Source organism: Dreissena polymorpha, chromosome 3 (genome assembly GCF_020536995.1).
Source record: "Dreissena polymorpha isolate Duluth1 chromosome 3, UMN_Dpol_1.0, whole genome shotgun sequence".
NCBI classification, from domain to species: Eukaryota; Metazoa; Mollusca; class Bivalvia; order Myida; family Dreissenidae; genus Dreissena; species Dreissena polymorpha.
The window spans coordinates 5774213-5846301 of NC_068357.1; the positions used below are offsets into that span (position 1 = coordinate 5774213).

General features: G+C 34.8%; 2 protein-coding genes and 1 long non-coding RNA gene across 3 annotated transcripts; 2 read left to right on the forward strand and 1 right to left on the reverse strand.

Moving 5' to 3' along the window:
- The first annotated feature begins 13328 nt into the window (after positions 1 to 13328).
- LOC127875351 (galectin-1-like) lies at positions 13329 to 15476 on the forward strand. The gene is made up of 4 exons (XM_052420351.1): positions 13329 to 13373; positions 13946 to 14136; positions 14445 to 14664; positions 15100 to 15476. The coding sequence occupies exons 1-4, from the start codon at positions 13329 to 13331 to the stop codon at positions 15211 to 15213; spliced, it is 570 nt and encodes a 189-aa protein (XP_052276311.1). The 3' UTR covers positions 15214 to 15476.
- An 11625-nt stretch (positions 15477 to 27101) lies between these two features.
- LOC127872834 (galectin-7-like) lies at positions 27102 to 33691 on the reverse strand. The gene is made up of 4 exons (XM_052416256.1): positions 33530 to 33691; positions 28727 to 28809; positions 27902 to 28121; positions 27102 to 27458 (listed from the first exon to the last, which is right to left on the reverse strand). Exons 1-4 carry the CDS (start codon positions 33617 to 33619, stop codon positions 27345 to 27347), a joined length of 507 nt encoding a protein of 168 aa, XP_052272216.1. The 5' UTR covers positions 33620 to 33691; the 3' UTR covers positions 27102 to 27344.
- A 10871-nt stretch (positions 33692 to 44562) lies between these two features.
- Positions 44563 to 47348, forward strand: LOC127872838 (uncharacterized). The gene is made up of 2 exons (XR_008045801.1): positions 44563 to 45700; positions 46600 to 47348. It is a non-coding gene; the product is annotated as an uncharacterized LOC127872838 (long non-coding RNA).
- Positions 47349 to 72089: the final 24741 nt, after the last annotated feature.

Sequence of the window (72089 nt, forward strand, 5' to 3'; positions counted from 1 at the left end):
CCACTGTATTTAAAAGTTTGTTTTTGTTTGAACATAAATGTGAAAAACATGGCCAGTTTTACCAATGCATCGAATCTATGTGTGAATACATGCATACTGTATTTACAAAAGAGTTTGTTGCCAATGTCAATTGATAGAGAAAACCATTATTTAGTTATAAGATCGTATAAAGGGTGCAGGTGTTCAAAACACAATATCTAAAAACTATTATAGATATAAACCTAAAACTTTGGATTTGACTTATGCTTGCATTCATCTTTTAAAAAATGACAAAAAAAGAAAATGTGATTTTTCCTCGTTTGTACTGATTTTCGTAGCCTATGACACACACATATATATATATATATATATATATATATATATATATATATATATAGGACAAAAATTGTTTCTAGTACCTGTGTATCAGCGGGCAGTTGGTCGTTGTGATTTAAATTGAAGTAAAAACAACATTGTACAACAATATAAAATAATATTTATTGTGTTTTTTTTATTATTATTATATATATATATATATATAAGGACCAACAAAATGTTCAAGTACATGTGCGCTGATACTGATATGTTTACTCGTATTGTGTTCAAGGGCCAAACATTTTAATTTTTTTTTGACTTATACACTTTTATTAACAAGGTTTACAATAAACAAGAACATATTTATACACATTACATACACAAACATAATTTTTTTTGCAAGATCAATTTCAGTTGGTTTACATTATGCTTATTAAAATTAGTACATTAACAGAGAAGAGTGATTATGTATTTAAGGTAAAAGATCACGTTGACATAGCAAAGCATATAAATAATCGTATTAAAGTGGCTTCACATTATAACGCATATTGTCTTGGAATAATGCAAAAAAATAATACAAACAAGCAACAGAAAGTATGTGAAAAGTACAAGAAAAAAAACTATGGTAAAGCAATAATGATCATATAGAAGTAAGAATTATGTCAAAATGTAAGGTTACATCAAACCATCAACATCATTGCGTAAGCCCTATGTGGTAGCATAGGGAACAGCGATGTATACAATGTTACAATTTAAAAGATTTAGACAAAAACATCCTATAACCGAAATATACGGCAGCATTCAAAGCAAAAGCGAAAAATAGTGTCTTTCAAGGGACAAACATTGTCTATTTGTCATATGAACAAATCTTGTAAATGAGAAGGAATTTCCCAATCGTGTATATGTTCCTTTTATCTACAATTGTTCGTCTGTACTAATTTAATAAATATAATACAATTACAATTTTTTAGATTTTTTAACTACCCCTTTTGACTTGTAATTCGTGTAAATGATTCGTTAACGTTTCATCAGCTAAATTTGTTTGGTAACACTCGATTAAGCAAGTACACGTTCATGATATGTTAAGGGCAGTTGATTGTAAATGTGCTAATTGTTCAAAAGTTATTGTTTTTGTACCGTTTCGTCGTAATACTTCAAAACATTGTTTAAATTAAATAAGTTTGCCATCCATGCAATTTCAGTGCGCCAAAAATGCCCATTATGATAACATTGTTTTTCTTATTTGAGCCATGTGAGATCTCCAATGCTTTGGTAGTTATATAGACACATATGTTGCACATCCAAGTTCGTGATTAATTTGCCGGTAAGTCATGAGCTTGGGTTGGGGTACGAGATCTTGTTGCCATTGGTCATCATACATACGTGAAAATGTATCTTTAGCATGGCACACAACATTGTTCAGCGACAGGTTGCTCATGAATTGAGACGTACATGTATACAGATCGAGTACATAGTATTGTTCAAAAACACGTTTCACGTCCAAACTTCACCCTTACCTATGTGTGTTACTATTCCATCTGTCCGCATCCGTATCCGCATCCGTATCCGCATCCGTATCCGCAAAAGCATAATACGGACGCTATATTCCATTTATCCGCATATGTCGAACGTATCTTTCATTTTTGGAAAAACTTTGAACTGAAAACATGTATGCAGAAGAAGAGTTTTCCCGTTTTTGTTAATGGTGCTGCTGTTGCTCACGCGAAGAAGTGTAAACGTAAACGAAAGCACAGGTGGTGGACACGTGCAATAATAAGAAATCGCCAAACATTTGGAACTTACAACCATTAAGTAAAAAAACTTGAACTTGCTGATGAGGAGTTTAAAGTTACTTTAGACTAAACAAACACAATTTGGATACGTTCTCTCTCTAGTTGAAGAGTTTATTTCAAAGAAATCGGTTACAAGACAGACCATTGGAGCCAAACTTCGCCTAGTGTTTTGCTCGCAGTAACTATAAATATTTTGATTGAGTCAATAATTTGAACTTTATATACGTTTATTAACTTTAATGTACTTAATAAACAACCATAAGCATAAAACAATATCAAATGATGCATTTAATGAATTCAGAAATAAAATGTTCTCGAAAAGACCTGTGTTTCACTGTACTTGAGACATAAAACGAACAAGGAAAATATGTCACTTTAATTTGTCACGAAATTGTGGATAATCGCTCATTTTACTGTAAGGTTTCCATAGCAGCGCTCAAATGTTAAGTCCTGTTTGTTGTCCCCCGGTCCGATTGTCCTGTGCCTGTGCCACAGGGTAGGCCACATAACTAGCTGTTGACATATGCTGGAAATCATGCTCTTGGTTAACAGATGACAATAACGATTGTTGTAATATATGCTCAGGCACGGGCTGACTGTTATTGTTTAGACCCGTAAGATATGTAGGCGTTGACAAAATAGCGTTCGACTCCGTGTTATACAAGTCCATAGAAATCTGTTACTGGAGCCATGATTGCCTTTCTTTGAAAACTGTGTGGCACGAAGTGCACAATTTTCACTATATGGATAAAACTGAAAATAATAATTGAGATAATTGTTACGAAGGACAATCATGAATTTAAGTAGATATAGGGTACAAATCATCATTCTGTCAGTAAAAGAATACAAATGATAAATACCTGAAACATCTTCTTCTAGCGCAGTTGCTATACTTTTCCAAACATTTGAGGTAAAATCTGAGTCACGATATGAAGAACTGCGTTGATTGTATAGTTCCGGGTATTTTTTCACCAATTCGATAAGTTTTTCGGTTGATTTTTGAGATGACAGCTTTCCCCTCATCGTGCTAAATGCCGTACGTATCTCGTCCGCATCCGCATTATAATGCTAACTTTTGCGGATGCGGATATGCGGATGCGGATACGGATGCGGATGAATGGAATAAGCGCAGTGCATTTCAACTCGTTCTATTTTTTGCGGATGCGGATATGGGGATGCGGATGCGGAAACGGACAGATGGAATAGCAGGCTTAACAAAAATACGTTCTTTGTAATTCTATCTTCTGGCATTCGGACTAGACGGTCCCAGAGGCGGGGCAGAGGCGGGGCATGTTCAGGAGATGCCGCATGGTGGGCGTTTGCCATCCAGAATCATCATTGATAATCAAGTTCGAGAACGCCTAGAAACGACCGGATTGCCATGTTTTGTATCATATCACATTGTACGTACTTTTTATAACCACAGACCACAGAGCTTGTCCATCACCGGGCATTACACTAGCGTCGTAGATTTTTTTAATGTTAAATGTAAGTCAATTTAATGCCTTAGCCTTGTTTAACAAGCCACCAAGTGCGCGACGACCAGCCGATTATGCTTACATATATTTGCTGTCTCCATGATGTCAAGCGTATCGGTTAATACACAACACAATTATTTATAACACGGTGTATTACTAATGATATTCGTTTATGTTGGATCTACTTTCATGCGCCAGTTTTTGCATCAGTCATTTTCACCCAGAATAGTAAAGTCGTCCGCGTAAATAAGGATGCATACATTTTCACCGTAAATCATGATTGTCAAGGTCTTGCACTTCGCTATAACAGCTAAATTGTTGATGAATAGTCCGAATAAGATAGGCGAAATTTTATTTCCCTGTCTCTGCTGCGGAGCATTTTATGTCAAAGTAGTCCGTCAGATGTCCATTAGCATCAACCCTTGCACGAGAAGTGCCACACAGATGTCGCAGCATGTTATAGAACTGTACTTGAACGCCGACGGATAATAGTGCATGGAGGAGCGTGGATGACTTTTCATTCTTAAACACTTCATTCGGGAATAGGCATTCACTACACGCTATTTCTGAGTCTGCAAAATAGTACAACTGCATCTGGTTGCACATCCATTAGTATCTCGAAGAGTCACATGTTTAAGGTATATCAGATAGAGTAAAAACGTACACATATATGTAAGTGTGTAAAGTGTTACACTTATATCTGAGAGCGTTGCATATATTTATCTCAGATTGTTAAGCGTGTGATACGTTACACATACGTATTTTTATTCAACACTAACCCATTACAGTTATTCTAGTTATTTCAAACAAACGAATGTAATCAGCCAAACGACATAGCAGAACGTTCATGTCTCAAAGGACTGCATACAAGAGGTAATCAATTCAAGTACATTCAATTCAAGAAAGTCTGACCCAAAATAGCATTAATTGGGCGTAACAATGGAGTTTAAGTTTGCCTGAAAATAAAAGAACATGCAAGTCATTTGTGTATGCTTTAATATTTGCAAGGCTGGTAATCATTTGCAATTATAAACTTACTTTAACATTTTATAATGCACACGTAAAACATCAAATATTCACATAACAGCACTACTTCTTAGTTCGTATTATAAAAGTAGTGAAACTTAATTATAAATAATGTTTATATCTTTAGGGCCATTTTATTATTAAAAACAAATAATGCATACATTATATGGTCACACGCCAGCAAATAAAACTTGCACTAATAATCATGATTGAAAGAAAATACATGTTTATTGCTTTCTTATACTATTCTGATGTGCTTATGCGAATGATTCATTCGCATTTGTAAGATTTGATCTTCACCCAAACTGTTGTCTGCAAAAAATCGAAATCGTAACGCTCGGTCAATGCTTTCTTCCAATCGTGATACATCGACTATCACCGGACAATCCGTAAGAGCAATCGTGCTACATCGGCTATCTCCGGACTCATAAAGCAATAAACATCTGCTGATCCAGAGTGTCCGCAAGAGAGCATTAAATCGTCTAATCCAGAGTGGCGTTCTTCATGTAAAGTGTTTACGATGCATATAAATCAATACGAGGCAAACGAGAACATGTAGCATTGAATATATAGCATTATTGAATATAAAGCTAACTGTACATGTCAAATGACAATAAAGTACACTGTTTTACTTCGTTACGGCGTAGCGTCGTGTGTATAGGCGGATTTGAGTGTCAAATTTAAATAAACAGGATATTATATTGCTTGCTGCACTCATGATAACATGTACATAATATTTAAATTTATAATTTGATCATGAACACGCATGTTTGATATAATTTACCTTGCCTACATGCGTACATAAATTAACCGCTTATAAACCTGGGAGCGCAAATCTGACGGCTAATGTATTTGCGTTTCATAGAGAAACCGTGTAGGCGTGCATTACATGAGCCAGAGAGAAATCACGAAATACGCCGAAGTATAAATAAAGTCCGATACACAATACTGGTTTAAGTTTATCTGAAAGCGCACAAGGTGTCACTCCATCGAGCTCGAAAAATGGTTCGCACAATCAAACACCTGTGAGTAACACTGTTTTCGATTTCTAGTTTGTTATTCGTTGCTTAAATATAGTTCACATATGTTTAACACGACGTACACGTAATACATAGGCGATGTGCGTTTTGATGCTTGATAAACATCGCTGCGAAAAATTACAGAGCAATGTCAGTGACATTGATATATATATATATATATATATATATATATATATATATATATATATATATATATTATATATATATATATATATATATATTTATATATTTATATATTTATATATATATATATAACAAAGTCTCTATTAGCCTTGTTGTATTTAAACAAAAACGCTGTATTATTTTTTGCCGAAGCTTTCGACCTCACGGTCTTCATTAGCGGCCATTTTTTTATTTTCATAAAACATCTGAAAATAAAAAATGGCCGCTGATGAAGACCGTGAGGTCGAAAGCTTCGGCAAAAAATATTACAGCGTTTTTGTGTATATATATATATATACTGACATATAATGATATATATAATGACATGTATTTTAGATGAAGGTCTGCCAAATAGATCATAATTATAGTTGCATTTTTTTTGGCCAGGATCAAACAAAAAGGTAATTTGACCGTGTATACTGTCAGAAAAGTGTAGGTTTTGTTTTTATATTTAATTTAAAAAAAACACCGCGATTCCGTGCCGACGCCATATACAAACTGTCTTATAAAAAAAAGTGCAAATTCTAAGATATTGTTTCGTGATCTTGTTGCTTACACTATGTAAATAATTACATTTTTCTCATATGATTCCGACATAATCTTTAAAACTTATTTACAAGGTAACATATTTGGGTTATGGCAGCACACCGTGCATTGCAAGTGTTGCAAAACCCTCAAACATAACTTAAATTTCAGTTTTTGGTGTTTAACGGATAGCTAAAAAATCCGTGTCTCATGTTAATGTATAGAGCATGAATTAACCAGGTAACCATTATACATCGACACAAGTTATCTTGCCTATTGAAACATTTTAATAAGTTTTAATTTTCAGGACATTATATTTGTTTACTGTGCGAGTTTCATGTTTCACTAAATCAGCCGATACAGGATAACCGGGTCTTAATGGGACAACATTTGGTAATGGGGCCTTTTTACAGATTTTTGCAACTACATGTATGAAGTTTGTCATTAAATGCTTTATATTGATAAATGTAAAAAACATTGGATCTAAATAGCTCCAGTCAAATAACAAGAATAAACTTAAAGAAAGAAAACAAAATTAACGATCAACGGGGCTCGACCCACTTACTCCTGTGGCCCTGGAGTAAACTTCTACCGCGTAGACCACTGGGCATTCGTGCTTATACAATGATGGATGTATTTTTTTTTGTATAATCAATCCTTGTAGTTTCACAAAATATAACGACGACAACAGAACTCTCCAAATTATTCAATCGTTTTGCGTTTGCAACGTTTTATACGTTTTTAAATCGTCAAAAGATGCATATAATTGATAATTTAGAGCATGGTAATTGTTCAGTATTTTTGTTTCCTCAAAAATATCATTACTAAAACGAAATTTGCGAATCTGAGACACCTTTTTATAATTGTGTCAATTTCCAAAACGTGAAAAGGCCCCTTTACAATATTTAACACAATTTAACTTTAAAAGCGGTAAACTTTTACTTCAAGACTCCAGGGCTCAGTGGTTCGAGCCCTGTTGAAGGTTGCCTTTTTTCTGTTCTTAATTTTATTCTAGTTTTTTTACTGGACACAAACTTCAATACATGCCAAAATCTGCGAAAAGGCCCCTTTCAGTAACAATAGTTGTTTCAAGCCTTCTCTTAATAGGTCACAATGCAGTAAATCATACCCAGTGCACTATTTGGAAATCAAATATACAATATCTCATCGGCATCGACATTAAGTATGCAAACGTTACTTTAATTAAGATCTCATCGTCTAACTATAATTTATGATATAGTTACTTAAATAAATTGGGAAATTTGTATAATACCATTTTTTAAGAACAGGATTTTCGGGATCATCTTATTTAAATTGTGAGAAATTTTATGCATAATACATATAAATAAATCACAGAGAATAATGTATTAGGTTCACAGAAACAAACAATTATTATTAAGCATTGTAACAACATATTACATCGATATCAAGATGGTCAATGGCAAAACACAGAATGAACTTACAAGCATTTCATATCAGACAATAAAATATATGCTACGAGTAGAAACACGAAATAAAACAATAACTGAAGCATATTATATAATATCAATATATTAATTTATCATGTGCACCTTTCAGTAAATAAGTATTAGCTTAAACAAACTGATGACAGTATATAAAGTAAGTATTTCATAATCTGAATACAAATACAAATTATAAAAATAGAGTTCACGATCCAACTTTGTCTTATTATAAAATAATAGGTAAGGAAAAGGAAAAGAAAACTTATATTTTCTATGAAACTCATTTAAATATTTAGTGAAGCAATCATACAATCTATGTTTAGGTCTTGATATGTTTGCCTCGGCTACAGCTTTTCCATCGCTACCTTTTTTTCAATACGGTGAATAGTACGCATTGAATTAGGTATACATGCATATAGAGACTAGATACTTTAACCATAATCTTAACCCATTTATGCCTAGCGTCTGAAAAATGACATTGCAAACAGCGTAGACCAGATGAGACGCCGCATGATGCGGCGTCTCATCTGGGTTCTACGCTGTTTGCTAAAAGGATTTTCAGTAATAATATTCTAAATATAGAAATAAGTATACTAGACACCCCTAATTTTCGAAATAAATTGATCCAATTTAGAAGGATGGGTGATTCCATTGGGCATTAATGGGTTAAGTATCATAGACCTTTCCAATTGCATATTTTCCATTGAGAACAACGTCGGTAAATATAAAGCTAAACTAATTATTTACACATAAAGCAATTCTTGATTAGAATGTTACTTAATTAACGTCAGTGAAAGGTTCCCAGTCAATAAGTACTATTATCTACAAATTAGTATTAGTGTGAAGAAGAAATTATCAAATTTGTTTTCCTTAAATACGAGAAATGTTTTATCAATTTGTTTTTTATATGCACTTATCCATTGTGCTTTCTATAGGCACTAAGGCAAAACATTTTATTCTTATGCATTTCTCACTCAAATTATCAGCTATTGGTGAGTAATAAATAACACATTTAAACATAATTTTCGAGTTCATCATCATAATTGAGCCAAGCGAAACATATTTAACGTTGTTTTTTTGGATTTTAAATAAAGTATCTGATAGTAAGCCTTAAACTATTTAAAAGTGTTGTAAAACTCTTCCTTTTTGATTTTTCGTTTCATGGCCCTACTGACAATGGTACGGTGGCATAAAGGGGACATAGGCAATAGTTTATTTAACAGTCTCTATAACGTGCGCACGTCTTAGCTATGACGTGGGCACGTCATAGCTATGACGTGCGCACGCGATAGATATGACGTGCGCACGTCATAGTTATGACGTGCAAACGTCAAGGCTATGGCGTGCGCACGCGATAGCTTTGACGTGCGCACGTCATAAACTATGACGTTCGCACGTCATAAAAATAGTTAAATAATATAACATAGAAATAGTTAAATAATATAAATAACGTCAATAGATGATACAACGTGCTTCATTTCTTCAGATTCTACACATCCATACAGCCATGGTCCCAACAAGATATTGTTCCCAAACAGTCGATAATTACAGATAATTCTTACTCACTTTAAGATTAAAACCGTCGGTGGATACCGTAGTCCTGACAAGTGAACAAAGATGAGAAGCTATTTATCATATGTGATATGGAGTGTCCTCAGTTAATCTGCACTCATCGGAGCAATAATCATCTACATTTATTCGAGTGCACAGATACCGACGCGTATATCTTGTAATTTAAAAGTGCTCATTTTAAAAACTAGTCCAGGGCGGTTTGAATTTCTTGTAAAACTTTGTTAACAATATATATATATATATATGTTTATTTATCCGTGTTTTCGCTTTTGTATTTTAAATGTTTAAAAATTAATCACCAAACGTCTCTGTCCAAGAAGCAGAATGCATGCTTAAATATACTTAGTACTTATGAAAAAAGCGTCTCAATAAACTATACTATACTTATATCTCTATTAAAGAAATTGTGTCTGTTCAAAAGCGCTTGGTGTGAGTGATATGTATACTTATTTTGTCTTTTGTACTTACTCGATTTACGCTAGAGGCTTCTAGCGTAATCGCTTGTATAGATCTATCTATGCAATTTATTTAGCAAATTGTTCGGTATTCTACCGTTTGCAATGCGTTTATTTTGTGTCAGTAATGTGTTCATCAGAATCAGTTTTTCAAGTGTCTTTGAAATTGGATTTAAGGTAGATCCAAAAGTGTGCTTCTGCTGGTTGAGGCTGATCGGCAAATGGTGTTTTTATTTCACCCGACTTATATTAGAAGAGTCCAAATACTTGAAAATAATTTCTGTGTCAGACACACAAGTATGTGATAAAAAGTGTAAGACAATTTGTCCGCATGTGAGAAGTTTGTTTTAAAAGCTATCCTTAAACAGGGATACCATCTGTGGGATATCTTACCTTTGCACATACAATTACACAAATCAAGTGATTTCTACTGATAGCATGTTCTGATTTCTTCGTACACGTCATAGAAATCGTTAAATAAAATATTTCCTTTGTCCCCTTTATGCCGCCGTACAATGGTGTTGACAGTTTCAATTGTTATTGATCATAAAGCAATTAAAGTTGAGTCAATATGTAATACGTCAATATAGCCAATAACATTGTTTGCTCTAAACATTTACTCACTTAAATCCGTTATTGATCTATCGAAAGGACGAGGACATTCATGACCTGTCCGTAGGAAAGGCTTACCTAAGTTCGTTATTTACTACATACAATAAAATAAAAACATAAAATCATGTCCGCGCACTGAACGGTTTGCTCGTGCAAATATTTGACAATATCTGATGAATACTTTTTGTCTGTGCCATAACTTATTTGCGAGGTCGAGTAGTCGCAAAACATTACCCGGCATTGGCAACGCTGTGTTTGGTTTGGTTGATATGTCAACACACCAAGTATGTGTTCACATTTAATGTATAGCCCCTTTTTTCATCTCGACGTCTCGACGTTTGTTAACGATTGGTGAACATGCATGGCAATAATTTAATGTTAGAAAGGTAAACTGCCAAATCTGTTAAGTGTTTTTGACAACTGCAAACAAATGAAGCATCTGAACAAACGAAAACAATATTTTTAATGATCTCCATCAACCAAATAATATTCTCCACGAAGAAATTAATTTTCTTTAAAATGATGAGTCGGATACGGGGCAAGATTGACCATGCGGCGCTATCAAAAAACAATTTACTATGGAACAACACGAATTTAGATGCGGCAAATCCGACAAACATCTTATGAAGTTGTAATGACTTTATTGAAGAAATAATATTTCCTTATGCTAGAAATAATTGTTCCATATTCAGATTTTTGTTATTTGATAATACGCTAGGCGTTCATTAAAACAACATACATACAATACATTGCCACACAGCTGTATTTTGTTCAATTATTGAAATACTTGAGACAGTGGGTAAACAATTTAAAAAGGCATGTTTGTTTTAGAAAGGCGGAGCACGCTGTTTTATGAGGAATGTTTGACATAGCATGAAGACTGTTTTACTATTGAGGTCAATAACAAAATAAACACAATCAAACATGTTTGAAAACACTTGCAGATAGTTCAGACGTTCGTTTTATGGACGCATGTATGCACTCGATATGGAAGACCGACATATTTTTTTGTATATCTTTAGAAAACATTTTCGTTAATTTTTATTTTTGTTAAAAATGCTTGTTATGCCTACGGTAGGGTGGCATATAGCATTCGCACTGTATGTCTGTCTGTCTGTCCGTCCGTTCGAAAACTTTAACATTGCCCATAACTTTTGCAATATTGAAGCAACTTGATATTAAGCATTCATGTGTATCTCATGGAGTTGCACATTTTGAGTGTTTAAAGGTCAAGGTCATCATTCAAGGTCAAAGGTAAAAAAAGCGGCGCAGTAGGGTGCATTATGTTTCTGACAAACACATCTCTTGTTCGTCATCGTTGTGTCGAGAACTAGAGACGCGTGTATAATTGAAGTTTGCATAAATGTATGTGTGATTTTATGAATAAACACTAATTTATACGGAAAATTAATTTTAAATATAAACAGATACGTATGATTAACTTTCTTACATAGCGGAGACAACTCTTAAAACTTGCGTTGACTGTGTTGCCGGAGTAATTACCACTGTAGAGTTTTGTTTTTGTTTAAACATATTTAATGTTTATATATAACACACCATATACACTGTATGATGCTAACGTCTATCCGTCCGAAAAGATCTCATATGCGAGGGATCTTAAGCAATGATTGTGCAATTTTTAGCATAGGTGCGTTTACGCACCTATGCTTATGGTATATACCACATTTCGAAAATCCACATCTATCGGTTGCCCTTTATGAAGCCTTACCTGATCAAAAATCAGACGAAATATCTATTTGATTTAGTATATGGTCATTCTTACAATTTTTTTTTGGAAACGTTTTTTCTAACGTTTTCTTCCAAGAATATTGCTGACACCGTTTTTAGTGAATTTTTCTAAGACCGTTTTATGTCAAAAAATCTTCTTATAACCTAAAACAAATTTCGTTCGTAAAACAATTCTATATGCACTATAAATCTCAATCTCCTACGCAGTGGCCTCCCTTATACTAGAAGTTACTGACCGGGTGAAGCAAGGGAAGTAACTGCTGTGAGGAGTTTCTATAAAAATCTGCATTCAGAAATCTGTATTCAGAACTCAATCTGTTGTGCACGTCTGCATCTAACGCTTACCACAATTTTTACGACAAATTCTTGACGCAGACGAATAGGGTAGCGTCTATTTTCATTTGTGAAAAGAATAGAGAAAAGAATCGATACAGATCTGTCCGTGCTTAAATTTTGAAAGGCTTGGGTAATTATTTTTCATAAGCGTTTCAAACACTGATGTAAATGGAAAGATTATCTATTAAATAGTCGGTAATTGTTTGAAATTATTGATTTGAGAAATTCGCGGATGGCGATATCGAACTACATTATACTACGTGACGCCATTCTTCCCTGTATCTTGCACCTATGCTTTTAACGCCATCGGCGCTCTCGTTTTTCATCTGGGTTTGCATTTGGCAATCCCATCGTCCGTCTTTTAGCCCTCCGTCTTTCGTCATATCATGCCGTCCGTCAGTCTGCCTCGCTTGTGCGGAGTATATATATGTATGTATATGTATGTGTATGTATATATATATATATTAGGCGCTGTTAAACTGATGTAAATAAAACTTTATGTAATGCTAGTGGACATTGAGTGGAGATGCATAGTTAAAAGACTGTAATTCAAACTTTTTTGTTAAATATTGATATTTTGTTAATTTTCTGGTGCGGTACATAACGCCTTATGCATTGAATGCATTTAAAGAAAATATTTTTTATTGATAGAGGACTTAGCGAGAAAATTTAGAATAAGAGCTAAAACTCTTTTTTTTAATTTTGTTGGAGATATTGCTCTTTGCTTATGTTGTGTAGTCCTTTTGCTGTATGGAGCACAACCATACACCAATACAAGCATTGAGCAGATTCGCATCAAAATCCATTGATCTTCACACTTTAGATGGCTGAAAGCGGAAGTGAAGAGAACACGGATCATATTGACAGAGTATTGCCTCTTGATTATATTCAATATTTATTTTCGTAGACTACCTTAGGATTAAAAGAATGTAATTAAAAGTCCGTACACTATGTACATATACTGGAATTAAGTGTAAAGTGTATGAGTCACACATATTTGTAGTCCGTTTCTTCTGTTGAGCATATCTCCGGTAGTAATTTAGGTTGAATAACTATACTGCATTGTGCTGGATAATACGAGTTATTGCCCAGTAAGTTCATTTTGCATAAACAATGCATTCATAAAAAATAGAGTGACAACACTTAATGTTTTTCGGCGTAATACGTGCTTAATGAAGGAGATTAATTCATTCCTAATCTCTTTTGGTGGACATAAACATGAAAATGTTAAACCCAAACTTACGCAATTACTGCTTCATTGACAATTTATATCATTACATAAGGCAAAATCCTACGTTAAGGATATATTTGGAAAAGCTCTTTGTTGTTAGCAAAGTAAGACCTACAGTCCGTAAAAAAGTTGTTTCTTGCATATTTGCAACAAAAAGAAATAAAAGGCCATTGATTAATCTATACTTTAATTGACTTATCGATGTCTAGTATACTTTCTTTTTTTCACATACACTTCAAAAGCGACAGGACACACAACCAATTCCTGACAAGCCTTGCGGCTTCCTTGCTTACGGTCTAATTTATTTCGATTTACAGTCAGTTCCGTTCGTGCACCACATGGACACTGAGTCAATTCAGGAGATCACAATCAAGGGAAAAGCACCCAACGGCGCATCCAGGTAGGGCATTTTTAAATTCAAATTATAAATGTGAACATGTCCGAAAACGGAACAAAGCCAACGTTCAAACATCATGATCAGAAAAGATTTAAAATTGCTGTAGACATGAAAATACAACATTTGATTTCCAAATGTATGTCTTGTTCACTGTTGTTTAAAGAAGTGATGGATACCTTAGAATATAATACATGAGCGGTTAAACTATTGTGTATGAAGCGAACTCAGTTTTACTATTTAAGAACACCAAATACACCTGTCGATGTTCAGTGGTTAATATTAATCATCGTTTTATACATCAATGGTTGCAGATTCTCCTTGTACCTCCAAAACGGATCGGAAAATGAACCGCACGAGATTGCGTTCGTGTTCGATGCGCGGTTTAACTTCGGCAGTGACCACAACAAAATAGTGACCAACTCTAAGAAGGGAGGCGCCTGGGGGTCGGAGGACCACAGACATCTTGCATTCCCTTTTCATCCAGAACAGGATTTCAGGATCAAAATCACGGTGGATGATGACTCCTTTAAAGTAAGACAACCTCGGTTTATGATTTTAGCTTGAATCGTTAAACTCTATATGTATTAAACAGAAAGGACTGCCCCGAACGAAAGCCATAGGTTCAAAACGTGTTCTCGAATGATAAATACTATGTCATTTAAAGTAAACTGTATGTATATATTGTCGATTTTTGAGAACTGTCCATCTTTTAATCATATAATAAGGCTTTAAGGTTTGATGTTTTCATATACATGGTTTCTGTTTCCTTTTTAAACATAAACACAAATTATTGTGTAAACTAATATTGGATTATTAACGTCAGCGAAATGAGTATCATCTTAAATATCTAAAACACAATCCCGAAACGATTATCTGTTCAAATTCCGTAGGCGTCGCGTTATTTAACAACAAACGTGTTCTTATATTTAATGTAAAAAAGTAACTTTTGAATGCTTTCCGTCACAGATGAAGGTCAACGGTGAAAAGTTTCTGGAATATGAACAGAAGCTGTCCATGAAATCAATCAACTGCATCAGGATACAGAATGACATCGTTATTGAAGAAATCAAGCTTAAATAGACTGTACCTACGTGATTCAATATTGCGGCCTAATTGGTAACATACGAAGGTGTTCGCATGTGTTTTTTTTATACAGTCCTGCAGATGCATGGCATAGATATGCGTGTAGCAACACTGAAGGGTTGTCATAAAGTGAAGCTTATTTCATTAACACGATGAATATACTTAAATGACATTGTTAAAAAAGGGATGAATATCTAATGTACTATGTTAAACGTGTGTAACCAACTAATTACTGTATGAATAATTTAACATAAACTGTGTTGCTTTTGTGTGTTTTAAATGCAATTAAGTTTGAATGCTGGTGGTGTTGTAGAGAGAAAACCCACAGCATAATTGTAGCTGGCCACATTACAAAACGCTATCATATATAATCTTTTGAGCGTATTTACCAAATGAATAAACAGCATAACATACATTTCTGTAAGCATCTTAATTTGTTGATCAAAGACAAGACAAGCCGGCGACTTGGTTATGATCATCACACATGCATGATCCGGATTCTCTACTCTTCAAATAAAAATGTATATTTTTATGTAACTAGCATCGGTTGTGAAAAAAACACTTACACAAATACTGCATTGGTGTTTTATTTGTAAAACTTACTACCATGCAAATCTTACAAAGGACTACACCTTTATACCCAACTATTAACAATGACAAAAAACATGATAAATGTTATTATAATTTTCAATGACACTTCGAATGTATTTATTCCAGCAATCATATTGAAATAATTTAAATCGATACATCGCTGAAAAATAAATCGAACTAGAAAGCAGTAATATTGATACATTCCTGCACGGGTCAACCGCAGGTTAAATCTCAATCTTACGTTTTTTCCGCACAAATAAAAATGTTTGTTTTCATGTTTTTATTGTTAATCGGACAACATTCACATTGATAGAGACTGTTATGTCAATATTTTGTTTCCGTTATCATAAGCAAACATATGAATTTGAATGAATAAGGAACCTATCTATTGGTACCACGAATCAAATGTTGTTTGTACTTAAAAATGAAAAGCATAAGGACCAAGTGTACGCCAATACCGATGTGTTTGCTTGTATTTGTTGCATGACCAAACGTTGTCTATTTGGCGTATAAACACATCTGAACCGATGAGTGGGGATTTCCTTGGAGTGTACATGGTCTTTGTACATGAAATGAAGTTTTCGACTGTACACAAGTTTTAATTTAAAAAATCGTAGATTTCTTAACTACTTTTGAAGACTTTTATTGATAGTTCATTATTCATCAACGTTTTTATTGATAGTTCATTATTCATCAACGTTTTTTTTTCTTTTTTTTTTGTTTGATAAACTCGCTTTAAAGCGTGCAGTTTTTATGCCCCCCGGTAGGGTGGCATATAAGAGTTGAACAGTCAGTCAGTCCGTCTGTCTGTCTCTGCGTCCGTCCGAAAACTTTAACATTGCCCATAACTTTTGCAATATTGAAGATAGCAACTTTATATTTGGCATGCATGTGTATCTCATGGAGCTGCACATTTTGAGTGGTGAAAGGTCAAGATCATCATTCAAGGTCTTGCGTTTGGTTTGTAAATATGTTTATTGTTCAGAGTAAATTAAATATTTTTTACTGTTAAGTCTACAAACTTGAAAAATATGTTTTAGGTTTTATTCGTTTGTTATTTAAGCAATTAGTTTGAAACAAAATCAGGTAAATTAAATTTATAAAATTGAAAAACTTTGCTCATACTTATGTTGAATCAGAATATGATAGTATAAAACATATTTATTACAAATGCGAAATAAACTTATACTTACAAATACATACTTGATGCGATTACAGAATTTGTGGTTTTATACGGGTACGAAAACAATATCCGCACATACCATGATACTATGAGTGTACACGGTCATGACTGGTTAGACAATAGTGAACCGGACTGCTAATGTTGTTAGACACTCATATGTTATCAAATATCATGTACACATTGACCGTTAAATAAGACAATACCAAAGATTAAAATAATATTGCCGACGTGAATAATTTTAAGAAATTGGATGAATTTTATATACGTTTTTTCTCTAATACGCGTGTGAAAACTCAAGCATAGGTTTTAATTCATCGTCGTTTTCCTCCGCAGTCAATCGCATCGACAAACCTTTTATTATATTAATGAATGTTTCCCTCAGAACTGGTTCGAAAATAGAAATTAATTTAAGTCGATTTTTCCACCGTAAACAATTTTAGACATTTTTAAATGTCGAAAGATAATTATAAATAGGTATTTTGTAAATTTCGATGTTATAATCATAAGTAAGTCGAAACTTGAAGAGATCAACAGCTTGTGAGAGAGAAATGCATTCTTACTTGTGTCGTATTAATAATTATGTTTCATTATTTGATTGTAAAATGCATGTCGAAATGATATGTAACACCGATGAAGCAATCAAAGGTTATTATTCGTATAATAAGTAATTTGATGGTTCTAAAATGCGTGACTGTTATGGAATTATGAAAACAAGAAATGAATAAAAGCTTAACACAGTATTCCTACACGTGAATCATTAACGTAAAGCAATACACACTTAATATGGACAACATATATTCGGCAAAAGTAGTTACTATAGACACTATATTGAAAGGGTCAGCATGGTCCAAGATCGCTAACCTTTGTAATTGGCCGTGGTCCTGAAAGGGTCAGCATGGTTCATGATCGATCTACTGTGTAAGGGGCCGTGGTCCTGAAAGGGCCAGCATGGTTCATGATCGCTCACCTGTGTAAGGGGCCGTGGTCCTGAAAGGGTCAGCATGGTCCAAGATCGCTAACCTGTGTAATTGGCCGTGGTCCTGAAAGGGTCAGCATGGTCCAAGATCGCTCACCTGTGTAAGGGGCCGTGGTCCTGAAAGGGTCAGCATGGTTCAAGATCGCTCACCTGTGTAAGGGGCCGTGGTCCTAAAAGGGTCAGCCTGGTTCAAGATCGCTCACCTGTGTAAGGGGCCGTGGTCCTGAAAGTGTCAGCATGGTCCAAGATCGCTCACCTGTGTAATGGGCCTGGGTCAGTTTCGCACCAAGGGACAAGATTTGAACACTTTTAGAAAAAGACCACAATCTGATGCCCCGTACCAATTATCAAAGCTACGTGATGTGTTGTTTCAGAGATGTTATTTTTATTATTTTTAAGTTTTTATGCTACATAATTCACTATGTTTATATCCCATCGCTCACAAGAAAGTCTAATATCGACCCAGGGTATGGCGTGTCAAACGTTGAACATATATCATATTTTTGCAACACAAATATGTTTAGAACACACAACTATTTTAAAACTTATACAACACAAATATTACAATTGTACCACATGTATTTAAGAAATGCCAGCCAGGCAGCCCCATATAGTATATGGACCTAAGCCGAAGGCTGAGGTCCGTATACTATTTGGGGCTGCCTGGCTGGTCACTATTCTGCCATTGGGCCAGAAGTGAGGTTGTCTATTTCTTATATTATACCGAACATTTTTGTGCAGATAAATGTCAATAGCAATAAAAATTAATAACACGAGATAAGTCCATAAATATTTATCAGTTACTATTAAGTGCGCGAGTTGTCTCCCTTCGAAAGTTGGACACGGACAAATTCGCCTCTTCATACAAAATTCATTTTTCTTGTAAAGCATTTTACATATTGAGATACATCTTATATAAAGGTAACTGCTTATATCAAAGAAAACATGTTGCAACACATTGATCCCAAATATGGCATATAATTTTTGTATTTTTTAAGATGATATTAATAATAAAAAACACAGACTCGTGACCTGCCAAACGATTCGTTACAATTAAGAACATGTACGGCATTATTGTTGTGCGCGAGTTGTCTCCCTGCAAAAGTAGTACTCGGAAAAATTCGCTTCTATATACAAAATTCATTTTTATTGTAAAGAATTTCACATATTGAGATACATTTTATATAGAAATATCTGCTTTTATTACAGACAACATGTTTCGAAACATTGATCATAAATATAGCATTTAATTTTTTGTATTTTTCAAGATGTGATTAATAATACAAGAAACACGATTGTGACCTGCCAAACAAATCGTGCGTTTACCCCAACTATATAAAGCAGATTTTTTTTAATTATAAAACTTGCACAAACGTTACAAATAAACATTCTAGCGGTCACTATTGTGCGCACATGCGCGCGCATCTTTACAGGGCACTATTCAAAATAGCGCCCGCTGACTATGCGCGCGCATCTTTACAGGGCACTATTCAAAATAACGGACCTGTTAAATTTATATACGCAAAGAAGAAACAAATGTATGTGAGGTATAATATTATATAAATATTACATGGCTGACAGGGTGACAGTAAATTTGTCAACTTGAGGAAATACTGTCAACCGAGGCGAAGCCAAGGTTGACAGTATTTTTCCGAAAGTTGACAAATTTACTGTCACTCTGTCAGACATGTAATATTTATTTTATTATACCGAATAAACTATTCAAACATGAACAATTTATATGAACCATGAACATTTTTAATATTCAATAGATCTAATTGAATTTAATTTCAGCAATGAACAACCATTAATATGTTGAGTGGTTCAGATTTACGGGCAGAGCAAAATGAACTTCGCTTTATTTGGCACCGACCTAGTAATCAATTTATCCCATCAATTTTCTTAGTCGTCAATTATTTCTTTAAAAATAGATCTATATTACAGAACCAGCTTTCCGTATTTTATTTTCATCACTTGATTACTCAATTTATGACGTACTTGTGTGACGTCATTTCGGTGACGAAACATTTTGGGACAACAATGTGGACGTGGTGGTTTTTTTAACAGTAAAATATTTGTTTAAAGTATCGAACGAATCCAAAACGTATTTCGGATTGTGTGTTTGTCATGTATAACACCTTAAGAACAGACAATGGAAGTGTATATCGTTGTAACTTTATTGTTATTAGCATTGGATTAAAGTTGCCTTTGAGGTAAGCGTGTCGTTTATACTAAATTGATTTTCTTTCTGACTCCTGTCAAAGCTTAAAAAATGGCATTAATCTATTCTACAGCACAGTTTCAGCTGCAATCGATATTTTAATTATCCAAATACGACGGACACGCAAAACTGCGTACTGCGCATGCGCGAATGGGACAGTATAATTTTCGAACATTCCGCAGGTGATTGCTAAGGCAGCGGGATACAGTATTTTTTTGTCAGTAAATTTTTTCCCGCTGGTGGCACGTGATTGCTATGGCAGCGGGATACATTATATTTTGGACAGTAAATTAATTCCCGCTGGATCTGACAGTATTTCTATGTCACGATGACCTATGGGAGTTTAGCATTGTAAATAAAAGTGAGGTATAATAAATGAAAATATTGCACACTAATCGAGCATTCGAACATATGAACAATCAAACATAAATATGAAATTCTACAACACATAGTTTTTTTTGCCATACCTATAGGATTTTACCACATATGTTTTCCTTTATAAAACATACATATAGAGCTAAAACTATAGCTACCACACACAAACCTGGAAATAGGGAACATATATTTGGCATTTTGTCTTTATATTGAAATGAATGCATCAATGATAGTAATGAGGGGAAACAAATGGATTCAAGAAAACATGAGAACTCAAGTGTTGTTATCTCCCCGAAGAAAACAAGAAAAGATACCCATCCCCAGTCTTAAAGGGGCCTTTTCACGTTTTGGTAAATTGACAAAATTGAAAAAAGTTGTTCATATTCGCAAATTTTCGTTTTAGTTATGATATGTGTGAGAAAACCGTAATACTGAACATTTACCATGCTCCTAAAATAGCATTTATATGCTTTTGACGATTTAAAAACCGTAAAATTATATAGCGTTGCAGCGAGAAACGATTGAAAAATTTGGAGAGTTATGTTGTTGTCGTTATATTTTGTGAAAATACGAGGATCGCTTATATTAAGTATGAAATACATTTGTAATTGTATAAGGAAGGATGGCCGAATGGTCTAATGCGCAGACTTTTTACTCCAGGACTCCAGGGGTCAGGGGTTCAAGTCCTCCTGAGGGTTACCTTTTTTTAAATTTTATTCTTGATTTTTACTGGAGCTTTTTAGATCCAATGTTTACATTCATAAATATGACTCATTTAATGATAAAGTTTAAAACATGCCAAAATCTGTTAAAAGGCCCCTTTAAGTCATTTACAAAGTAAACAACATTTACTTTTTTAAACAAAAAACGGCTTTAGAAAAAAAATGAGCATATGCAATTTTAAGAAGTATATTTGAGCGAAAAATATGTAAATATTTTTGTCTCATTGCACACTTTTTTAGTTCCAGCTTTACTTGCAAGGCACACACGTTTGCATAAATTAATGTGTCATAACCATGCTGCAGTTGAAAAGTTTGAATGTTGCAAAATCGTATAAAACCGAGTATTTATATAAACATGTGTTTGGCTGATTGCAAGTATTAATACGACGAAGAACATCCTTTGTGAACAGAAGAAATAGTTCCAAAGTGGTTCGTATTGGTCAGTTCATATTGCTCACATAAGCTTTGATTTTAAGAATTGCATGCTTTTCATATTAAATTTGTCAATTGTGCAAACGTATGTATAAAACTGATGGATAGTGCATACTCAAATCTTTTCTTTACAAACAAGCTCTATAGTACTTGGACTAGACTAAAATATTTATAAGGTCAGAAACGTTGATTGTAAAAGTTTGTCTGCCGCAGGAATCAAACCAATAGGTTTCTCGATGTAAAAGCGTATGCTTTACTACTACACCAAAGAGGCAGTTGATCTTGTAAGTTGCTTTTTAGAACCGCCATGTTGTTTTGATTTCGACAAAATAATCGTACTTTTCAGTATATACTAGGAGACCATTCGCAGCGATTTTCCTCCTTCTTTATAAAGTACCGGTAAACGGTACTTTCCCAATCGAACGAAAATTCCCAAATTCCCAAAACGGTACTTTCCCAATCGAGCGAAAATTCCCAAATTCCCAATCGGCATCTGGAAAAATCCCAATCAGCGTCCGAATTTTTTCTCAAAACGATAGAAAGTTTCGTAAAAAACCAACTTTCGGCGAGCGAACAAAGAAAATCGTATAGTTGTGTGTAACAACGCGCTCGATTAATTTCGGGTTTTATTATTCAGCGCATTCAATCAATAGAGTTGTTACTGTTTCCGGTTCTTTTGCCAGGCAGCCAGCGTACTGTTTTACGTCGGTTTGTAACCTTATCGTAGTTTGAAATGAGTCATAATAGCAAATATTATGCCAAAAAACCAATCGGAACCATCTATCACAGGACACATTGACAGCAATAATGATGCTGTGCAGGGCGGGATGCAAGCAACTGAGTGATGATCAAACATCAAAGATTGTTGAAATTTTCACAAAAATGAAAGAGAGAGACATTGCTTTAAAAGAGATTAAAACAACTAGTAATTGATTTGGTGTGTTCTTTATAATATTTTGTTATTTATATAAACTTTATAACTTAATGGTCATTAAGGCATGCCTGCAAATGATTATTTAAATGGGTATGTTCAATTAAGTATGAACTGTATGATGTATTCAATAAGACCCAAACTTCACGACGCGATTTTCCCAATTTCAGGATTTCACGACTCGATTTTTCCCAATTTTGAGGTTTTCACGACTCAATTTTTCCCAATCGGACCTTTACGGGTACTTTTCCCAATTGGACAAGGAAAATCGCTGATTCGGGATGACGGATATGTTCGAAACAAGCCGAAAATCATGCGGGTTTAAATACTTAATAATCAAAGTGATTTAGTTCGTAACAATGAATAATATTCACTATGATTAAGTGTGTTTCACAATCGCACAGAAGAATCATCAAGATGAATTATTTGTACTTGTAAACATGACATCTCAATGTGATTTGGTTTGTTCTAAGTTATCCTCAAAGCGAAGTGGATATTTCTTAATTTAATGCATTTAAGATTACGAATATCTGTTTTTATTAAACAAGTATATGTTCGAGTTAACTGGCTGTAATACTTTAATTCATTTGAAATATTTACCTGCACCATTTTCTGTGGCTTAAGATGGCCATACACAACCAAGCTTTTTAATCTCCCTGCATTCCACGACAATTCAGAATATGGAACTATATAACACTTTGTATCTCAAGATTTTTGATAAGATGCGGTAAATATTCGTTGTGGGATCATTTCATATTTCCATGAAAAGTCACTGCTCTTATGATCTGGTCTGTATATAACCAGTGAGTAGTTAACAAGTTATAAAATTAAAATAAAATTACAAAACTCATTTGTTTATTCATTTAAGTTTGTGTATCAAAATGTTACCTTTTTCATTTAAACAAATACCAAATAGTATTTGGTGATAGTCTTTAACTTGGTTCTCGTTGTATATACGTTTTCAGACCCATTTTGTGCACGTTTACAGATGGACTTTGACGAAAATCTGCACATGAATCGTTAATGCATTAAGTCGCCCCGGTACTTCGGTGTAAAGAAGGCCGAAATTTGTTGTGAAAAATGTCATACAACGACCTTTCAATGGAACTTGAAGACGTAAAATTAACCATCAAATGTTCTGAAATGTATTCTTTACGTATACCTTTTTACAAGGATTGTAAATAATGATTGAAACAAATAGCATCTTTCACATATCGGACAGATACTAAGCGCAATACATGTTCATAACGACGAAAAGTGTGTAGGAAATTGTGAAAAAGATAATGCATCACGAAGCGTCGACAACTTCTTTCTAGAGAATTACGATGTCCTATAATATCGTTGCCATGAGTTTTAAGAAGGTAGCGCTTTCAGTCTGAATGGCACGCATGGTGAAATCAACGAGCTGTTCCAGACATCGCTGCTTTGAGTATCAGTGCCGAAATGGTATATCTTGCGATGAAGTATAGGAGCCGTGCTCTGTTAAAAGGGGGGCTAAATGGCTGTGCGTAAAGTGTCGTCCGCACTGGCTAATCAGGGACGACATTTTCATGATATTTTTCGTTGCAAGAAAGTCTCTTCTCGTCAAAAGTCTAGTTTAGGCGGAAAGGTGTCGTCCATGATTAGCCTGTGTGGACTGCTACGCCCGCTCGACCACCATGATAAATCATGGATGAGAAAGGAATGTATGTATGAATACCAAAAGTTTTTACATTCCGAACTTTGGGCCGTCAATGTTTTTATTTATGCACATATCAGGAGTTTTTAAATATAGTATAACCGTTTTCGTTGCAGAAAAATTAATAAGTAAACAGCAGATGAAACGTATCTTTGTATCAACGCGCTTAAATTGTAATTTTGTTATACATATTACATCACTCATTACAGCAATTTAAGCTGGTTGTTATACGTGAAAATCTGAGAAGAAGCAGCTTTAAATAGGCTTCTTGAAAATAGACCGGAATAAAACTAACATGTAAATATAAGGTCTTAAAATTATTTTATGATATATCTTCATATTTCAAAACACCGAATGTAAATCTACTCTTAAAGGTTTGTTTGGCATTCGGCCAACAAGATAAACTAAATATTTGGCGTAAGACAGATGAGAAATAAGTGACCAAAGGGCTACAACATTATCAGAAGTGGACAACTGAACTGTTGCCAAATATTTGAATCATACTCGGTTTCAAGACATACGAAATCGTCGCCAAACGTGGGTCCGTTTTCATATCGCTACACTTGTTATTAACAAAACGCTCACAAAGCTGACGAACAGTTGGCCACAAAGAAACGATACGCATGACAATTGTAAATGAGCTGTTAAGCAGGATTTGCTTCAATTTCAATTTTCCACCGTTACACTCAACCATATGTTAATTTACTTTATCCCATCCCCCTAACTTCGTTTACCTATTTAAGCCTAGCGTCTAGAAAAAAGGCCTTGGCAAACAGCGTAAACCCAGATGAGACGCCGCATGATGCGGTGTCTCATCAGGGTCTGCGCTGTTTGCTTAAAGGAATTTCTGTAAGAAATATTCTATATATAGAAATGAATATACTAGATATCCCTAATTTTGGAAATAAATTGATCCAATTTAGAAGGATGGGAGAGTGCACTAGGCATAAATGGGTTATCGCGATAAAACCTCATCTGATAAATGTTGATGTATTCAACACTGTTTATCGTGCAAACATGCGAAATTTAAAGAAGTTAATTTTTCATGACGTTATTTTATGCTTTAGTGTTTTTTTACAAACATAATCTCTTGTTGACGTTAGAAATAAAGACACAAACAAGAGCTGTCTCCATAGGATGACATATGACCCCGAATAACGCTTTTATAAAAGTTATGAGCATTTTCGAAACCTAAATGTAGATTTCGAAATCTAAACTCGGACCCTTAGTTCAAGTTAAAAGGGGTCAACATTTGTGTGTGTATGGAAAGGTCTTGTCCATATACACATGCATACCAAATATGAAGGTTACATCTGAAGCGACAAAGAAGTTATGAGCATTTTGCGACAAAGAAGTTATGAGCATTTTTCGAAACCTAAACGCAAAGTGTTACGGACAGGCAGACGGACTGACAGTGTGATCACTGTATGCCTTCCTGCGGGGGCATAACAAGCTAAATGATGGTATATGTATAGAATACCTGGTAATTGTCCAATAAAGACAACTTTATTTGATGAAAATCTGAATCACTCGCCAAAACTCGTGACTTAGGTTATTTAGGCCTCGCTAAATAAACATATATGTTTTCAACACTCGTCTGCTCCTAATTAAAAACAATATGAGACAAAATAACAAACTACTTTATGTTCGAGCCAATTATTAAAACGGGAGAGATTATATAAATGTCATTTAACAAGATAATCTAAAAATGGTCAGAAGATCAAACTTGCATGGCCAATTCATTGTTAGTTAATTGTTTGCATAGCCTAGTGAACCAAAAGTATGTCTAGTCTCCACTTTAAATGTGAATTTATGTAATTATGGTCGCATTAATCAGCTTGAAAACACGGTTGTTCGTTTCTGACAAGCATACTGTTTCTATTATGTATGATTATTTATTTAAAAATCACACGTACAAATATATAGGTGGGAATAAATAGTTTTGATATTTTGTCGTAACTAGTCAAATTAATTACACGTTATCCGTGGTTTCCGGTATTGTTTTTATGGCGCAGTATTCACTCTACATCTAAACGTTTATGCTTATCACCTGTAGCGAATGCCTTTCATTTTAATCTACGAATTGTACGTGGTAGAACGTTAAAATATAGGTCCAAGCATGCATATAATGATGCATTTATTCAATAGTGTAGAAGTAAATAAAAAACTATTACATGTATCATGCAATTATCGTTGTTAAGTTAACCCATTTATGCCTAGTTGACTCTCCCATCCTTCTAAATTGGATCAATCTATTTCCAAAATTAGGGATGTCTAGTATACTTATTTATATATATAGAATATTTCTTACAGAAATTCATTTAAGCAAACAGCGCAGACCCAGATGAGACGCCGCACCATTCGGCGGGTCATTTATGTCTACGCTGATTGCCAAGGCCTTTTTTCTAGACGCTAGACATAAATGGGTTAAACAAATTACACATTTACTTAGGGCAATATGGTGGACTTAATGTACATTTTAAACAGCGCATTTATTAAAATATAGTAATAAAATGCTAACATAAAGCTATGAAGTTAGTTTCGGTCAGCTTTTATTGAATAATAAGTAGAAAATATGAATTTGCAGCTTCTGATTCTTCCGACATTATTTAAATTAATGTCGGTACAGTGCTATAGGAAAATATCACTTACAAATATAAGGTGTGAACTTATCTCATGTATTTAGGACTTGTCACGTACAGTTGATGGGCGTTTGGATTTCTCTTTAAAAACAAGCAGCATATACTCTTAATTGCAATCGAAACAAACGCAAGTATAACAATTTGATTTTTAATACTCATATATTAAACAGTTGGTTGCGCACATAATACAAAAATAATGCCTTAAGTACATGTACCCTTTGTTGATCAATGCAATTTAACAGATAAATATCGTCAACGTTAAAATGAAATAAGCTGCATTTTATTGTGACCTTTCTGGGTTTCTGTTCGCTTATATTTGCCAAGCGTCTGTAGGACTATGTGCAACACCACATGCGGAGACCTTCTTATGTCACCATTTAGGCCAGTTTGACTTGGTGAAGGTGAACGTCATTCTGTATCCGGATGCAGTTGATTGACTTCATGGACAGCTTCTGTTCATACTCAAGGAACTTTTCACCGTTGACCTTCACCTGTTAATCACAAAATTGAAGAAACTTTAATTTAATTGAATAGAGGTAAACGTTTTCTGTTTATTACGCACGCTGTTGGATGGTTTGCTTTCTATTTATTTGTATCTGACTTCTGAGAAAGCAAGATTAAAAATGATGTTGATTATGAATGCGTCGAACATATTAATATGCTCCTTTAAAAAATGATTTTTGTGTGCGTTTTCTAAACAAAACGTACATGTTATACAAAAAGCTTATAAAAGCAAAAAATACTTATAAGCCATACTAGATGATGTTGAAAAATGTATCATGTTTATGTTTTTTTTTTATGGACATCAGGATACCAAGTACATGTTTACTCAAGGAAACGCATTGAGCCTTTCGTTCTTTGAAATTTTATGTTCAATTTAATTTACGTTGTTTTTTGCGCGCAAAGACTTCATAACAAACAAAGCTTGTCTTACTTTAAAGGAGTCATCATCCACGGTGATTTTGATCTTGAAATCCTGTCCGTGATGAAACGGGAAAGGGCAATCGCCGTCTTCCTCCGTACCCCATGTGCCCTCCTTCTTGCAGTTGGTCACGATCTTGTTGTGGGACGCGCCGTAGTGAAACCGAGCATCGAACACAAACGCCACCTCGTGCGGTTCATCTTCCGGTCCGTGTTGGAGGTACACGGTGAATCTGCAAACAGCTTATTTTGAATACACGTATGGATAGTAACCAGTAAAGCCGACTGGTATAGTCAGTGTTCTTAAAGTGCAAAAATTGGAAAAATTGGAAATTTGATTATGAGTGTGCTAGATAAACACTAGTTAAATAACTCATATATAATAATATTAGGTATCCAACAATGGTTTTAACAATATTTGAGCACATTAATTTTGCTATCAAATGTTTTGTTTTAACTTCAATTTCTACAATAATTTCAAATACTTTTAGACAGAGACGTTGAATATCGGATTTTTTTTATCGTTTCAGACAATGTATAGATTTATATATGGGTCGTGCACTATGGAAAGGGGGTTTAACGCATGTGCGTAAAGTGTCATCCCAGATTAGCCTGTGCAGTCCGCACAGGCTTATCAGGGACGACACTTTCCGCTTTTATGATATGATTTGTTTTAAGAAATTCTCTTCTTAGCAAATATCTAGTTAAGGCGGACAGTGTCGTCCCTGATTAACCTGTGCGGACTGCACAGGCTAATCCGGGACGACACTTTACGCACATGCATATTTCCCCTTTTTCACAGAGTACGGCCCATATATAAATGTAAAACACGCCCTACCTGGATGCTCCCTCTGGTGCTCTCCCCTTGATTGTGATCTCCTGTATCCACTCAGTGTCCATGAAGGACACGAACGGAACTGCCTGTCAATCGAATAGAAGACAATCATGAGATATATAGACATTATGATTATGACGTTTGAGTCGAGTTCTGAGCAAACTGGCCATAATGCATGTGCGTAAAGTGTCGTCCCAGTTAAGCATGTGAAGTCCGCAAAGGCTAATCAGGGACGACACTTTCCGCTTTAATGACATATTTCGTTTAAATGAAGTCTCTTTAGGCGGAAAGTGTCGTCCTTGATCTGGGACGACACTTTACGCGCATGCATTGAACCCAGTGTTCTCAGAACGCGACACATTTAATCCCTTGGTTATATCTTTGAATAGGGCATTGATTATTGATTCTCAGATGATTAACTCGAAACTTAGAAACTGTTATTTTGTAATACGTTGAGTTCTGTTTTGTTATTCTCGAACCGACAATTACGGGTTATATTATGTTAGCACAAACATGAGCATACCAATGAATTCATTTTTTGATGATATTGCAAATCAGGGAGATGCATTTTTATTTTATAAATTCTATCTGAACTTGTATTCATTTGAGCCCATTTATGCCTAGCGTCCCGAAAAAAGGACATTGCAAACAGCGTAGACCCAGATGAGACGCCGCATGATGCGGCGTTTTATCTGGGTCTGCGCTGTTTGCTTAAAGGAATTTCTGTAAGAAATATTCTAAATATAGAAATAAGTATACCAGACACCCCTAATTTTGGAAATAAATTGATCCAATTTAGAAGAATGGGAGATACCATTGGGCATAAATGGGTTAAAGGTGCATATCGAGGGTATTTCTCAAATATACACATATTAAAACAATATAATAAAATATATGTTTTCACGCACATATGAATCTATTAACATGTATACATTGGATGAATTTGAAAGAATAATAAAGGCAATATTTCCTAAATATAGCTTTTCATATAACAAGTCGTTTCATTGGTTACATTCCGTGCGGACTTTGATATGGAGCCATATTTATGTATACATGATTTATCTAAACCAATCTCAAATAATTACTCAAGAAGAATAGCGTATTTAAGCGTATTTAAGCGAGCGATAAGTGTCACCCTCTGTGTGAAGTACAATACAGTTTTGAGTTGTAACAAGAACCCCCCCCCCCCTTCCTTAAATTGGTACCCCTTGATTTCACTAGCTGCTGGAAGTTGGGCAACCGACCTCTTCAAAACGGGTCCCGTGTGAGACCTAATCATTCGGCCTTCGTGATATCCCAATAAGGATGTATTACTTCATAAGGAACATGTAGTATCTCTCAAGGAAGATTGTAGCAATATTTTACCGCAGTCAACTCTTTAATATTCAATTTGTCAAATATTCAGCTCAAGCTAAAACCGTCTTCCGATGCGAACGACCTGGAGCAAAGTCCAAATTTACAAGGTTTGTTGACATACCAACCAAACAACCAATAAAGCGTTGCCAATGTCGGGTAATTAATATGACCCACACGACCAGCCCTGATAACAGGTGGCTCAGACAGGAATGTATTACCCAGAGATAACATTTTGTCACCAACGAATACCAGCAGAGCTCACAGTTGTCTGATCGGAAAGATTATAATTTAATTGAAGTTTTGGCAAAAAAATCACTTTATTTGTCAAGTATAGTAAAACTTATCCACAGGTTTGGCAATCAACCAATTGGAATGTCTGTCGCTTTCTTTCGATGCATCGCACACGTCTCATCGCACAGACGTGTGCATTTTTAAATGCACTATTGTTATTTTATTAGTGTGTATAATCGTAATAGATTTAAATCTATTAATTTGCTTTAACGTACAGTCAAATCTTTGTATCGGCCCTCATTCAATGTAAGCTATGGAGATTGGGGTTTCTCTCGCCAGTAATTTCATTCAACAGCTCCATTCAACAAAAAATAAATAAAAAATGAATACAAATCACAAGGTTGTGCGGAGTTCATACCTAACACTTGATTGTTTAATTATCGCGAATTGGCAATAACATGGCATTTGGCCGGGTCCTATCATGCTGTCAACCGAGCGTACAAGATAACGCACTTAGATTGAATTGCTTGCTTGTCCTTGACCCTTAATCTGTGTGAACCTAAAGATAACGCTTTCCTCAAATGGCATATTTTTCTTTCATTCACGTAGGTGTTAGGTACAGGATAGTTCATAACCATGTCAAAGGCGGGAACCGACCGTTAAAAGCATTAAATCAGGGATGGGTAAGGCTATATTTTCACATATTTTTTGCTGATAAAGCAGACCTGATATCAACCGAATGTGAAGTGACGGTTTATGACTCATTCGAATCACGTGTTGTCTGTGTGCAGGTGTGTGCAGATGTTACATTGATGATACATGCTATCTCCGGCATGTTTGTTCGTCCCTTAGCCCTCGTAACAAAAGCGAGTATTATCACATTTCCACACTCTCTTTCGTCAAATTAGTGGACAAAACACAAAATGAAACAGCAGACTTACATAGACAATTGGCCAATTTGGTAAATAAAATTCTGAACGCGTTAACGTGTACTTGTGTTATTCTCACTGCGTCCATAAACCACGTGTTTAGTATATGGACACGATATTTAACACGATAAAGAAAAAAACTGAGCATTTATAAATATGAGACATTATTAATTTTTTTATTAAAAGTTCATTTACTGCATGCACAAAAATATCGTAATAGATTAACGTTACCTTTATTTACTTTAAAAAACAATTTGTTGTCCGTAAACTAGCAATTACTTTCATTATTTGTTGAAGTTTAATCAGTGTCAAAACTTGGGATATGCCTTTATTTTGAAGTTTAATCAGTGTCAAAACTTGGGATATGCCTTTATTTTAAGTTTAAGTTTTAACTTCGACTTGTTATCGACTTCGACTTGTTATCACGGAAAAGGAACTAACCATAATTACGTTCAAACTAATATTTAAATAAATTTAACAGATTATTTATTTTAAGACGTTATATTTATACAGTTCTGCAGGATGTAGCCTCGATATTTTAAACCACTGAATAGTATTTATACTGACATTAATTCAATGTGCATTTACGTTTCATATTGAAGATAAATCATCCTCCATAATAAGCTTTACACGTCAACCACGCATCAAATACGAGAAACCGAGTTTACATGCTTTGTTTATTTGTATGTGTAAATTCTATTAAGTAAACCTTTCGCTAATCCAGTACGACATCTATTGAAATATTAACTAAATATATGGAACACAAAGATAGGTGTGCCTAACGTACATCAGATAACTAAATTGAACATTTCTTAAACCCTTCCCACTTAGAAGCAAAGTGAAAATGGCTATGTGCAAACAGCATAAAACCAGAACAGCCTGAGAGTAACTCGCAGTCTGTTCAGGTTGTATGCTGTTTGCTGCTCATCAGTATCTAAGGATTTGAAATGAAGCCTTTAAAATTTGAATCAAGTAAGAACGGTCTTTAATAAAATTTAAATTTTAGAGGGACTACAAAGGCGTTAAAATATAATTAAAGGGATCTTTTCACGCTTTGGTAAATTGACAAAATTGAAAAAAGTTGTTTCAGATTCGCAAATTTTCGTTTTAGTTATGATATTTGTGAGGAAACAGTTATACTGAACATTTACCATGCTCTAATATAGCCATTATATGCATCTTTTAACGATTTTAAAACCTAAAAATTATAAAGCGTTGCAACGCGAAACGATTGAATAATTTGGAGAGTTCTGTTTTTGTCGTTAAATTTTGTGCAACTACGAAGATTGCTTATATAACGTATAAAATACGTCAAGGGTGTGTAATCGGCGAAATAGCTCAGTAGGCTAGAGCGTTTTTACTTCAGGACTCTGGCAGGACTCCAGGGGTCACTAGTTCGAAACCTGCTCCGGGCAATGATCTTTTCCTTTTTTTAATTTTATTCTTGATTTTTTACTGCAGCTTTTACGATCCAATGTTTACATTTATCAATATAAAGCATTTAATGAATAAGTTAAAAAATGCCCAAATCTGTGAAAAGGCCCCTTTAAGTGGTAAAGAGTCAAGACTAAACAAGTACAACGACAATAAGTTAGAACATAAGATATACGTAATAAACTTCGTAAGTATCGTAATATGTCAATATACGAATACAATACAAATATATTTAGGCAATGCCTTGATACAAAGATATACACTTTGAAATGTGTAGTGTATTAGTTGAATCGTTGTTTACCCATTTATGCCTAATGGACTCTCCCATCCTCCAAATATGGATCGATTTATTTCCAAAATTAGGGATGTCTAGTATATTTATTTATGTATTTAGCATATTTCTTACAGAAATTCTTTTATGCAAACAGCGCATCATGCGGCCGTCTCATCCGGGTCTACGCTGTTTGCCAAGGCCTTTTTTCCAGACGCTCGGCATAAATTGGTTAAACACTGGTTTTTAAAATGCACATTGCCGTACATATTTATGGCACAGACCTCCTAAATATTCACAGTACATACTTGTCAACAATTTATCGATAATATAACATACTTGCTACATTCTATAGAACGGTTAGAGCAAATAAAACAACATAGAGTGCTAATACATGTATTACGGAATGCATTAAAATATAATATTGTAATATTTTAAGCGTAACCATGATGACCGTAGCTAAATTCATCAATCAATTAAAAATACAGCGCCCATGTAATAATTGCATCATCAAATATTTAACCTAATTTTTCACATTTCTTAAACACGTTTCAGCAAAGACTACAAACGAAATGGTCTACTTACGGGACTTTCGATTGTGCGGACCATTGTGCACCGTTCTTGAGCTCGATGAAGTGATAGAGTGTCAGATATCTTTTGAACTGAAACTTTCATTAACGAATCCGGCTTTATCGATACGTCGCCGGCTTCCGAGGCCCACACGGACGTTTGTAACACGCTGATTAAGATATCGCCCACACACGTGTTTCTCCGTGAAAATAATAAAGGTTGTGTGCACACAATTTAACGGGCGGTTCATTTACGAACGCATACACTATATACATTAATTCAAAATGAGTAAGCCGGAACGTCGATAGATAAATTACCTTGACGTAAACGTATATGTTGCAGTTGACGTGTCGGAATTTGTTAAGGTAAATAATGACACGACACAATAACGAATGCAGACCCTGTAAAGCGGTTACTTGTGCAACATGCTGCGCGAACGTGTTCTATAAATCAACGAATGTATTTATAAAACAGTAAGTTCCTCTTTCTCAAGCAGCTATGGGTCGTCTATATATGTTCGTGTAACACCATCATACTTATTTAATGTCAATGTTTCGTCAAACAAGTCTCCCCTTAAATCTCACAAGCCAGCTCTATTATTTTTAAGTATGCAATATAGTATTGCATATTCTATCCTTCTCAGGCGAACGTACTCTCCTTATTTGTTTTTTTAAACGTGTGTTTAATATTCCTGAAATGGCAATACCATAGCCATATATAGACACACCTTTGCGACATGTACGTTCTGTCTTTAGTCCTAAAGTGGCTCAAGACACGTCTTTACGACATTTACGTTGGTCGATAATATTCGTCTTTTTACACATGTTTGATTTGTTTAGAGCATAATATGTAAGTCTTTAATGCGGGACCGTCTATTACGAGAGGCTTACAATACCTAAACCACGATCCTTGGGGAATAATTCCAGTTGTCATGAACTAATTTAAGTAAATGTAATCGAAACTTTTCTGATATTCTATACCAGATATTTCTTTCTAAAAGCCCGGTCTTTATTTTGATGAGCACGCGGTTGCAAATTGTAAACATTTATTATCAAATTACAAAAAATCAAATAATATAATTGATGTCACTATCCCGTGAGATTTTCATATTTTAAAATTGCATTGAAAGTTGTTCGTAAAATATATGTCTGATGATTTTATAAATATGTTAACACATCGGGCCTCAATGAAACGTGGACTCTAGGTATGTCGTGGGTTGCAAATATTTGACCCAAATATGATAAAAGATAAAACATGAACGAACGCTAGGCCACCCCGATAATGTTTGCCCGGTGTCCTTCCATCGATCACTGTATCACCATATATCAATGTTATCTTGCCAATTTCAAAACTTATAAAACAGAGCCAGATTGATACGATGAGTCAACTTGGTATGTTTGCCTATGCTATTTGAATTAACAATTTAAGAAGCTAATTGTGAAAACCAAATAAAAACGCCCAGCTTTTCAAAGGACCTTTTTTTAATACATGAAGACATACATGTTATTAAGATCAAATGTAGTATAATCTCTAAGCTTTTTATCATCTGAACAAATTGTTTGTTCCTAGATCCCACATTACTTTAGTTTTCCATAGTATGATTTCAATGTTCTCAAGCTAAGTGTCAATGACAGTTTCATCGTTTCCTGAAAACAATGAGATTGCATTGTGTATATATATTGCGCAATCAAAAATATTAATAAAGTTCGCAATAGTTCATGAATTATTCACTAGCACAGAATGTGAGTATGTTTATTAATGCGATAAATTGTGTTTCTTAAAATTGTTAAAATATTAATTTTGACATTGTCTGATTGAGTTTTGGCTATCGTATAATTTATAACTTACACTTGTTGAGTTGCAAAGCATAAACTAATTTGAGTTACAATTGTGTCTTATTCCTTTGAAAGATCATTTATATTAGATTAAACGATTCAGTGTAATTGTTGTCTGAAATATGAATCAATATTTACATACTTGAAATATAGCTAGTATAATATTGATGTTGTTAATGTTTGATTTAAAGCAATCATAAACAGTCGAATATAGAAAGATCAGTTAAACATTAAAAGACTTCGATTTCAAGCAGTTAATAAACGTAAGATAAGAAATCTCCCACACTTGACAGCATCGTCATTTTTTGGGCTTTGCCTGACGCGATAGCGTAATATCAGGCGCAAGTTACTTCAAACAAGCATACACTTACCAATCAAAGCGATCCAAATGCGGAGAACGACATATGAAAAGGCAAATAATGGAAAGGTGTGGGGGGGGGGGGGGGGGCGGGGGATAACAACTTAATAAAAGAGAGTGTTATCGTTTCGATTATTAACAACTTGCTGACGAAAATACGTCATTATATAGTGTCATATGAAAATTCCATTTAACCACTAACGATTTAAAAAAAACAAAACATGGTATAATAAAAAAGAACAGGTGTATCTTTTGAAAAGCCTAGAAAATGTGAGCCAAATAAATCAAATATACATGATTGTGTTTATTGCATTATTATTTAAATTAAATGTAAGAATTGTTAAAATCACTGACTTAATACGCAGTCGTCTTAAAGCGAACCAATTGGAAATAATAAAATTCCCACACTTCAATCAAAATTGTAATCATCTATAGTAGCGATAGCGGTTCTTCATGCACAAAATAATTCATAAATACTGTTGACTTACCGCTCGAACCGGTCCAGGGGAACCACTTTGTTCTTGTACTCAGAATTAATAATTTTTTGAATGCATAAAGAACGTAATCTTTGTGAAAGGGTCCCAATGTAATCATACATTTTTTATTATAACAGTAACATACATTTTAAAAGTAAAATAGCATTATAAAGTTTTAATTAAAGTATATACACTGTATATCATTTGCCAGTCGTGCGTCATTGTGGGTGGGGTGTTTGATTAAGGCAGTATTCCTTATAATTATGTTTGTTTGAGCAGAATGAGCAAGAAATTGGTCGCTGCTCTTGGCATGAATTAAACCATGTATGCCTAGCGTCTAGAAAAAAGGCTTTGGCAAACAGCGTAGACCCAGATGAGACGCCGCACGATGCGGCGTCTCATCTGGGTCTGCGCTGTTTGCTTAAAGGAATTTCTGTAAGAAATATTCTAAATATACTAGACATCCCTAGTTTTTGGAAATAAATTGATCCAATTTAGAAGGATGGGAGAGTCCACTAGGCATAAATGGGTTAAACTCGTGTTAACATGCTTCTTTGATTCTGTAACATGAATTACGCGACATAAGTTCTCTATTATCCTACGTCAACGAAGGAAATGTCTGAAAGTGTAAATGACAACTTCTTCAAGGGTGGGCATGTCATTAGACATGTTCTGTGAGGTATGGAATGCCATATTGGGTGACATGTGGATTATAGTTGCAACACTTAAATCTGGAACTTTTAAGCTTTGTTTTGTTACTATGCATATTGCAGCATACTGGACAAATATCGAAATAAATGAGCAGTATCAGTATAGTGTACGCTGATGAACGACACAAAGAATGAAAGTGGGTAAGAATATAGTTCAGATGCTTAGGATAAAGAAACAACCACCAAGCCTAGTGAAGATTGTGACTGGAACAATAGCACCACAATCTACTCATGTTGGCAGAATTTGAAAACTTAAAATTGCCGGACAATGTTACTATAATTCAGCGGCAAAATTATGACGAAGTCAGGTAAACGATGCAATGCCTCATGGGTGTACATACTAATAGGTGGCATTACACCTACAGAATGTAATACAAATGTTACTCAAAACAAACAACAGGGGATCTCTCGGATTTGTAAACATTTATGTACTGATAAAATATTTCAAATATTGTGCACTCAAGTTGGTCAAAACAGAGATTATGATACGCCCACTGAAATATTTAAGGATATAATATAATCAATCGAGCTTAAAAAACATGAGGAAGATGCCGTTATGAAAGGCAAATGTTTGACGCTGTAGAATCACTTGGCATTTCTGTGCTACAGGATTCAGACATGCTTGTCTGTTGATATATTTGTATGTTTAACTGCAACTATCGTTATAGACATGGGAATGATATGCGGAAAAACATGATGGAATATAGCATTTTCAATATTAAATATCCTGCCTTTAAAATCACATTTCTCTGCGGACCACACACCATCACAAGTGACATCAAAATGTTATTAAAATAAACAGAACAATCAGAAAATATGAAAACAAGCAAATATATAAAAATACATAAAAGAAATTAGATGTATAAAACTAAGATGTTTGAAAATAACCAGAATCAATAGAAAAACGACAATATATAATTATGGTAAGGTGAATGTAAAGCGGTAGGTTGTGGAATATAAATATAACTGAAAAAGCGGCAGCTGCCCGCGCAGACAACACATAATTGAATTAAATGTGCGCTTGGCGACTTAAAAACACGCGCGCTGAGATTAGCTTGAGTAAGTTACATGATGTGAACCACAGGTGATTAGCGTGTGGCTATGATATTAATTAGTGAAAACATCATTTTGAATTATAAATAATCATATTATAACGAATAATCAACTTTTCTGAAAAAAAAATATTTTCACTATCAAATATATATATAACAAGGTATTCAACTCGAAATCACCCGAAAACAGGGTGCATCGCTTTGAACAGCCATTACTTCATCAATTTTGCAGCGATTTTCACAACCTGGTCTTATTCAACGCAGAAATGAATTTCCTTTCTGGAAATGTATATATCTGGTTATATTTCTGTACATGCTGGGTCAAATTTTAAGAAATAAAATGATACACAATTCGCTTGACCTACTTGAAGGTGACCAGACAGTATTCATAAATGAAATCTCCAGTTGTAAAATCACACCATCGCATTGGACCAATGCAATCACTCGTGTGTTTAAAATGTCAGTTAGTTGAAATGTATGTACACACAGGTTTCGAACGGCGCTGGACAGTAAGTTTTGATGCATAATGCAACGGCAAGCACGGTAAGAATGTTTTTTTATACGTTTTATTGAATTATGGTATCGAGGTCAGTGAACTTTGCAGGGAAAATGCCCTTTACTCCGTGAAGATTTCAGTCTGAAATCCTGTCTGATCGATATCAAGTGGGTAACGCGAGTTGTGTACTCTAAGTTTTCTGTCACCCTTTTTTGGCCAAAATAATTATTTTTCGTGGCTCTTAATTTTCGGACATGCGCGTTTTCGTCAATAATAAATAAATCTAAACTTTCCGACATTATACTTTACAGCGCCATTTTACCCGATTTCGGCACGGTATTCACTTATCTTGCGACACTTTGATTATGGGGTTTAACCAACGGATAAAGGTCATAAAACCTGGGAGACGCATGCCTGATGACAATGGACCATAGCATTTACGTAATTGGGTAAATAACCATCTATACCGGTAGAAAATAATCGCTTCACCCAACAGCATTTGAAATATCTTCTTATTAAGGAAACAGTATGTTTAATGTTTTTACTTTATTGTTCTGTATCATTTCAGGAAAGAGTAAGAAAAGTTGTGAAGTTGTTTTAATTTTAAAGTAGAAACACTATTGTACATTTATTTATTGCTTTGATTTCAATATAATTATAATTTTCGGACATTTAATGCGTGTCTTTAAATTTTCGGACAGCTGAAATATTTTCCGTATCTAAATATTCGGACACGATAAAACAAATAATTATTTTTAAGTGTCCGAAAACTTAGAGTAATTACGGTATATGATGCATTCTGTGTTTACTGCGGGGGTTTACAATTTGAATCGGTTGACACAACTATAATAGGCGACGCTTTAAATACAAAAAACTTTTTCGAAAGAGCTTTTATGTATAAGGACTGTGCTTTAGTAGTTCAATAGTGATTTGGTATTAATAATACAAAATGTATTTATCGCAAGCATATTTCCTTTAAGTAATGATCCAGTGTTGATGGCGTGCAGCCTTCTATATCCACCACTGTATCTTATTTTGAAATGTTTCAACATTTTGTATGAGCACGTTGTTTACGATTGCAACACAGATGTGCGTTTGCCCGATTATTTCCAGAAAAATATACATTCATTACAATACATAACATTGATTAATAAACAATTCATGAAAGTTAACTTGGAAAAGTAGAGATGTATCGGTGTCTTTACGCGACGATCTGTGACCAATCATTTTGCAACTTTGTTGAATCCTCGGTATCTGATCGGATTTGAAAACACTTTGGCATCAAAATTTGTAAAATTGTTGAGACTTTTGAGGAACTCATTGCAATTGACTTGGTATGTTCGAAAAGCCTTCTGCAATTCTTCTTTATGGTACCTTCGCTCCAATCGGATCCTGCAGAATGCGGAATGACAACATAGTGCTCTACGAAGATGGCGAGAGAAAGACCTATGCCTCAGTTATACAAAAGAAGGTCTTCCGATCGTGTCATAAAATAGGTCGAAGCGTTGCAGCAATGACCCAGAAGGAACGCCTAGAAAGAGATGAAATAATAAAGCTTCGAAAGCGAAACAAAGGAAAGGTACGCATTCTGCGTATCAATAAGTTACTCAGGTACACACTCTGCAAGTTTTCACTGAAGTACTATCATATAATACAATGGTAAACAGCTACGAAAAACTACAAAATAAAGTGACGATTCTTTTGTTCGCAACAGAAACGTTATCACCTGTTTAAAAAAATCTAATTACATGTGTAAGCCTTCAAACGTAATTGTCCGGAAAAATACCCAACTTACAGGCTGAAGTGGACGAAAGCATAAATGCAGGGTTTTTTCTCAATGTGACACAGTATACTCCGCTTTGACCAGTTTACTACAGGGAATTATGCATATTCAGTTTAGTTAGGGCAGTGAACAATTTGTTAATATATGATATATCTTTGATATTTATATTCAATCGGTATTTGTTTTATGTATGCACAATCTTTCAACAAATCAAAGGGCGCGTAGTCAAAACAATTACAGTGCAGGCGGTTTTTGCTTCGTTATATTAACCTATATCCGATCGATATAATAATCTGTATTTATCCTCACAAATCATTGATTTCCAGACTTCATCATGAGAGTTTTTATACGATAAGTTTAATTACATTGATCATTGCTTGGTTTATTAGTTGGCGCATCAATATTTACTATAACGAACTTTTTGCGAGCCCATTACACCACATGCAATTTTGTAAAAAAAAAAAAATATAAAAAAAGAACAATATTTGTCCTCAGAATGTATCATTTATAACCCCATACATTTCCCTCTTTTCAATTATACATTATTAAAGTGGCAATTTTATGTAGATGAAACTGTTATGGAAACAAATATACATTACTAATAATATGTTTCCATTTATGTCTTTAGTTGGAATCGAACTGACAACAAAACGAAATAGCGTAGTACAATGATACTTTTACTTCACTTATTGTTCGTTATTGATATGTGTATATCGGCACTTCATGAACATTTCATTAATAACAATGTTACTTTCCACGCGCCCGATAAAGTGTCATCGGGGACAACTTGTTATTACTAAGAACAAATATGTTTATGATCGGTTAACTGTAATGTTCATTGAGAAGATCATCATCGGTTAACTCGCATATGCCTCTAATGCCACATCTATTTGTATCAGATGCCATTTGAATATCTCAAACATGTGTTTTTCTTTCGTAAATTTAACTACGCAAGGGAATGTAATCACCACGATACGTTTTAATTTGCACTCTTACCAGTTATCTAACTTTCTTCGGGACTGATTTTATAATGGAATATTTCTTGATTATGGCATTACTGTATATAAAACTGACTTAAATCATTTTACTGATGTTTTTAGTTTCACTTTTGGAGGTATTATTCTCTCATATTCTGTCATATGAAGTATGATTCAATTAGTGGAAACGTATAAATGTGACTTGTTAATATATATATATCGGCCTGCAGACAAGGGTTCGGGGATAGTGATAATGGACAGGGGAAACTGTCAAAAAGCTGAAGTGTGAAATATTGGACAGTGACACATAAGTCGAGGTGACGAATGATAAAACAAGAATTTGCCGATACACTTAACAAGAAGGGGTCGATCGACAGTGACCTAAGAAGGTATCTCACCAGCAGCGATGGATCTTCCGGTAAGCTTCAAGGCAACCCGAAGCTTCATAAACCTGGGATGCCTCTCCGTACTATTGTAAACGGCCGTAATCACCCGACAGAGAAGATGGCGGAGATAGTCGAGTATGAACTGCGCGGTCATGTGACGTCACTTCCGTCGTATGTGAGAGACACAACAGACTTTCTAAACAAAAAAGCACAGATACAGCAGCCGCTACCAGATGGTACCATCATATTTTGTTTGGATGTGAAGGCTCTTTACCCCAGCGTACCCAGAGAAGAGGGCCGTGCCGCAATTACTGAAGCTCTCAATCGGCGAGTGCAACCGGAAGTAGCAACCAACGACCTGATCATAATGATGGACAATGTCCTAGATAACAACACCATTTCATTCAATGGAGACCACTACGTACAAAATGAGGGAACTACCATAGGATAGCACTTACGTATGAACTACGCGTCGACCTACATGGAAGCCTGGGAGAGTTATTTTCGAAATCAAATAAACATCCCATAGCTTACGTCCGGTTCGTTGACGATGTTTTGGGCTTGTGGACACATGGCTTGGAAGCACTACAAACATTCCGAGCGGTTGCAAATAAAATCCATCCACGAATACAGCTCGAGCTCCGCTACTCCACAGAGCAGCTCGAATTCCTAGACACTATGGCGTCAATTCGAACAGGAAGGCTGGTTTCAGACTTATACACCAAACCAACAGAAAGGCACCTCTACCTGCACAAGGACTCGTCATACCGTGTATACGAAGAAAGCCACTCCATACGGCCTAGGTGTGAGGCTGAAACGAATATGTTCGGAAGAGACGGACTACAAAAAAAAACACAGAGGTAAGATTAAAGAGCAACTGCTGAAGCGAAGATACAATGGCCACTTTGTCGAGACATAACTGAAGAAAGTTGATAGCAAAATCGAGAAGATCTGCTGCGTACGAAGGTGCCCTCACAAAGTACTTCCAGGGTACCGCTCGTTATCACTTTCTCCAGAGCGCTACCAAATATCGGCCATATACTCCGGAAACACCTACCCACACTCCACACTTCCGATCGGATCAAAAACGTATTTCCTGAACCCCCGGTTAGCATCATTCAGAAGAGACTGCAACATGGAAGACATATTAGTACATAAAAACACAACCGAATGTTTTTCCGGGTTCCAAACAGGAGTGGACCTTGTGGGGCACAGAGGTGCGCAATCTGTCCGTACATAATGGAGGCCGAAAAGTTCAGCGATACCACCGGCAAAACCTATAATGTGCGGAACGAGGTCTCCTGCAAATCCACCAATGTAGTCTACGCAGTGCATTGCGAACGCTGTAAGGCCTTTGTATACGTAGGGGAAACGGGAGATACCCTGTACCAACGACATCTCCTTAACTTGTCCCTGATACGGACTCGACACATTGACCCGGTTGCCGAGCACTTTTACACAAACGGCCACAGCGTCGCGGACTTCCGGGTCATGGCACTAAAAAGTTAAATGGATCTGACGAGTACCGGAGGACCATTGAGAAACTTTGGAAGCGCAAACTTAGGACGTTCAAACCATATGGACTGAACACAAAAGAATAATACAATTGGCGCGCAATGTAACGTTCAGCAATATAACGCCACTTCCGCTAAATAGGATATGCTTAAAAATAAATGCCGCTGAAGAAGACCGAGAGGTCGAAAGCTACGGCAAATGTAATCAAAGCGTTTTATCTTTTATTAACAGCTAAAAGCGATTTTGTTATATATATATATATATATATATATATATATATATATATATTAGGATCCGGCACGAGTTGTCATATCATATTATATTTTATTAAACGAGTTAAGGAATTTTGTTAGTAAGCGAGCATGTGGCGAGCTTACTAACGAATTGCCTGGAGTTTAATAAAATATGGTATGATTTGACAACGAGTGTCAGATTTTTTTATCGCATGCTTTTAAATGAGCAAATTAAATAAATATTTACGCAAACATAATGATAAATTCCCAATGTTGTTTACATTTCGTGACGTCATTTGACGTTGCAACGTCATTTCAGCAAAATAACAAAATGCGATTGGTCAATAAACGAAAACTAAGCCAATAAAAACGCTTAAAAATTTTGTAATAGAATAAAATAAGTAATGGTTATATTACATGGGAAACAGGATATGGCATGTGATAAATATATATATTTCTTCTGTTTTGTCTTTCAGGAAATTAGGTTATTACAAGTTATACATACTCTTGTTATGTATTCCTACTGGAAAATGCATTTTTTCGTGTTTTTTAAACTATATTTCTAAAATGTGTTTTCAACACAACATAACACACAGCTGTCTTATTCTTTCAAAGTTTACATTATTTAAGGGTGTAACAATTTCATGTAGTTTAAATAGTGAATCATTTCAATATACACAAAGTATTAACCTTTAAATTCCTGTTGACCAGAAGCATCGTTTCTCTTGTATTGTTATGTTCTTAAATCAAATACAAAATAATTATATTGCTGTGAAGTCATTTTAATCAAACACATTATATATTCACACTTTAGAGTATAATATATACAAGAAACTTTACATGTGGAAGATTGTGTAGATAAGTCAAATTATAAAACAAAAAACATGTATGTAGCGAAAATAGCATGCATTAGCTTTAAATTATTTGTATTATCTCAAAGCTTGTCTTAAACCTGTATAGTATACGAGTAGACATCTTCCACTTTACTTGTCTCAATTTGTTGTATTTGTATACAATGTGGGTGTACTTGAAATCAATTTCCATTTGATATTAGACACATGCAAACTTTCCTACCCAGTAATATTCTACAATAAATTTATATTAACTCACATATGATATGACATTTTGTGACAGATTTAATTAATTATTGAAGTTGACATTTTGAACAACCATTTTATAAGCTTGTATGAATAATCCTTTTGTCTCTCGAGGTTGTACATACGAATATTTAACGATCATTGGAGATCAATACGCTTACATTTATTGCATCAGCTTTATTTTTGGCTATCTCGACTAACGTCAGTGCACACGTTTTGTGTGTCATTAGCGGGTATTTAAGGAGACACACAAAACCGATGTTATCATAAAAAGAGATTGTTTTCTTAAAGAAGAAAGATGTCTTATATTGTGATTTTAGTGGTGGGAATGACTTTGGTGTTGGACAATGTATGGGGTGCAAGACCTGGCTTTTCGACAACCACATTTAAACCTGATTTAGCAGTGGACCTTTTTGGAATAGGTACTGATGTATATAACAGCTGGAGAGAAAGCAGAGATGTCAACACAGTGTCTACCAAAATAGACGCCGTTTTAGACAGCATAACAAACCTTAAACAGACAGTTTCTGATCTGTTTGCACAACAAGCATTTCAGGTAAGACTGGCAGGTGTTGAGAGATTTCATCGACAAACATTAAACCGCATTCGCGAACTCAGTGACATCGTGAATGCTAAGAATACAGAAAAGGACAAATATATGCAGCTTTTCATTGTTGGAACAAAATCATCATATTTGGACGCACTGTACAATTTCATTCCAAACTTGATCGAAAAAACTATAAGTTCTGACGAAACATTACTAGAACTCATACGTGACCATTAAAGTTGCGATAACACTGGAATGGGTCAGTTTGCGGATTTCTGCCGATGGATTATTTACAGTGGCATCATAGTCGAAGTAACCTTCAAAATGCACGAGTTTCATCTCACACTCGAAAAGGAAAAAAAAGAATGGGGCAATAAACTGCAAATTTTTGAAAGTAATGTTGAGATAATGGACCAATACTGTGAATGGCATTTTACGATGTACTACGACAAAGACATCCATCAGGAAAAAAGTCTGTCTCAGCTGCATGCGGAGCTGGAAAGGAGATATGCTAATACATCATTCTTTGAGGTTGATCTATCAGACGATGACGTATTCTTATTTGACACAGGCACTGCGCGACAACAGCTTAAATGCTTAAAACAATGTAAAGGCGGACGACGCTGCTTTACTTACACTAAAGCTGGAACTCCGTGCGCGAAAATTCCGTCACTTCAGATTGTTTCAACTGACAGAAATCTTCAATACAGAAAAAGTTCAGGTATCATTTTTTTTTGCCGCCTTATATAATTGTGTTATTATTGCCTAACAAACAGGTGTAAAAACCATTTGTACGTTAATATAATAAAAGCATTTATACTTATTTTACTTATTTAGCAATTTTCGACAGTTATTCTCATTTAACTGCATTATTGTGCTAGAAGTGTTTGTCGATTATTGACGTCTTACGATTTAATAACGCGATTTTTATATCATCTAGGTATTATTTGACTAATTAGTGTTTTTTGCACAGTTAAGCTGTTAAATATAATGCACAGACAACTTAAATTGCAGTGAAGTCACATATACCTAAGCAGTTATCTTTGTCAATAAGGACACTTCATTTGCAATGTCTCGATGACGTCATGGCTATTAAATCTGCCAAGCAATAACAAAGTTCGATATTTACTCGGATATTTTGAAGATATTCGTTTAACAAACAAAGTACTGGTTATACAAATGAAACGGACTCGAAAGTGTCTGATTAACCCATTTATGCCTAGCGTCCTGAAAAAAGGACATTGCAAACAGCGTAGACCCAGATGAGACGCCGCATAATGCGGCGTCTCATCTGGGTCTGCGCTGTTTGCTTAAAGGAATTTCTGTAAGAAATATTCTAAAAATAGAAATAAATATACCAGACATCCCTAATTTTGGAAATAACTTGATCCAATTTAGAAGGATGGGAGAGTCCACTGGGCATAAATGGGTTAAGGCGAAGGTTTTGATGCAATTGAGCTAAAATAAAAAGGTCTTAACTACGACAAGGTGTGTGCTAAAAGCCTTAGTTAGAAGAGATTGATAGATATTGATTTCGACGTCAAAATGCATTGAATAATAATAATAATAATATATAAATTGTAAATCATTATATATATATAATTGAACGATCATTTGCAGACTGGCCGGGGCAATTTTTCTTCACTGACAAAGATGGTAAACGAACGTACAATCTGCTGAATTGTTAACTGCAATGTATCGCCATCATTTGGTCCATACGACGATGTTGAAATGTTCGAGAGAGGGGAGACCTGCGCCGCATGTGTCCAACGTCTCTCTACCTCCGCTGCTCTCCTCGTCTTTTCCTTCACTGTGCTTCAACGCAAAGGAATCGCTTTGAATGAGTTCGACTAAATAACAAATGAGGGCGCTCTTGTCTGTGTCTTCCTTGACAGATAAAGCGGAATTTAGCAGAAACATAATGCTGATTTTCTGTTTAAATGCTGACCAGAGCCCGTGATTTCGCCTTAAACATTTGCTCATAATTGCTAAAGTAACAAACTGATAATTGAACTTAATGTAAGGAGTTAAGTGTTTGTTATGACCAAGTTTATATGCTGATTGTATATTTTTAAAGTTTGATTTCGTTTATGATTAACTATTGTAAATTTGAATAGTTATATCAGAATTTGTTGTGGTATCTGTAGAGATTATTTGTTAAGCCAATAAAACGCTTTGTTTAACTAAAACGGTTTTAATTAGGTTTAGCCATGCCTTATGCTTACTGAACATGGGAATAGATCCAGAGAAATCAAAGTGAGATATTGTATAAATAGAGAATAGAAGAAAAAAAATTAATTATTAAATCATCAATACACGATGATATTTTTTACAAACTATTTTAAAGAATTAAAAACATTATTTTCAAATCTGCTTTTGTTGTTTTCTGTCATTTTATCATAAGGCATATTTGATTTAATTAAATAAGTACACTTAATTGTATTTATTAATTATATTTCACGGAATGCAGATTCCCACTCTACATACAAACAATGGGTTTATTAAATCAATTAATTGACCTTACACAACCATGTATTTATTTTGTTAGATTTCAGGAAATAGTTTATCAAAAAATAAATTTACGTTAATAAGCAGAAAACAACACTTTTAAATTTTGTATAACATTCATATGTAGTGAGTTCATTTATTATGTTCATTTTCAGTTAAATCATTCATATTTAAGAATGGAAATTCACAGAGATGACTATTTATACGATACCGAGATGAAATGAAAATTTGAAATCACATTATTATATTTAAAATATTGTTTCGTAATTTTCAGACACTTGATTATATATTTAAAATGATAATGCACAAAAATATCAATTGACGCTTTGATGTGCAAGTCTAGTATTTCAAATGCAAATATATTGTAATGTCAGAAAAGAAAAGATTAAACTAGCATACATTAAAATTTTTCGACAGTAACATAAAACAACAACACAAAATGATATTTCAATAATAAACAAATCAAAGTACTGACAGCACTGGTGTGACGATGCCTTCGGAGAGGATGGATATAAAAGCAGCTATTAAAAGTTATCTACCTCATCACAATTGTGTTTTTGGGTACGAACATTTTTGGTACGAAAAACAAATTTGGTACGAAAAATTTGAGAACGAAACAAATTATGAAAAAAAAATTTGGGGTATAAAAAATATTTACGTATGCAAAAAAATTGGCAAGAAAAAAAATTGGGTACGAAAAAAAAGGGTAAGAAAAAAAATGGGTAAGACAAATAATTTGTGTACGAAAAATAAATTGGTACGAAAAAAATTTGGAACGAAAAATATGGGTTCGAAAAAATATTGGGTACGAAAAATTTTGGATACGAAAAAATAAGGGGGTACGGGGAAGTATTACCCGTGGGGAACTTCACCTATTCAGCGAAATTGGGAGGCGGGTTACATTCTCGATCAAATCTAAAAAAACTACATTTGGGGTTTTCCCAGCGTTTGAAGTACCACCTGGCAGTTCCGTGTCGGGTTCCTGTCCCGAACCTCTCGTTTCATTTGAAAGACGACGGGATCCAAGGTGCCTTTACCTTTATCAATGATAATCAGCGCGAGGTATGCCGATTGAGAAAATTTAGCTAACTCAATCGGACTGGTTCGGTCTTTTTACATAGGTCGCCATTGTGAAGAATGTTTTTCATGGTATGATAACTTGGACGAGCTGCTTCGTTTTAGCAACATCGTCAAAAACGACTATAATCACTTCTTAACAATACTTAAACCATTGGTACATTGAATGAAGCGCTCGTCTGGTTAATTTTGAGTGGTACGCGATAGTCGTGGGTATTTAGTAGACAGTTCATCATACACTTGAACGCAGTGGGCAAACTATTAAAATATTTAAGCAATTATTTATTACTTAGATTACTGTAAACAATTCACTCCAAGAAGAATTTATTCGCCATAGACTGTCGTACACGAACTTCCTTATTTACTGATAAATATCTAAATCTGCATTCTAAAATTACAAGTTTAATGCTGAGCAACAAAACCATGTCATACACGAGCTATCTGTGTCATATTTTATTGACTTCATTTTAAATTCAAAGTCAAATAAAGAGAAACACAATCAATAGATAAAACTGACAGATCTCCAATAAAAAATCCTCACCAAACAACATGTATGTCATCCTTACTCACGGCTTGTTTACGCTTAAATAAAAATTGAGTTGATATTTTGTCAAGTGATCAAACCGGTAATTGAATTAATTAGAACATCTTCTGTCTATTCCAAACGTTGCATTCTGATTGAACTATCAGTCAACATAACATGTTTCCCTTTTCGCACTGAACCCACCACGTATACGTTCATGATTTTACTGCTTGTTCAGAATCGAGTGCCGCGAACACGTTTTTGTTTGCACGAAATATAACGACTTTGTCTTCATGTGTCAACTACAAACTGAAGTCATAGTTCGGCGTGAACGTCAATGAAAAGCAAATGTACGAACATGAAACCGATACTGAAAAAAGACTCGTACGCAAGCGGATATGCCTTATCATTGTTATAATTCTACCTTATATTGCCTATTTATTGTTATTATAAGAATATAAGTTTATGTTTCAGCACTTCATCTGTATATGTACTGTATACAATTTATTGAGGAACACAATGTTTTATGTCGATCCAATCGTGACCAATGTTTGAAAACGACCAAATTAATTCGTGCGCTGCTGCTGTGATGGACCAACACACATAGTTTTACACGACGTTTATCTTTGAGATACAGTGCACAATTGCATTAATGAAAAGAGAAATAAGCATGTCAGTAGCAAATTATCTATAAATCCACTTTATTAATTTTGGTCATCTGTAAATAGCAGTATCTTGCCGTCTTTTTTTCTAATAATACAGTTTTAGTGATTAAAACCCAACATAGTTTTAGTCTAACAAAATTACAACTTAACCAAAAATTAATGTGTTAAAATATAATTGCCACATTACCCATTTATGCTATGTTTATGTATGTACATGTCTGCATTCGAAAGCACACCAACTTACATAACAGTATTACGTGGAATGCAATTAAAAAGGGTGCCTTTGTGCTGGTTTTTAATGCGTTCAGATATCAATTTGTCTTCTTTAAAAAATGCGCGCGTGACGTTGTTATGTAAATTACAATCAGCATGAAATCCAATATTAAATATAAATGATGTGTTTTCTAAAAACTGGTCAAGATATCGACGAATTTTAAACCATTTATTTTAAATCATTCATCTACAACGCTCAGACATTGCGAATACTATGCTAGTTTCATCGTACTGCACACGCAAACGATCGCATGTGAATATTACAGATTTTCTTTTGACTCTCTGCTTATACTCCTGAAATTGACGTTCCGCCATAATGCCGTTATCAAAACAATGGAAATTATATGTTAACTACATTTTTACGTCTTTTGACTGCACAAATTAAATAACAAAGAAAATGTTTTTAAACGTCAAATATATATAGATAGGGAGGCAGATAGATATATATATAAATAGATAGATAGATAGATAGATAGATAGATAGATAGATAGATAGATAGATAGATAGATAGATAGATAGATAGATAGATAGATAGATAGATAGATAGATAGATAGATAGATAGATAGATAGATAGATAGATAGATAGATAGATAGATAGATAGATAGATAGATAGATAGATAGATAGATAGATAGATAGATAGATAGATAGATAGACAGACAGACAGACAGACAGACAGGCAGGCAGGCAGGCAGGCAGGCAGGCAGGCAGGCAGGCAGGCAGGCAGGCAGGCAGGCAGGCAGGCAGGCAGGCAGGCAGGCAGGCAGGCAGGCAAAATAAAGAAAGAAAGAAAGAAACAAAGATAGATAGAAAGATAGAAGTGTCCGAAGTGTGGTTTTACAGGGGATGAAGCGGATCGAAAGGTAACAATTATACATCCATGATATATATTATATATAATAACATTTTAATTTGTTGTTTTAAGGCCTACGAAATTAATTTAAAAGCGATTTTTTTGCAAGAGGTATGATATTTTAAAGCAGTTTAATGTCACATTCCAGTTGCAGTGTGATACTTGTGGAGGCGATTTTCATTTCAAGCGTTGCTGTGTAGACGATGATCTGGCCATCTTTAATAAGGGAAGCGGTTGTGTGTCGTGGATGCCAAAACCAGGTACAGAAAAAACTATTACTTTGTTATTTAATATTGTTCAAAACAATCACTGGTATGACTTTAAATCAACCTTATTGGACCGTCTGGTAAGTTGGTAGAACTCTGTTCTTCACATTTGAAGATCCTATTTGTTATCCAATGTTGGCCACGTAACTTGTGTGGGTATTCTTCGATAACTATTTATTCGGCAATTCTCGAACATGTTTGGGACACTAAGCTGACCACCATCCTATGACTGAAATACTTTGAAAACTCCAAAACCTCATTTAACAAATAAATTTAGTAAAACAATATGTGCTTTGTAATTCTATTTACTCAACTGCGTTTCTTGAATGTTAAGTAGAAATGCATTTTGTTTCAGCAATTATAGTAATTATGCTTGGTCAGTTGACCTGTTTTCATATTATTAACCCAGTTGAATAACCCATAATTATTAAATGTATACTTGTCACAGTTCTTTGTAATAGCTGATGTGATATTTCTTTATAGGTGCAGCCAAAAGGTTGAACTAATGACACACACTATTGAAACTCTTCATCAAGACGAAAAATTGAAAGTCAGGATAGAAAGCATAGGTAGTTTTGCGAAGTCCTCGATTAAACCAGAGGTTGACAATTCTGAATGCAATGAAGACAGTTCGGTGGTATTGATGGTCAAAACCGAATTAACTGAAAAGATATCACTTCCGATGAAAGCAGACGACTCTGAGTCAGGTGATGTAAATGAGGATGGAGACACAACCACAAGTAGCGACCAGGCGAAGTTGCAACAGTCTTAGAATCGCTTGTAATGATTAACATTATGTCCATATTAAGTGTATTTTTTTTAAAGAATATTATAAGTTTGTACCATTAGTACTGTTAGTGTTCTAGGTTATCGTTTTAAAGAGTTTTATGTTAGTCTTAACTTAAAAAATAAAGACACTTTTAGTCAGATTAAATATTTGCGGTGAACACAATGCATTGGGAAGTGCTCATTAAAATACATAATATAAAGACGATTGGGATTTTTTGTAAATGTATTTGTTAATATGCTTTTTGGTCTACCAATTCAAACTAAGAAGACTATATTATTTGCAACTAAACTTGCACTATTATTAAACTTCTGTCCGTGTATAGCTACATATTTATCACAGCAGTCATTACTATTTTGCTGGATCATACATGAATTTAGAACTCCCTTGCAGGAATCCAAACTTTTTATCAACGGAATTGTTTTTAATAGATAGCATTCACGATTAATTTTCTGGCGTTTATAGATTTTGATGTTGGAGAGCTTTCTCGTGCATTAATACGTTTATTTTAATCAAACACAATATATACTTGTATCTGTTATTTTATACATACGAAAATGTATGAATCTTAATTATATTATTAGAATGTAAATCACAAATATCTACATTAATGAGTCGCGTCATGCGAAAATGGGTCTTATGTCATATTCGGCCAAGATAGCTCTGTCAGCGTTTGAGACAATGAAACCTTGCGTCACTTTGTAGCGGATAGCGAAACTCCTGACCAATCTGCGCGAGTCTGTATGGCATGAGACCCATTTTCGCATGACGCCAGTGGTATAGTCTAAAAACACAGAGTACATACACTGAAGGCTATCTTTTGGGTCGCGAGTTAGGCCCCTACGGAGGCACTAGGAATCCCTTATCTTGTCTTACTCTATACTGGCATACCCACAGTAACGTTGACATGTTCTGGTTCTTTTTTTAAATGAATTTTGATATCAAGCTTTGAACTTTGTCGATTTATGTTTTTAACGACACATTGCAGAAGACACGTTTAACTGTACTATATATTTCGTATACAATTATTAGTTACCACAAATAACCACATGCGTTATCCAAATATAACTATTAGGACAGATGAATGGGTGTCAATGAATTCCCTGGACAGATGAATGGGTGTCAATGAATTCCCTGGACAGATGAATGGGTGTCAATGAATTCCCTGGACAGATGAATGGGTGTCAATGAATTCCCTGGACAGATGAATGGGTGTCAATGAATTCCCTCAATACATTGTATGTACTTACGACTCCCCTTTACTATATAAATAAAGTCGTGTAAATATTCACATTACCATTAGCAACGGTATTTATATAAAGGCATATTGCTTTCGGGAAAATTGTATAATATGTTTTGTTTATTAAAGTGTCTTTAAAATGTAATTAACTTAATATATTTTTGCAATAAGTTCTAAAAGTGTTCTAAAGGTTTATGATTTTGAAATATTTATATAATCTCTACTAATGATGCCAGCACATGTATTCATTCATACTTTTTCTTATTAAGTTTTTCAATAAAATATGTATAATCGAAAATAAAGTATTGGTATTATGAAGTGCTTTTAGCATAGATTAATGATGTTCCGGATGTCTTGGCTAACAAATAAAATCCAAAGTCGTTAAAAGGAAGCAACCTTATCTCAAATGCATGATCGACCCCTGACTTGCTTATTTAGAAATGATAAACGGAACTCAAACAGTCCGTATTCGTCATTCCATAACGAATACGGACTTTGCATTAGAATCAATTAATGTAAAATCGATTGAGAATATCATTGACAGCAAAAAGCTAATGTTTTTGGTTAATTATGTCGTTTACCAAACCAATACCTTGCCAAACAAGTGTTCATTAACAGACTTGTACGATACCTGAATAACGACAAACAAACTAAAGGCTTCGTTCCGGAAATCTACAGACTGCTGCATTAATACCAAATGCAATCGTGTTTAGACGAGTGTTTAAAATCAGGCTTATTCACGTCTATGAAAGAGTGGCAACATAGGCTTCAACGATCGGTATCCGCTCCGGAACATCACAGACAGTTGGAAAGTATCTGGGACGTGCGCCCCACATTGAACCTTGCTGATGTTCTACACGAAGATAGCCCGCGTCCATCTGTCAAATATCCCGGATTTTGCCTAAGCTATCGCCCTTAGTAGCCTCCCTGATGGCACAACTGGGAGGATTCCTCTCTAGAGCGTACCCAACAGTGTGTTCATTGTGTGGGATACAAACGCAAAACAAACTACTACACTCAGTGTGTTTTGTTCGAAAAAGGAACTGCTACGTGAATCACTTTGGGATGCTGTCATTTACCAAAAGGGGTTTAAGTGTTTTATAAAATTAACACGAAAGACACCATTATAACAAAAAGCAATATTGTTTCAAATGACGCTAGCAACTACAGATGACAATCGCCTGAATGCGCATTTAGCAATCCTATTGCTGAGACTAGTTTGTTAGTGTTTGCGTGTGCTAATTATAAAATTTTTCTCTCTATTGTTGTTTGTATGCATGAACATGTATTAATATACATATATAATTATCTATTGTATATATTAGTAATGTACATACTTGTTGTAAATGTGCTATGCTCTCCATGAATGGAGGAAATAAAGAATCTATATATCTTTCTCTGCGGCCGCGGCTACGGAATAGTGAGAGGTTGAGGTGGCGTCAATACTGACTTCCTGAAACAATTACTTGTATCAACTTACTGATTGTGGACTATCTGAAAGGTAGGCCGTTAGCACAACTGAACAATCATCGCACTAATAGGTAGGCCGTAAACGAAACTGAACAATTAACGAACCAACGGATAGGCCGGAAACAACAATGAACAATTATCGAACTAACAGGTAGGCCGTTAACAACATTGAACAATTAACGAACTAACAGCATAACACGGTTGATAATTACAACAATCCGACTATTGATTATAGTCAAACATGTACATTTATCATACAGTTGCATTGATATCTGCCTGATATAAAGTTGCATGATATTTTTTTTATCAGTTCAACAGGAAGTTATTATATCAGTCGATGAAATAAGGTAGGTCATATTACTCGGAATCAACTATAAAGTAATCTTTTTTTTTCATAAAATTGAATCAGATTCAACAAAACAAACAATTTGATACCAAGATGTTATATATTTTTTTACACAAAATGCAACACAAACAGCAAAAACATGTTTGAAAAATATTAACCGCAAGTGCTCATGAGGTCATTATTAACGCTGATCGGGTACTACTTCCCCGTACCCCGGGTACTTTGAAGCTAACTTCAAAGTATCCGGGATACGAGGAAGTATACTTCAAAGTACCCGGGGTACGGGAAAGAAGTACCCGGACAAAATTCTTACCCACAATTTTTCGTACCTATTTTTTTTCGTAACCAACTTTTTTAGTACCCAATTGTTTGTTGTAATCAAAATTTTCGTACGCATTATTTTTCGTACCCACATTTTTTTCTTTCCCACATTTTTCGTACTCCAATTTGTTTTCCTGCCCCAATTTTTTTTCGTGCCCCATTTTTTTTTTCGTACCCCAAATTTTTGGTATATTTTTTTCAGACCCAAATTATTCGTACCTATATTTTTTTCGTACCCAACATTTTCGTTCCCACATTTTATTCGTACCCAAAATGTTCGTACCCATATTTTTTTCGTACTCAAAATGTTCGTACCCACATTTTTGTTCGTACCAACATTTTGTTTCGTACCCACATTTTTCACATTTGTTTACGAACAAAAAAATGTGGGTACGACAATTTTGGGTACGAAAAAAATGTGGGTGCGAAAATTTTAGTTACGGAAAAAAATGTTGGTACGAAAATTTGAGGTACGAAAAAAATGTGGGTAAGAAAAATTAGGGTACGAAAAATTTATGCCAATAAAAAAAATGTGGTAACGAAAAAAAATTCGGATACGAAAACAAATTTGGGTACAAAAATTGTGGGTATGAAAAAAATGTGGGTACGAAAATAAATGGCTACGAAACTTTTGGTTCTAAAAAAAAATTGTTACAAAAAAATGGGTACCAACAAAGTTGGGTACGAACAAAGTTGGATACGAACAATTTTGGGTACGAATTTTTCCGGGTACTACTTCCCCGAACCTGGGGTACTTTTAAGTATACTTTCCCGTACCCCGGGTACTTTGAAATATACTTCAAAGTATCCGCGGTACGGGGAAGCAGTGCCCGGGGGGCCTTAACCATTCAGCATTATTAACACGTTAAAGACAAAAAAGTATATACTTTCCCGCTAAAAATGCAGCTTTTTTTAAATTATTTCTTTGAAATCAGGGACGTAGATGTATGATAAACAGATAAACAGGTTACTGCCTGCTCTTTTTGTAATATATCAGGCTCGGCACGAATACAATAACGGCTCGGCAAAGCTCGCCGTTATATTATAATAAACATATTGCAATCCGTGGAACTAGACATATCAAGGGGTATGCACTAGACTGGAAATCCAACTAACCATTTCAACCTGGCCCATTTTATCCACACATGTTTATTTCATTTCATTAATAACAGGTAGGTCATATTACTCGGAATCAACTACATGTATCAAGTAATAATTTTTCGTAACATCGAATCAGATTCAACAAAACAAACAATTTGATACCAAGATGTAATATATTTTAAACACAAAATGTAACACAAATAGCAAAAATCAAGATTAAAAAATATTAACCGCAAGTGGTCATGACGTTATTATTAACACGTCAAACGACAAAAAATCATATTATTTTCCGCTAAAAATGCAGCTTTTTTAGCGATTTCTTTTTCATTATTTCTTTAAAATCGGGAACGTAGAGGTATGATAAACAGAACAAGAGCTGTCACCATAGGATGACTTATGCCCCCAATAAACGCTTGATAGAAGTTATGAGCTTTTTTCGAAACCTAAACGCAGATTTCGAAACCTAAACGCGGACCCTAAGTTCAAGGTCAAGGTCACAGAGGTCAAAATTTGTGTGCGTATGGAAAGGCCTTGTCCATATACACATGCATACCAAATATGAAGGTTATATCTGAAGGGACATAGAAGTTATGAGCATTTTTTGAAACCTAAACGCAGATTTCGAAACCTTAACGCGGACCCTAAGTTCAAGGTCAAGGTCACAGGGGTAAAAATGTGTGTGCGTATGGAAAGGCCTTGTCCATATACACATGCATACCAAATATGATGGTTATATCTCAAGGGACTTAAAAGTTTTGAGCGTTTTTCGAAACCTAAACGCAGATTTCGAATCCTAAACGCGGACCCTAAGTTCAAGGTCAAGGTCACAGGGGTAAAAATGTGTGTGCGTATGGAAAGGCCTTGTCCATATACACATGCATACCAAATATGAAGGTTATATCTCAAGGGACATAGAAGTTATGAGATTTTTTCGAAACCTAAACGCAGATTTCGAAACCTAAACGCGGACCCTTAGTTCAAGGTCACAGGGGTAAACAATTGTGGGCGTATGGAAAGGCCTTGTCCATATACGCATGCATACCAAATATGAAGGTTATATCTCATGGGACATAGAACCTATGAGAATTTTTTGAAACCTAAACGCAGATTTCGAAACCTAAACGCGGACCCTAAGTTCAAGGTCAAGGTCACAGGGGTAAAAATGTTTGTGCGTATGGAAAGGTCTTGTCCATATACACATGCATACCAAATATGAAGTTTATATCTCAAGGGACATAGAAGTTATGAGCATTTTTCGAAACCTAAACGCAAAGTGTGACGGAAAGACGGACAGACAGACAGACGGACAGACAGACGGACAGACAGACGGACAGACGGACAGTCCGATCACTATATGCCCCCTTTTCTTCGAAAGGGGGCATAAAAACAGGTTACTGCCTGATCTTTTTGTAATATATCAGGCTCGGCACGAATAAAATAACGGCTCGACAAGCCTCGCCGTTATATTATACTATACATATTGCAATCCGTGGAAGAGCAAGGTATGAACTAGACTAGACAAAACCCACTAACCATTTCAACCTGGTCCATTTTATCAACACATGTTAGTTTCATTCCATTAATATAATTGCTATGTTATGTGATTTTGAAAGGATTATAAAAAAGTCAGCTTTGCTTTAGCAGCACATAAGTCGATATTTCCTTAACTTAGATTGAGGATGATTTGAACACTATCAATACACCAAATTTTGACATTCATCATTTTCTTAACATTGACTTACTTTGATAATTCTTCTTATTCACAAGGTCCAAATTCTTGGTAAATTAAAACGGACACCTTTTGCCTAGCATCAATACTGCTTGCTTCAAAGCTCTGATACTTGCATGGATATAATCTATGAAGACTCAACTCACCCACATCACTTGACCTCATTTTGACCTTGACCTCATTTTGGACTAAAACTAATTCATATACTCAACATTTAATTGTTATCAATACGCCTTACTAAAAAGCTTTGATACTTTCATCCAAGTAAAAAAGCTTTTACAATTTGATACAACACTCTACACATTCATATCACCTGACATCATTTTAACCTTGACAGTTGATCTTATTTTGGATTAAGACTTATTCAAATTGGTCAATTAATTGATACTGATGAGGCTTCAGCTTTTATTGAACAACAATAATTTTCTTCTGATCATGAAATATCACAGATTTTACTTGAAATATTCTGTGATAATGGTATGGTTACAAAAAATAAAACTACATACTGTTGTGTAAGAACTTACATAATGAGCTTCTTGAGTACAACTTTCAAAGCAATCTTTTATATAAAAACCTCTCATTGAAATACGTGTAAAATTAGGATTCTCTTTGTTAAATCCAAATGACTCATTTTGCTTTATTTTAGTTTTGTTCTTTGAAACTTTTGTTTGATTGTTATTCATTGTTTCAGTGACTCTTCTCAGCGAAGATTGCAGTGTTATGTTAATCATTTGTGCATGCTTGTCTGTATTCTGTTAAGTGATTGTTTTGATTAGCTTCAGATGAGCTGAATGCATTAATATTCTGTTTTTATTGTTATTGAAGTATGCTATATGGTTATTACTTTTTAAATTAAAATATGCACTTGCTACACATTTGCAAAAAACACAATATGACTCTTGCTGAAAATGACAAATCCAGCTTTATAGAAAGGTTATCAAAAAACTGCAGCAAAGTGTTTTCAAAAGTGTAAAAAATCTGTAATCGGTATCATTTTAAATTACATCATTTGAGTTTAATATTTGTCACGTAAGTTTACTGCAACTAGTTGAGCTAAAATATCATGATCTGCCTTACACCAGCTTCACAGTGTAATTCCTAAGATATTAAATACGTTGATATTATTACAGATAGGCAATATGTTGAAAATTTCTCAAAATAATGTAAATGTTTGTTACAATCCTGTGTGTGCAGCAATAAAAAGCTGTTCATATTTTTTGTCTTTAAGGGTGCACATGTTAAAGCTTACGAAATACTGGTTGCAGATGTGGTAATACCAATTCCTAATCAAAACGTATTGATTTTGTGTAGTTTTTCCCTGTCAACGTTCTGACCCTATGCATGCCTTCGAATGCATATTTGATTCTTTTGAATGTGTTTGCTGTTCATTTATTTGGTTGCATGCATGTCACTATTATATTATCTTGTTCTTTTCTGGACTTCTTGAAGCATATTGCTTGCGTAGACAAGCTTTTCCATGACCTAATTTTATGTCCACAACATCCATTTAGAACGTTCAGTAAATGCAGCATAAACTAACATTCAGTAAATGTAGCAGCATAAATCAATATTAATATAAAAACCACGTAGAGAAACATAAGTGTAATCTGCGGGCCTTATGCAACAAAAAATTAACATAATATAGTTATATAAGAAACACAGTTATGTAACCAAATTGCAAGAACACCACGTAATTCCTTTAACGCACATTGCATAACAGTGAAAAACTGTTAAGCTCGTTTGGACACAGCTTGCGCGTAGTGATCTTTTATGATCACATTCAACATGCCGAGTGTCTTCTGATGTCATCATTAATATCTCTTGAACTAACTAGCTTTGCTCTTTTACTCCAGGTCTTCGTTTATAAATTATAATCAATGCAGACTGTTCAGCAATTGTGTTAATTAATAAATACACCCTATCACTGTATGGACATTCCTTATAATAATCTCTGTGTGTTTATTGCGATCATTACTTTGTATAAGCCTGCTTTCTGGTACGGACACGATGTATGTAATGCAGAGAATCAGTTAAATATGTTAAATATGAAACGTCCGCGGCTTGTTTTCGTATTTTCCGTACCCAGGGTACATTTTAGTATACTTAAATATTACCCGGTATACTTGAGACGACAACGACCAATTGAAACAACCAAGTTTGGTCATTGTCGGCTCAGGTACTACTTCACTACTTGAATGTACCCTGGGTACTTATGTATACTACAAAGTACCAGGGGTATTTAAAATATCATTAGAGGTACCCCCCAGTAAGGCCAGTTGCCTTTTACCATATTGTCCTTACCCGGGTACATTGTATATATGCTTAAGAGTACCCTTGGTACTTACAAGAACGTGTAGTTAATGAACCGACAACGACTGGAGCCTACTCATATTGTGATAAAGAGGATGTTTGATTTTCTAAAATATGGCATTCTTCACAGGCAGTCTTCACTGTCATATATATAAATCAGTAGCCTGGGAGCACTTTTTGTTTTTTGTCATGGGTTCATATTTTTTAGTTCGAGGTAAAAAACAGGTGTGTATGGATATCGGCTTTAAGTTTAACGGGTGGAAAACTATGCATGGGTTAACTGCTATGGGTTCGCGCCCTATACTGGGTAAACTTTTCCTCCAAGGTTTGCTTCGAGTATTTTTATCCCTGTACTTATCTGAACTATATTTAGTCATCATCCATAGAAGAAGCAAGAAGCATTATCAAGTAAACATGCTGAATTATTTTGACTTTTAACAGAAACCAACTGATCCGTACGAATAATTTTCCAGAGCCTTACTAAGTACTAAACATAATATTTAGACCATAATAAAATTACTGTCATAGTTGATCACATTCTTACCATGAATTTTAACCCTTTGCATGCTGGGTAATTTGTCGTCTGCTAAAATGTCGTCTGCTGAATTTCTAAAATTAGCATTTTCTTCGATTTTTTTTCAAAGAATACTATCAGAATAGCAAACAGTTTGGATCCAGATGAGACGCCACGTTCTGTGGCGTCTCATCTGGATCCAAACTGTTTGCAAAGGCATTCACAACTCGGTTCCCGCACTGTAAGGGTTAAGTTGTAAAATGGTAAACAATGATCTTCTCGTATAAACCTAGCATAATTACAATAAGGTTCCCTTATTATTTCGATAAATATCACAGAACTGACCGTCTCCCGTCTGTAAATACACGTTTGCTGTCGAAGTTGTGCCTTACTGCGTCACTCAATTTGTACATTTCTTTACATGAGCGAACTGAGCGTAACAATTTTATTTGGGTAAATTGGCCATACAATAGTTCCTAAAAGATACATACAAATTACTAGGTTTTAGCCCGATGTTTCGAAAATTAAATTCTTTATTTCATTTTAAATGCTTCCGATTGTAAATTTTCAATTAAATATACGTTGAATGCGTTTGTTCGTTTTGAACAAGATTCTTGTTCTGATGGCTGCTGAGCCCGTTGCAGAGAATGTGAGAGCAAGGAACGACAACTCTGCATGGAGATTGTCGCCAATGTTGGGATTTTAAAATAATTCGGCAGTAGTTAACAATAAGACGGAGGTTCAAATGTCAAGATTAAAGGTCAACTTTAGAAAATCGGTCAATAACTTCGCGAAAGTGATTGATGTCATGCGATGGTGTATTGCATGCAAGAACCAGATTTAAGTTCAAGGTAACGTCTACAATTTAAAGGTCAAGTATAAAAACTCTTGATGGATCGATTTAACAAATAACTCAGCAACGATTATGAAATGGATTGTCGCACTAAAGTTTTTTTTGATTTGGTATAAACCAATGTTGTACGTTACTATCTGTTTTGCTCGTGAATTTAAGTATCATCATTACAAATTAAAAATGATGTACATCAAACGAGTAAATCTTTTATGCTACAAGAAGGGAAGACATGCGTATAGTAGCTACTTTCGTCCGAATTCATTTAGCACCGCCTACCATTTTTTCTGTTTATGAAACGATTTTCTCTATCATTTGATCTTCTGCAGCGCTTTAATGCTCGCGTTTACTCACTTTTACTTACGTTAATGTGCCTAATATGTGTCTGTGATATAATTATGATCACTTAAATATAATATGATTGGTGGTATACTTATGCATTTATATAAGATTTTCTTTAAAAAATAAACTTACAAAATTGTAAGACAACTTTTAAAATCGTCTTGAACAAATCTATAATTTTCGCAAAAAAATGTTTTTTTATAATTTAATGAAATCTTCGTTTTTTTGGAAATTTTCGCGTAAATTGGTCGACGTGCATACAATAATAAATAGAAATGTTTTATTGTTTCTTCGAAAAGTTTCTTTTGCATTTAAAAGTAATATTTACTTGAAATGTGCGATTAAAAAACATTCCGATTATAGGTTCACAACCAAAGTGGCATTCTTCTATTTTTTTCCTTTCCGAGGAAAAAGTAAAGTTTCGCAAAATTGATACAGTGATCTAAGAGATTAATGGGAACTTACTTATCTTTTTTAATCTTTTACCAGATTATTATCCGCCGACAAAGGCGGCTGGATATAGAATTGATGTTGTCCGTCCGTCCGTCAGTACGTCCGTCTGTAAAAAAAATATTTAGGGCTATATATCAGAAACTATTTTAGATAACAACATAGGACTTCATAGATGTATAGATATCAATGAGGAGAAGTGCAACGCACAAGAAACATAACCATAGACTTTCTTTAAGAGTTATTGCCCTTTATATTTTATGTAATTTTATAAGGCGTTATCTCAGATACCATGCAATACCTCAACATGAAACTTATATTTATGCAGAGAAGTGCCTTGCTTAAGAACCATAACCCTTTACTTTCTTAAAAACGAGTAATAACCAATGTTTTTGTATGATGGAACTTGTCAGAGCTATGTTACAGATGCGATTCAACATTTCAGCATGAAACTACATTTGTGTCACCGTGTGTAGAAATCATTAGGAAGAAGTGTCATGCACCAGAACCATAACCATACACTTTCTTACCTGAGAGTTATTGGCCTTGACTGATATTGTATGATGTAACTGTTTAAGGCTATATCTCAGATACGCTACAAGATTTCAACATGCAACTTAATGGGTGTATATATATCAATGGGGAAAATTGAAATGCATAAAAACAATTACCCTGCTCTTAATTATTTTTATGATAATACGGTATAACAAGGGTATAACAATCCATAAACAAACCTTATTTAGCGGTGGATATCAATTCTTCGAATTGATAGTTTTTTATGTTATTTTTCCAAGCAAACTTTACTGCAAGGCGGCAATAAGCGGCCTGAGCTATTTCTTATCCATGTTGCTATGTCTATTTTTTAGCCATATTTGAACTTAATCATGCCTTAAAAAATTTGTGTTGCTCTGGATTGCATACAACCATATATTAATTGAAATTAAATGTATGTCATTGAATGCTATCAAATCTTAATTATGACGATATGAGAGCTAATTTTTATAAACTAGTTTACTTCAATGTTTTGTGGAGAACTTTGGAATAAGTGTCACGTTTGGAGCAATTTAAAACGTCATAAGAAAGGCGATCTAAGTTTTGTCAATTTTTTGTCTCTTTACCTCGTGTAAACTGTATTTGTTTTGTCACACTTTTTAGCTCACCTGAGCACAACGTGTTAATGGTGAGCTTTTGTGATCGCCCTTTGTGCGTACTGCATCGTCCGTTGTCAACATTTACCTTTTTTAACACTCAAGAGGCCACATTTATTGTAAAACCTTCAGGAATCTTGGTAAGTACATGTGTCCTAATGATATCTTGGACGAGTTCGAAAATGGTTACGGATAGTTTAATAACATGGCCGCCAGGGGGCGGGGGAGTTTTCCATATATGGTTATAGTAAAACCTTGTTAAAATCTTAAATGTCACATCTATTTCCAATCTTCATGAAACTTAGTCACAACCTTTGTTAGAATGATATCGTGGATGAGTTCGAAAATGGTTATGATCTGTTGTAAAAAATGGTCGCCACAGGGCGCGACATTTGTCCTTATAAAGCTATATGACTTTAGTAAAACTTGTTAATACTCTAGAAGTCACATTTTAGTCCAATCTTCATGAAACTTGATAAGAACATGTGTCCCAATAATATCTTTGACGAGTTAGAAAATGGTTCTGGTTTGTTGAAAAACATGGCCAACAGGTAGCGTGTCAGTTTTCCTTATATGTCTTTAGTTAAACTTTGTTATTATTTGTCTTATCTTAATGAAACTTAGTCAGAACATTTGTTCTAATGATATCTTTGATGAGTTTAAAAATGGTTATTGTCTAATGTAAAACAGTGCTGCCAGAGGCAGTGCATGTTTCCTTATATGGTGAAATGGCTCAATTAAAAAATTGATAACATTGTAGAAGTCAAATTTTAAGTACAATCTTCATGCAACTTGGCAAAAACATGTATCCCTATAATATCTTGGACGAGTTAAAAATGGTTCCGGTTGGTTGAAAAAAAAAGCCACCAGGGGGGCGGGGAGGTATTCTTTATGTGGCTATAGTAAAACCTTGTCAGCACTCTAGAAGACACATTTATTGTCCAATCGTCGTGAAACTTGGTCAGAACATTTTTTCTTATGATATCGGGTCTTAGTTCGAAAATGGTTTCGGTCCGTTAAAAAATACATTGCCGCCTGGTGGCGGTTCATTTTCATTATAAGGCTATAGTAAAACTTTGTTAACACGCTAGAAGTCACATTTAATGTCCAATCTTTATGAAACCATGTCAGAATACTTGTTCTAATGACTTCTCGGTCGAGTTCGAAAAGTCTTACGGTTTGTTGAAAAACATGGCTGCCAGTGGCGGGGCTGTTTTCCTCATTTGGCTATAATGAAAACTTGTTTACGCTATGTTAGCCACATTTATTGGCCAATCTACACGGAACTTGGTCAGAACATTTGTCCCAATGAAAACTCGACTGAGATTGAAACTTAGTCCTGTGAGCTCAAAAACTAGGTCACTAGGTCAACTAAAAAACAACAACATGTTAATAGTCTAGAAGTCACTTGTTTGGTCATGAATCGCCTGGAATTTTCTCAGAATAGTCTAGTTCCTTTTGGTCTGAAGTGAGCGCATTAGGGTTCATGGCCCTCTTGTTTACGTATCTGCTCCTTGCCATTTATAAAGTAACAAATACTGTAGTTAAATACATATAAAGTGATACTTCATCTGCACTAGCGGTAGAGGAAACCCTATTTATACAATGCGGTCATTTATGTATGACAAGGAAACAACCGCAAACAGCGAGACAAAAACAAATGCACTAGACAAACACAAACGTTCATTAAAAACGCACACAAATAACAGAACTAAGCTGATCGCATTGGAATTGTTAATACAAAGCAACTTCGGGTATAAATTGGTTTTTAGGAGCTCTAATCGTCATACCTGGCGCAGAACTTTTAATTAAATATTAAATTACACATAAACTATGCTAAAGACTTTAAGTTTCATTTTGTTTTTATATTTAGCGTAAGTTTAACTTTCATTATACATGTATATGTATCCGTAAAATATGTTGATAATTTTACATGTACTTTTATTTAAATTGGACACAGTAATATACGATGAAAAGTCTGATTTGCTCATAATTATTTACGAGCATTCCAAGAACTCAATGCCACGACATTGAACAATTTGAAAAAGAATACGACTTCAATACAAATACGAATATTCGACTTCAAGTTACTTTTAAGTAGATCTATTTATGAGTTAAGCAACGTTTATACTGAAACAATAACTCGCAGTGTTGGTGATTGAATAAAAAAGATAAAAACAAACATATATGTTTATCTAGCAATATATTTTAGATCTAGGGCACGTACCAAAGTTAATATTCACATTACATAGAGTTAAACAAAAGTGCATAGCAGAATTTCAAATACCACTGCAAGGCTACTGACAACAAACAAATTAGTATTGTTAATACTTAAAATCCTTAAAATTTCTGATAGGTATCAACAAAATATTATTATGATTGTATTGTATCTAAGTTTACACCGATATGCATTGTTCAGTTATTGAGCTTACATTCAATACACTAACTTCTACCGACGGATATTAATGTTGATATAAACTGCTGAATCCAATCAGGAGGCATATTGACAAATTTAGCACACCTTACCTTCGCAAACTGTATAGATCAACTTCAAAATTACCAGCATAATAAAATAATAGCAACGTACATGCAAAGAAACATATAAAATTACGCAAACGATTTTTGACAGAAACAACTGCCTCAGTAAGTTTAGGCACAATTCTCAGTATTGTTAACCCTGCGAAACAGTTCAGCATATGAGAAAGCTTATAAAGACGCCTAAGAAGAAACCGAGTGATTAATAATAAAACAATTACTGAATAAAACTTAAGCGCACACTCTTTTAGCTAAATTGTAAAGACGAAACGAATAAAACGCAAAGTCCTACATAGATTAACGTGAAAGGTATCCTATATCAAGTCTCCGTTTCAAACGACACACACCATTAAAGACAATTCAACACAGAAAACACCGTTTGATAATCCAATCTAAGTCTACAGACTATTATCATTACTATCCTGCACCAGAGCTCCGATTAACTGAACTACTGTTATATAAGGACAAGTTTATTGAAAATCTTTAGACGATAAAGAATCAGAATACATGTGCATGCTTATTTAAAATTATATTAATTAACACCCACGCTAGAACCACCGACATTCTATTAACCTGCCAAATTTTTATTTTTATTTATATCTCACGTACATCCAACCCGACAAAAAAGTTGAATTGCTATTAAGTCAAACCATATATCTTCATCTCTAAGTTCTGTCCAAACTGTGTTTTGGGGTCAAATATTTTCTTGGCGACCTCTGGACAAATCAAGTTCAGACTTGCAAAACTCGTCGCAGCGCAATCCTTACTGGCCATTTTCCTTAAAAAACACGATGCCAACTGATGCATTTGATGGCGTATGGAATTTATTTTCAAAACATTAAAGCATATTATACAAGTATTCTTGGTACAAGGTATTAGTTTAATATTTGTTAGAATACATCATCAGTTGCAATCGTGGTTGCTTAAGCATGAGCAATATGTTATGTATAAGATGTTGTGATTGTAGAAGAACTAGCCTTTTTATGAATTGTTAAATTGGTGTCCATTGTTAAAGTTGTTCTAGTAAAACATTATTAGTATAAGTAGTATAAGGATTTGTACAAGTTTAAATACAGTAAGACACGAAGTCGAAGAAGCTAAAGCAGGAGCGACAGAATGCTGCAGTAATAGTAGCAGTAAAATCAGTGGTAGTTTCAGAAGAAGACATAGAAGTAGTAGTAATAGCAGTAGTAGTAGTAGTAGTAGTAGTAGTAGTAGTAGTAGAAGTAGTAGTAGTAGTAGTAGTAGTAGTAGTAGTAGTAGTAGTAGTAGTAGTAGTAGTAGTAGTAGTAGTAGTGGTAGTAGTAGTAGTAGTAGAAGTAGTAGTAGTTGAAGAAGAAGAAGAAGAAGTAGTAGTAGTAGTAGTTTAAATAGTATTAGTAGTAGTCGTCGTCGTAGTAGTAGAAGTAGTAGTCGTAGTCGTAGTAGTAGTAGTTGTAGTAGCAGTAGTAGTTGTTGCAGTAGTAGTAGTAGTAGTAGTAGTAGTAGTAGTAGTAGTAGTAGTAGTAGTAGTAGTAGTAGTAGTAGTAGTAGTAGTAGTAGTAGTAGTTGTATTAGTAGTAATAGTAGTAGTAGTAGTAGTAGTAGTAGTAGTAGTAGTAGTAGTAGTAGTAGTAGTAGTAGTAGTAGTAGTAGTGGTAGTAGTAGTAGTAGTAGTAGAAGTAGTATTAGTTGAAGAAGAAGAAGAAGAAGTAGTTTTCGTAGTAGTTGAAATAGTATTAGTAGTAGTAGTAGTAGTCTACGTCGTCGTCGTAGTAGTAGTAGTAGTCGTAGTCGTAGTAGTAGAAGTTGTAGTAGCAGTAGTAGTTTTAGTAGTAGTAGTAGTAGTAGTAGTAGTAATAGTAGTAGTAGTAGTAATAGTAGTAGTAGTAGTAGTAGTAGTAGTAGTAGTAGTAGTAGTAGTAGTAGTAGTAGTAGTAGTAGTAGTAGTAGTAGTAGTAGTAGTAGTAGTAGTAGTAGTAGTAGTAGTAGTAGTAGTAGTAGTAGTAGTAGTAGAAGTATTAGTAGTAGTAGTAGTAGTAGTAGTAGTAGTAGTAGTAGTAGTAGTAGTAGTAGTAGTAGTAGTAGTAGTAGTAGTAGTAGTAGTAGTAGTAGTAGTAGTAGTAGAAGTAGTATTAGTTGAAGAAGAAGAAGAAGTAGAAGAAGTAGTAGTTAAAATAGGAGTAGTAGTAGTAGTAGTGGTAGTAGTAGTCGTAGTAGTAGTAGTAGTAGTAGTAGTCGTAGTCGTAGTAGTAGTAGTTGTAGTAGCAGTAGTAGTTGTAGTAGTAGTAGTAGTAGTAGTAGTAGTAGTAGTAGTAGTAGTAGTAGTAGTAGTAGTAATTGTAGTAGTAGTAGTAGTAGTAGTAATAGTAGTAGTAGTAGTAGTAGTAGTAGTAGTAGTAGTAGTAGTAGTAGTAGTAGTAGTAGTAGTAGTAGAAGTAGTAGTAGTAGTTATAGAACCTCCATACAAGAACGCCGATGCCTATTATCACACAGACAACAATTATGAGCACAGGAGCTAAAATGGCCGCCAATGATGCCCCATGTCCCTCTTCTGAAATAAAATCTGAACATGTTTATTGTTATATTATTTTATTAAAGTATTACATTTAAATGTACTCATGCTCTGTGTAGACTCAAATATAAATGCAAGTTACAATACGTTGACACAATTTGGTAACGATGATTTGTACATTGTAATTGTAAACGTTTACCTTTAGTTGTCGATTTTGCGGACACAGGTCTGGTGGCTGCTAAATCTAACCCTATAAAGTGCACCAAAAATGTTATGCTCGGTCGGTGCGATGTTTTTGCGATATACGTTTTTTTTTGAATTAACAATAAAGCTCACGAATGTGACAAATGTATGCACATATGCTATGCGGTGTAAAATATATACCATCATTGTAGACAGGGTGTGGTAGCGGTACAGGGTAGCTTTCTGTATCGTTATAACCAGTTTTTGGACGCATTTCATCTTCTAAAACATAAATTACGCAGTCAATGGACACAAATTAACTATCCACAAAGTAATCGACTTTTGTTTAAGTATTTATGTTTATACAGTAAGTGAGCTTGTACATTTGAATAATGTTCCTACCGAATACAGCTATCTCAGCTGAGTCAAATGTGTAGTTTGCTACCAGGTTCCCTGCAACACAATAATACTTGGCAGCATCTTCTGGTGTCGCGTTAACAATTGTTAGTGTCTTTCCATTGAAGTTGTCTAACAATTCATCATCCTTGTACCACCAGAATGAAGGGGTAGGATCGCCCGTTGCATTGCAAACAAGAGATACGACACTTCCGGTGCTAACCGACTGAGTACGAAGCGATGCAATTTTTTCTGGCGCTTTGAAACAAACAACGTTATATCCCTGTATTTTGTCAAGCCATGCAATTAAACTCGCCGCCATTATATCGACATCCACAATTGTGTGTGATCCATTTCCAACGAGACGAAGAAATTCATCCTCGAATTCCGAAATACTTTGAAGACTGTCTGTTTGGTTTGTAACGTTTACAGCCGTAAAACTTTCATACAGTGCAGCGACAGAGTAGTGGGCACAATCCAGATATGAAACACAAGTATCATTGTCAAAATATTCATTGGAGACATTGTTCATTGCTGCAATCCATTGGTTGACTATCAATATTTTGTTAGCGCTATGAATCTGTGTATCCTCAAAAGCGGTCGCCTCATTTGCAAGACTTCTGATATTGGTTAAAAACGGATTTGTTGATAGGTTACCTCTTACATATTCAACTGTTTCACTCAATGTTGAGATGCTTAAATTGAATTCGTTTTCAGCTACATCGGGGTCTATTCCAATGCTGTCAATGGAAAAGTTGGCGGTTATTGAGTCCATGTTAAATGATCGTACAGATGACTGGGTATTTGATATATTGGAAAAGGTGTCAGCAGATGAGTGTACCATTTCTAAAAGTGATTAAATGGTGTCGAATAGAAAGGAGTGCACTGTTTGGAATTTTGAACATTTTTCATGGAATATATGTTTCCGGTATTCGTATGCCTCAGCTGTATGTGTTGCTATATTTTTAAAGCCAGGTGTTTTAAATACAGTATCGATAGTTTGATTAACAAACACATCAAAATGTTCTGTATCTATATCTGCGTCTCGTATAGATCGTATAGCTAGGTAAATACCGGACAGCGTTTTGTCTCGAATTTCCCGTTTCCTTCTGCCAGTTATAACATCAGATATACTCTCGAGAAAAGTTTCAATTGTGGCCGTAGCGGCATTCCAAATACTTTGCACAACATCGTTGAAATTGAATCTGATGCACACTTGCTTAAACCCTAATCGAAAAGCATTGATCTCGCATAGAACGTCAAATATCGGTGAATCACGTGTGGATAAATCTATTTCAAAACCACAGTTTCGAACATCTATCAGAGGCTGTATAGCGTACTTGATAACACAATTAAGCACCATAACACCAAGTTTCACAAATTGTTTAACTGCTTCCAAAGCCAATTTTGCGCCTTCTTAATATACTTTTGCTCCTTCTAGACCAACCTGTGCAAGACTAAGTGCACCCTCGGCAATCTTAAGCACGACTCGTGATTTATCGACAACAAACTGAGCTCCAGAAACTGCTAGTTTAGCCGCATCTAAGACAAGCATAGGAAGTCTTACTGCTATCTTTGCTAATTCCAGTGCAGCGTTCGCAATTTCGCGAATTGCGTAACAACCCAAATTGATTGCTTCGCATATTGGGTTCGGAATGGAAAACATGCAACTGGTGAAATGGCAGCATGGATATGGTATACTAACGAACCATATTTTCTTCCAACAAATACGACAATCTAATCCTAGAATGCAAACCCTATCACATGTTTTAATTTGGCATAATCTGTCAACCTTTCTCTGCGCTTCGGCAAAAAAGTCGATTGCATTTTGAAACGGACTTTTCGCTTCTTCCAGTTTTTCTTTGGCAACATCGAAAGCTCTTACTGCTGTGTCAAACGCAGCGTTGGCGGATCTTATTACTGTCTTTATTTCTTCAAGCCAATTTTGGACTACAGTAAGACCATCTTGTGCTTTAGTAAAGGCATTCTGAACATTGCTAATACGCGCGTTTGCTTCGTCTGCGAGATGGTTTGTAAATTTTATCAGTGCAGACAGGTAACTATCGGCAAAATCACCATCACCATCTGCGTCTGCAACAAGCCGACCTTTTACTCTCAGTGTTATGTCTTCCAGTAATAATTGTCTGTGATCCTCAATTGACAACTGCTTTTTATATGAAACATCAAGCTGCTCCTTGAAAATTGACCACAAATTGCCTTCAAGGTAAAAGTATAAACCCTTTGGTGTGATGTAACTATCAACATGACCCGTCATAACAAGCAGTGAAGCTTCAATTCGATGTATTATTTCAAATTTACCATATGTTTCAAGACTTATTGCCATTCCAAAACCAGCTCCGATGCCCATTTTGATGAACGGACATTTTTTACCAACCCGGTTTTAAGAACTCCAATAAACCGTATCGCCTTTTCGTTCTTCATTATATCGAGCCCTGTATTGTAACTGTTGCATGAAATCAACCTATTTCCCGATGCATAAACAAATTCTAGTTCCAGACCAAGTAACTGAATCCCGAACACTTTAATTTCGCCATGAAATTTCAATCGGTTGTAATTGTGATTTGGCGTTCAATGTAGTTTAGTTCGTTTGAGAATAATGTATCATATTTATACGCTGCAAGTCGTGTGTTATTCTTTAAAGATTCAATAAAATCCGTTGTGTGTTTTTTTAAGGATACAATGCCAACATTCCATATGTCGTCAAACC

Coding starts and splice junctions, on each gene's coding strand:
- LOC127872834 (XM_052416256.1), bottom strand. CDS start 33,619: ATGAAAGTTTCAGTTCAAAAGATATCTGACACTCTATCACTTCATCGA. Junction 28,810..33,529: donor TCCGCACAATCGAAAGTCCC/GTAAGTAGACCA, acceptor TTCGATTGACAG/GCAGTTCCGTTCGTGTCCTT. Junction 27,459..27,901: donor TGGATGATGACTCCTTTAAA/GTAAGACAAGCT, acceptor TGTGATTAACAG/GTGAAGGTCAACGGTGAAAA.
- LOC127875351 (XM_052420351.1), top strand. CDS start 13,329: ATGGCTGAAAGCGGAAGTGAAGAGAACACGGATCATATTGACAGA. Junction 14,137..14,444: donor GCACCCAACGGCGCATCCAG/GTAGGGCATTTT, acceptor CAATGGTTGCAG/ATTCTCCTTGTACCTCCAAA. Junction 14,665..15,099: donor TGGATGATGACTCCTTTAAA/GTAAGACAACCT, acceptor TTTCCGTCACAG/ATGAAGGTCAACGGTGAAAA.